This window comes from Lycium ferocissimum, chromosome 6 (genome assembly GCF_029784015.1).
Source record: "Lycium ferocissimum isolate CSIRO_LF1 chromosome 6, AGI_CSIRO_Lferr_CH_V1, whole genome shotgun sequence".
Classification (NCBI taxonomy): Eukaryota; Viridiplantae; Streptophyta; class Magnoliopsida; order Solanales; family Solanaceae; genus Lycium; species Lycium ferocissimum.
This window is the reverse complement of record NC_081347.1, coordinates 17389633-17454519: the sequence shown is the minus strand read 5'-3', so window position 1 is coordinate 17454519 and position 64887 is coordinate 17389633. Positions and strand designations below refer to the sequence as shown.

Below are 64887 nucleotides of genomic sequence, written 5' to 3'. Positions count from 1 at the left end.
TTTAAGATGGGTTTCCCCGGCTCCTTGGCAAATTTTTATTACCCCCTCCCAATCGTCTGGGAAAAAGGGGGATCAAATTTGGTCATCGTGAGCTTCGGCGTCGTTGTCCAACAACCGGAAAGCTACCGTCTCCGTTATAGGACCGATTTGTGCAAGGGTCACATTATAGGTCCGCACATCTCCAATGACCGGATCAATTCGGGTTCGAGCGAGCGTAAAGGGATAAGTGTAAGCTAAAAACCCTCCGTGGTCGAATTTGGATTCATCCGGCGGAGCAAACCGCACCGGACGGTTGTCCCATCCGCGCCCGCCCGGACGTCAGCTTATCCTCGGAGGAAGAGGATCGCCACGTCATAACCCATCCGCACAGAAGGCTTCCGTTTAAATTTTCTTTATTGAAGTTGGGTTTGATCGACTTTTTATCTAAAGCCGTAGGCTCGGCCACGTTTTCCCCGCAGGTGAACACCGGTTCGGCTCATGGGAGGAAACCGAGGAATATCACAGGGACGTGGTTTCGGTGATAGCAGACATTTGTAATGGTTGAGAGAGGTTAAAAAATTTGATAATGGGATGAAGGTAAGAAGATGGGGAAAACGGTGAAGTAAGAAAAATGAAGCCAAATGGAGAAATGAGTAACATTTCAATCGGGGAAGCTTTCAGAGTGGAACGAGTTCTTTATGCAAGATTTAAGCGACAAATGTGGGTGTTGAAATTGATGGAATCAACGATGGAAAGGAGGGTGATGAAGAACGAGAGTGAAGAAGTAAAGAAAGTGAGGTAAAATGTTGAAAGATGAAGTAAAAGTGAAGAAGGAAGGACATCGAAGGCCTTATATGGCGTGGGTTTGGGCGGTTACAAATCCGGGCCAATCGGCGAACGCCCGTGTCCCGTAATTAATGAGGGGCGTGACTTGAAAGGACGTGCGTAACGGCGGTTGCGGTGCTCGGCCTTTCGGGATGCGACACGTGGCGGACGGCGGAAAGGGGTGACAAGCGTTCCCTTGAAAACGAGAAGATAAGAACGAGACGATGGGATCACCCGGTTTTTCGTGGTTCATCCACTTCCCGTTCTCCGGTATGACCTCCGGTCGGAAAGTGTGGGGACTATACGTATACGGTAAAAACCGGTTAGCGTTTGTCGGTGCAAGCGGGGGCGATAAAAGAAAGAAGGCAAATAATAGCGCTTGATCTGAAGTTTTGATTAAAGTCGTTGTGTCGGTTCGACCATAGTAGTTGGCACGGTCCCTCCGTGGCCGAGTTGATCGTGGCCGTTTGTCCGGCTCCAAACGCAATGTAATCGGTCGTGGCCGTTAGCCCCTTTTCTTCATAGCCGTTAGGAAATCGTGGCCGTTGGTCGGATAATCGATTCGCGCACGTGTGGAAATCGAGTTGCCACGCAGCACGACGATTAGGTAAATGCGGTGTCCAGACATTGTATCAACCTTATCCGTATTAGGTTTCTTTATCCTAAAAAGTCCATGATGTAAAGAAGGCCACGCCAGGAAAACTATAAATAGGGCGTTCACTTTTCCTTTTGAGGTTGGCTTTTAGGATCAAAACTGTATTTTGAATATATATTGAAATTCTTTCTACTTTGATTTCTCAGTTTTGGTCCGGTCCAACAGTTTAAATAATTCATTGAATCATTTCATTCAACATTGCACGTAATATATATAATCTTAGCTTAAATATATAAACCTCGACATCTTTACCCAACCATTAGCATACCAACTTATGCATTACTTAAATCGCTTTTGTAAGCAAAATATACACGTACATCTTTTGTTCGTCGAAAGAATAGATTAAAGTCTCACATATCCTATACCTCATTTACAAATTTAACTTATTATCCAATTTCAAAACAAATATAAGCATTAGCATAACACAATATTAGGGAGAATAACCAAGGAGATAAGATTAGCTTAGTAAAAATTAATGTTTGAACTAACATTTGTAGCAATATCTTTAAAGTATCTGAGACAATAAAAAGAAATTTAAACAGGCAAACAAACATTTAAGATGGATAGAAGACTTACGATATTCGTAGCACTTTGGAGTAGAATTCAAAGACTGACTTTAGGGTCCTTAAAATAATAATAAAAAAAAAAAAAAAAAAAAAAAAAAAAGGGCATCAATACAAGCCATAAAATAATCAAATCAATACCTATAGTTATATTCAAACAAAAGAGGGAACCACTTTTAGGGCTTACAGTTTGTTGCAAAAAGTAAGCTTCATCAGGGGGGTGGCATGAAGGCCTGGGTTGTTGGAGGCGAATCCTTAGAATATGAAACCATTGATGCAAAAAGATTAGGAACCTTCAATGAAATTTTGGGACATAAATGGGCATGAGAAAATCTTTTAAAGATTGAGGAAAAAAATTATGTTCAATTTACGTTCTGACACCATAAGTGAATCTCAAGGAATAGTTCCAAATAGGAAAAGGAAAGGAAGAGAACCAAAGAGAAACAGATAGCAAAACAACAGTTTGTTATCATATATTACTTGGGATGTAACAACTGAGAAAAGAAAAGGAAAGAAGAAAGAGGACGGCCATTGTTCTGAAATGATATGTAACCGCTAAGGGGAGCTGAAAAGGTCGTAACCGTAAGCACTAAAAGTGACGCTTGAATTTGTTTTAATGTATCAGTTAATTAATTAAATGGAAAGAATGAGGGGGAAAAGCCAAAATTTGAGAAAAAGAAAAAAATATTAATGCTGTCAATGAAGAGTGCCACGACACCAGGCCAAAGTCCTTCCTTTTTATATATATATATATATATATATATATATATATATATATATATATATATATATAGATTATAAGTACCCTTCAAATAAATTAGCACAGCGAATGATTAATTAGTTAAAAGTAGATTATAGAGGTGTATTTAACACAATATCATTTCCTTTATATCTAAATTCCAATTAGATGGTGAAGACTATGGTAGATCGAAACTCGTGTACAAATATCTTAAACACTAATCTTAAAAATAAGAAGTATGCTTTGACCCCTATATTCTTCTTACTTAACAAGTGTTTTAACGAGAATAATCTATGATTATTTGAGAACACCCTCTAGGCTCTAATGAATTAAGTCTAACCTTTGTTATTCTATGTTAGTGTTAATATTGTTTTTCTTCTTCAATGGCGTATGCAAATTTTTTCGTAGGCAGTGTCAATATTTGAAAGAACAAATAATCAAATCACTCTAACGACATCATACTAGAAGGCTGTTAATTACCTGGGAATCTTTTTCGAAAAAATTTCCTATAGAATTTCATGCGAAAATATGAAATTTCTAAATTTTAGAACTTTTTACTTGCGGAAAATATTTCCCTAGGAAAATTTGTATGTAAATTTGGCGCCATTTTGTTCAAAACTATTACACAGAATTATTTGGGAACATAAATCCGTAAGTACCATTGTCATAGGTAAATCCGCAAGTAAGATATAAAATTAAATTCCTTTGTCAATTTGCGAGAAAATATCTAGGTAAAGCTACCTGCCAATTTTGCTAGGGATAAATAGTTGGGGATTTACCTAAGGATATTCGTATCTGGGGTATTACATGGGGATTCAGAAACTGCGAATTTTGCTGGGAATTTATTTTTTGATGATTTACTTGGGGAATTTTTTACCTGGAGAATTACTTGAGAATTTTGTTGCTACGAATTTAGCTTGAAATGTTTTTTGGGGTTTTACTTGGGTTTTCATACTTTGCAATTTACCTGGGGATTTTGCTGCTGCAATTTTAAATGAGTTGGGGATTTACCTAGAAATTTTCTTACTTGAAAATTTACTTGGAAAATTCCTTTTACAAAAATATATTTAAGAAATTAAAATTATAATAGTATAAAACTGAGAATGACAACACAAATAATATATATTATACTACCAATTAGGGATTTGGTGAGATAGTGGGATAAATGAAGTCCCTTTGGTTGTAATTGAGTTCTCACATTTAAGCTGAGAATGTAGAGATTCTAGTAGGGAGCGTTTTATCGGCGCGACTATGGATTATTCTGACAAGTGAATTTTCAATACCAGATGGTTAAACCAAAAATTCATTATATATATGTATATATACTTAATTTAGAATGTATTCGTAATGACCCAATTACAATTACAGTATTGAAATAATCCAGCTTTAAAATGCTAGAAATAATATATTTTCAACAAAATACGCTAATCACTTCCGGCACAGTGCCACTGTGGTTTATTCTTTTCGACAATCACTCTTTAGCGACAGAACTAGCAAACTATCGCACGGGCCCCAATATGATTAATTTGGTTACTCAATTTAGTTAGTCTTTATAGTTTGTATATTTTGCAAAGGATACTGCGATTCTCCTTGGAGAGTCTCCGTTTTTTTTTTCCCCTTAATTTCTCAATTGTTGTTAAAATTTATCTTGTTTTAGTTATATCCGGCTTTTTTTATTTTTAGTAAGTTGACAATTCAAATATCCTACATGTCAAGTTTATAATCACAAGATTCAAAGGATATTTTATTAAATTATACACATTTTTAATCTAGAACCACAAGATTTGAAAGTCTATCTTTATTTCTTAAACTCCGTGTCTAGTCAAACGTAGACACATAAATTGAGACTAAGGGAGTGCAATTTCAGTTACTTTTTGTACAACTTATCGTTGTTGTGTTCGTCCACCTTGGGCGTTTGTTGTTAAATAAAAAGAAAATTGTCTTATTTTGGTTGTGTCCGCCTCTTTTTATATTTAGTAAGTTGATAATTCATATATCCTACATGTCAAGTTTATAATCACAAGATTCAAAGGATATTTTATTATATTATAAACATTTTTAATTTAGAACTACAAGATTTAAAAGTCTATCTTTATTTCTTAAACTCCGTGTCTAGTCAAACGTAGATACTTAAATTGAGACAGAGGGAGTTTATGTCAAATGAAGGAAATGAAAGGACAATTAAGATATTACGGACCTGTGGGGACTTAAAAAGTAAACACACAAGAGGTAGAATTGATGTTCAATAGCTGAAATGTACACATGTTAATCTACCTTAGAGTACAATTTTAGTTGCTTTTTGTACAACTTATTATTGCTATGTTCGTCCACCTTGGGCGTTTATATATAATATAAGAAAACTATTGAATAGAAAAATAGACATATATTTTTAGTAATATGGCCAAGTAATATGGGACGAAAGGAGTACTTCATTTATTAATTCTTAAAGAATATGAAAAGTCAAGTATAGTAATATGGGACGAAGGGAGTACTTCATTTATTAATTCTTAAAGAATGTGAAAAGTCAAGTAATGTGGCCAAGTAATATGGGACGGAGGGAGTACTTCAGTTATTAATTCTTAAAGAACATGAAAAGTCAAAAGTGAACAAGTAAAAGTGCACGGAGGAAATAAATATGTGTCGGAGAATTAAAATTGAAGTGCATACATGTATACATGAGAAGAGAATAAATATTCACCAAAAACATGAAAAATCAAAAGTGAACAAGTAAAAGTGCACGGAGGAAATAAATTGAGAAGAGAACAAATATTATGTACTATGACATATGTCCACGTGGAATTTTGTTAATTCATAAAGAACGTGAAAAGTCAAAAGTGAACAAGTAAAAGTGCACGGAGGAAATAAATTTGTGTAAGAGAATTAAAATTGAACTGCAGAGGAATGAAACCTCAATTATCAAGAGAGGAGCCAAGTAATATAGGACGAAGGGAGTACTTCATTAATTCTTAAAGAATGTGAAAAGTCAAGTACAGTAATGTGGCCAAGTAATATGGGATGAAGGGATTACTTCGTCTATTAATTCTTAAAGAATGTGAAAAGTTAAGTAATGTGGCCAAGTAATATGGGACGGAGGGAGTACTTCATTTATTAATTCTTAAAAAATGTGAAAAGTCAATAAGTAAAAATGCAAAGAGGAAATAAATATGTGTCGGAGAATTAAAATTGAAGTGCATACATGTATACATGAGAAGAGAATAAATATTCAGCAAGAACGTGAAAAGTCAAAAGTGAACAAGTAAAAGTGCACGGAGGAAATAATTTGAGAAGAAAATAAATATTCAGTACTATGACATATATCCACGTGGGATTTGTTAATTCTTAAAGAACGTAAAAAGTCAAAAGTGAATAAGTAAAAGTGCATGAAAAAAAAATTGTGTAGGAGAATTAAAATTGAACTGCATAGGAACGAAATCTCAATTATCAAGAGAGGAGCAGTAGAAAAGCAAGAACGTGAAAAGTCAAAAGTGAACAAGTAAAAGTGCACGGAGGAAATAAATGTGTCTTAAAATTAAAAATGAAGTGCATGCGTACAATACATGAGAAGGGAATAAATATTAAGTATTATGACATATGTCCACGTGGATAAAAAAAAATAGTTGGCTAAAGTGTACAAGTTATACATCTGCTTATGGTACAAGCATTCATTGCGTTGCCATAATTTGTAAAGCTTTTTGGTACAAGTATTTGAGGCGTGTTGTCCTCCTTAGAGGTTTATATATAATATAATAATAATAATAATAATAATAATAATAATAATAATAATAATAATAATAATAATAATAATAATAATAATAATAGACTAGATGATGAAAGTCTGCATAGCACGGCCCAACACAAAAAATAATCTACACTTTTCTTTTTAGTAAATCTTAAAAAGAATGATATATTTATGTTTAGATCATTTAACTTGAAACTTCCTTTTACCTTTTAATGAAATGGGATTCAAATCCACACAAATATTTGGCGACTTGTTTTAGATCACAAGTTTCGAAGATTTTTTAAACTTTCTTTTTTTTTTTTAAAGCCTAGTCAAACTATGTCACATAAATTAGGACAGAGAGAGTACCTTTTAGTAATATAATTAGGAATTTTTATTATAGAAAGTATTATAATTCAATTAATTGAAAATATCAATAAATTATTTTACTTAGTCCGCTTCTCTCATATATGACTTTTTTGGTTTGGTTCTCCAATTGAAAGATTTGAAATACACCTTCTCCTACCGAGTTTCATGCTATCATCTCTTTCTACTCAACAACACTGAAAAGCGCTTTCACGTATATACCAACTTTATCATTTTAAGAAAATATGTGTATACGTTTCTTGACCGTTTATATTTCGTCATCTTGATGTTATTCCTCATTATTTGTGTGATACGTATGTGTCTAAGGTATAAGTTTTATATCTTTTGGTTTTATGACTTCTTTAGCGATTTTTGTGTTCAATTTAAATCGTTATTTCTTTTTTCATGCATTTCTCTTCTTTAGATTTTCTCTAAGCGTACCTTTACTATTTTCTGAATTTATTATCATTATTTAAATGTTCTTTTTTTTTTTTTTTTGCAATTGTCTCCTAATTGTTCACGTGGATCCCACCTTAAAACTTTTTTTTTTTTTTAACTTCTACTATTATATAAGAGTGGGCCTCACCTTTCTTTTTTTTATTTTAAATTTTAACTATATTAGAAGAGTGGGTAGACGATGATCCAATCCACTCTTCTAATATAGTAGAAAAAAGACTGATTTTTTTTAAAACTGCGTAGCATTTAGACCCGCCAACTTCGAGATAAGAGAGGCATTGAACCAGCAAATCGAGAATGACCATATGACAAGTGGTCTTATTTCCTTTTGTTCTATTGGAGCTTTTCGTCTCAATTATGTGTCAGTTTCGAGATTCAAACAAGTATTAGTATATCGGATTGCTCTTTAAATAAGTTTTTCTTTGATCGTATTTTTTTCATACATTTTTTAAATAGTTTTGAATTGTCAATCGTTGTACTTATAGTAATTTTCAAATATGTAAAATTTTATTTTAAAAAACTTGAAGATCCCATGCCCAAATTTATGGTCAATATTAAATTGTTTGACTCTCAAAATTCGAACTGCGCCACATAAATTGGAACATAGGGAGTAAGTATTATTTAAACTTCTTCACTCCTTACGTTGCTACTCCCTTTGTCTCAAATTATTTATCGTCATTTTCTATTTACATGAACTTTAAAAAATATTACTCCCTCTATTCCATATTAAGTGAGTTTTTAGGCTTATGCACACCCCTTAAGAAAATGCACACTCCTAGAAAATTAGGAGTGTTTTTACTAACTTACCCCTAATTAAATGCCTAGAAAAATAAAAGCTTAATGATTTTTGATAATGTAAATAAGGGTCATTTTGGAAGAAGAAGATCAAATTCTTCTTAAAATCCTAAAGCACCACTTATTTTGAAACAAAATAAAAAGCCTAAAAAGTCACTAATTATGAAATGGAGGGAGTATTTATTAGGAGGAGGTTTTAACTAATTTATCTTCATTGGTATTTGAACAATCATAACATACCCCATAATTGAGGTGTGTGTAGTCTTCAAGAATAATAACTAATAAAAGTGAAATAAGAAAAAAATAATTAATTTTATCTTGAACTTCTAAAACGATAAATAGAGATAACATCTTTTAGAAATCACGACAGATAATTTGAGACGGGCGGGGTAATATTTCAGCAAAAAAAGGGAAGTGTTCCATAGCTGAGAAAGGTATTTATAGCAAGTTGTAATAGTGCGAAATGGGGGACAAAAGAGAGAGGTGTCCGGGACTCACGAGTGGCTTTCCAAATTGGGATCCATACCTTTTTGTTTCTAATTCATCATCAAAGAGATGTCTATAAAGGGTGTGTTTTTTTTTTTTTTTTCTAATTTTTTTTTTAATTACATAGGGATATGTGAAGGGGAAATGGGGAAGGAGATTACAATGTGAGATTCGAACCCTCGCCAACAAGGTGAAAGTTTATGTAGTCAACCAACTGAGCTACTAGCTAGATCCCTACATAAAGGGTGTGTTTAATATGGAGGAAATGTTTTTTTTTTTTTTTTTTTAAAAAAAATTTCATGTTTGATTGGTTAAACAAGATTTTAAAAAATATTTTCTCTCAGATAACAAGTTCCTTAAAAATAAAAAGATGACTTCCCTAATGAAAGTAGGGAAACCAAGTTCTACAAGTGATATTTCAAGTTCATTGTTTCCTCTCCATTTATCCAACGCCCCCAACCCCATCCCTTGACCATCCACCCCTGAACCCTCACTCTCCACACCAACCCACCCCACAATGTTTTGCTAGATCATATATAAATGCTTTTGAGATAATACTTTTTTGCTTACTTACCAAACACTAGAAAATAAGTGAGAAATCCATATGTTTTTTAAGGAAAAAAAAATCATGGAAATTAAAGTATTATCCTTTATACGAAAAACACCCTAAATCTTAAAGCTAAATGGACAAATGAAGAGCCACCTAAAGTTGCTTGCGAAAGCAGAATGTCTCTTTTGAGGTTTTTTTTTTTTTTTTTTTTTTTGTTTTAATCACATTTAGGGGCCGAAGGGTGTTCACCCGAATCCCCTTGACAAAAAAAAATTATATTGTATGTATAAGGTAGTTATTTCATGTTTTATGTACAAATATAGATTTGTACTGGACATTCCTATATGGCATTTCTTTAAAGTTTACTTGGAAGCTTCCAAGTTTACTTGTTTTATACTATGGTTATAGAGAATAACTCGGTCCCTTGATTCCATTAGTCAGGTACAGGGATCCCATCTCTTTAGCTAGAATTATTCCTTTGGCATATAGAGTCAATAAAAAAGAAATCATTTGACATCCCCTGAGCACAAGATTAGAGATTGGCTCAATGGTTCAGGGGGATCAAAATTTACCTTAAAGTTCCAATTTCAAATCTCAATATAAAGTGAAAGAAATTAAAAAATTAAATTTATGTATTTTTAATTTCTTTTCTTTTTCTCTAGTATTGATACCTGTTTTAATTGGATTCATACTCTCACACTCTAGAAAAGAGTATAAAACACTCATGTTGTCATGTTAGCAATGTGTTATATCTAAGTGATGACACAGTATAAATAGAAGTTAAGCATTCAAACGTCATAAGATAGTCTAGGTGGCTAAATGAAAAATCCCGATAAAATTTAGAGTGATGTCGATATATTTGTCCATATAAAAACCAATATCCTCAACATAATTGACAAATGAATCTTTTTTCTTTTCTTTTCAAGTCAAGTCATTTTTGCTGAGCAAAAATAATTTGCCTTTATCCGTACATGAGCACGCATGTTGTGGGTTACAGAAATTCTTTTTACAAAAAATTGGACATATTCCTACGCAATCTTTGTCATTATCGCAAGGTAATTTGCCATTGGTGCGCAGATCTCCACTTGTATATGTTAGGGGTTTTGTGCTGATTTTCTTATCAAATTTGAGTTTTACTTTTCCTCGGAAAATTCAAAGATTCGTATAATCGCTTTTACTTTTCATGAAAGGAAAATATAATTCTCTTCCATATTTGGCAAATTCTCGTTTTGGAGGAACAGTGTTGTACATCTATAAATTGAAGACATCCTTCCTACAACTAGAACACAATAACATCCACAATGTAGTCATTAAAGAGTCTTGTTTAGGAGGAGATAATTCTCTCAATAGATTTTATGCTTATATATATTAGTTTTTCTCATATGTAGGCCAATTGGCCAAACCATATTAGAATAATATGCGTCTTTTAATATAGTTTTCTTTGTTGTCTGATTTATCGTCGTTCGCAAGCCAGAATCATTGTTACTGATTTATACCCTCGATTATTTCGATCCCAACAGTATATTAAGTTGATGATGAGCTACCTGAATCTCCCACCACCTTTGAGAATTGTGAACCTATAGATACAATTTACAATCAAAATTTACATTAGCTAAAACAATAAGCAAACTACTTAATTCTAAAAATGAAGAGAAATTATCAAATGTAATCAGCAAAATGATGCATAAGAAAGTCAAATTGATTGATATCTTGGCCATTTGTGATTGCTTTCAACTTCAGCTTTACAGTTTAATTATAAGCCTGTGTTAGCTAGGCATAAATAATCTGTGTATATATAGTGCATGAACTTGGTTGCCACATTATGGACACATGGTAAGCTATATAATCACGGAAAAGGACACTGTGTGTCCAATGGCCTAAAGTAATGTCACATTTGGCAAAGATTCGGCCTAATAACCCTGTGAGTCCCATTGGCCCAAATTAACGCTAAAAATAGCCTATGGTACGGTCTAAAATAACGCTAAGGTCATAGGCTTACCAAAGCGCTTAAAAAAAAAAGACTTTTTGTGGCGACGTAAAGGGCTGCTACAACATATATACATATGTTGAAATTATATATACACTTTATATACAAGAATTATACAGTTTATATACATATGCTAAAATTAATCATACATTTATTATACATAAGTTATACGTTAATTATACATTTATTATACACATATTATACAATAATGATATGATATTTATTTTTAACATATACAATAGTGATACATATTATATACTACAATGATACGGTTTCTATAATACATTTTTTATACGTATGGTACACTTTTTATACAAGACTGATACAGTTTATATACACATGCTGGAATTATATATACACTTTCTATACAAAAAATGATACATATTATATAAAAAAAATGATACAATTTTCTATTCTATATAGGGCAGTTGCACTGTGCTGATACACATTATATACACAAATGATACATATTATATACAAAAATGATACGTACCTTAGTGATTCATATTTTATACAGTTTCTATACACTACAAATAGGTACTGATACATATTTTATACACAAATAACACATATTATATATAAAAATCGCCTCAAATATTTTTATGTTTGAGTTTTTATTTGAAAATTGTCTTATTTAATTTTTGGCTAATGGATGGAATTAGTTTAGTGGGTATAATTTGAATTTGGGAAAAATTGGACTAGAGGATGGGATTATTTATGGCCGACCGGCCATATATGTCCTTTTCCCTATAATCACCTTACATCTAATTAATTTTATGGTATGTGACTGAGCCATGTTTAATTTGGTTAGTTCTTGACTAATGATCAGAGGCTACCTATAGTCCTTGACAATATTTTTAATCTTTTGGTAATTCAAGAACTAAAGAAAACAGTACAAACTATTGGTCATAACAATAAAACTTATATTTCCTGGAAAACAATTAATGAATATGTCAGATTACACGTATTCCTTGCATTTTTTTCCTCTTGATCATTATCATGAACTAAAAAGAAGCAATTAAATTTTTATTTTAGTAATTATAAGTGAAAATACCAACTTATCTCTTCTTTAATCTTAGATTTTTACTAAGTTTGATTGAGAAAACAGTGTATCTAATGTTGTTTACTTCCATTTTACAGGTTCTATGTGATTTAGAAGTGATTGGGAAGAAACCAAGTGAAAATGAGGCAAAAAGGAGCTAAAACGAAGAAAAGAAAAAACTAGCTAGAAGTACAAAAAATGGCCAGATTTGCAATTTCAAAAATCTGAAATTGTGAGGACTGTTTTTGTCATTTTTTGAGTGAGGAAATGGGGGAACTACAAAAGGAAGACAAGGGAGAAATTATTTTCATCTTTGGCCATTTTTAACAAGACTTGGAAGTCAGGTTTCATCAACTACACCATTGGAGGAGAAGATTGGAGGACTTAAGATAAATTTCTAAAACCTTTCTTCAATTCCGTATTTTGTATTGCATATCTAAGTGTGTAGCATTTATTATTCACTTGAATCTTATTTATGGGAATATTCATGATTAAAGTTTTGATTAAAACTCTTGTTTTGCTTATGTTGAATGGTTTTTATTTCTAATGAAGTGGGTCTTTGTTTCTTTAATTAATCTTATCTTTAATGTTTCTTAAGAGATTAGCTAACCCTAGGATCCGCCCATTTACTTTGATTTGAGTTTGGAAGAGGAAAATTGAGGTTGGAAAAGATTAACTAATAAAGATTTGGGGCTTTAAACCCCATCTAATAACTTGAGCTAGGAATACGAAAGTTAACTTGAGATTCAATTGATAGTGCTTAATATCACACTCCAAAGCTTGGAAAGGTTTAGAGAGAAATTCATTGATTTGGTTGGAAGACTTTCAATGAGATTTTAAAAACCATTATCTATTAACATAAACTCGCTCTTAGTTGTAAAATCATAAAATGCATTGGATCGTTACTTGAGCGTAATTTCCCTTGTATCCATGCTTGTGGCCATTAATCATTTTTCCCGCTTTCTAATTATTTTTATCTTTTTAGTTGTTAAACAAAAAAATCAAATATTAAAAAGTGTTTGGCTTAGTGTAGAAAGTGAAAATTCCTTACTTGCTTGATCGCCTAGTATATTGTTCCCTGTGGATTCGACCCCGACTCATAGTTGGATAAATTATATTGCGACGACCGTGTACACTTTATCTTTGAGGAGCAGATTTGAATGTTATCACTTTTGGCGCCATTGCCGAGAAACAATTTGGCGTATTTAGGCTAGTTTAGGAAATAAACTAACTTGCTTTGGTCCAAACTTGTGAATATTTATGTCGTTGTTTTCTCTGCTTTATTTTCTTTTTATTTGAAAAATGGCATCATTCCATGAAAATGGATCGGAGGGTAGTTATTCATACTTTGATGACCCTTATCCTTATTGTGGAGGACCCCACTCTTGGCAAACTTGTTTGAAGTCTCCCGGGGAAGGATTGTGTGCACAATCTCGAACCCATGAGTGGAGCATATGTGATAGATGTGGTGGTCAAAATGGCCATGGGACTAATTGTGCTTATGCGTCCTTCCCTTCCCCGAATCCCCACTATGACAATTCTACTTTTTGTTGTGACAATGATAGGAAAATGGAAGCGGAAGAAGTTTGAGAATGGTCAAAAGAGAGAATTCAAGCTCATGATGGAATGCCTACTTGATAGAGGAAATGAAAATCAAAAGGCCTTGGAGGAGTACTTGAAAACTAGTCTCCAAATTGTCTTGATGAGCGAAGACAAAGATCCTCCATGGACATTTGCACAAAATCAAGAAGAATTCTCAAATGCTCAATATGAGAAGATAATGCCCATATAGGTGGCCAATCATGAAAATGAGGAATCAAGAATTGAACACCCTCCAACCGAATCCATTCTCATCGGAGATGCCGAAGAAGAAAAGAAATTAGAGTCAACCGTTGTCTTGCAAAAAATGGTGGAAGTTGACTCTAATTTGGGGGAAAATGAGAATGTCAAAATCCTAAAAATTTACAAATTGGGAGATTGAAGTCTCAGTCCAACCATTTTTCTACATTGGATTTGTGTGGTGATATGGGAATTGAGCCACGTACATCCATGTTGGATGGTGAAGAAGAAAGACAAGTGCCTTACATCTTGCAATTTGAAAGATCGAGAAGGCAAAATGACATTCCTCATTTGTAAGCCAAGAAGTGTAAAATGAAGAAATTGACGTTTGGCTTGTTCATCTACTTACCACTACCCCCCCCCCCTCCGCGCTCGCGGTCACAAACTTGAGTCCAAGTTAGGTGCCCAATTTATAAGTTCTAAATGGCGAGAAAAGGGGTAAAGTTGGTAACCGTCATGGTGCGACGTTAAATTAAGCGCTTGGTGGGAGGCAATCCATCGTTTTCAAAGTTTTTCATCATTTTTGAAATTTTCTTTTTCAGAATAGTTTATTTTATTGTTTTTGACTAATCTACCAAGTTTCATATTTTTTGGAGTTGTTTTGGAGAGGGATGAAATTAGAGCAAAGAACATAACAATGTAGAAAATAGTCCATGAGCTAAGTGTGGAAAGACTGCACAGTGAAAAAAAAAAATGGAAAAGAGGGAAAAATACAGAAAACTGCCTTTGGAAATTAAATGAGCAAACAAAGTGAGGCAGTGCACTATGCATAGTGAGCATGTCTAGGTAACACTATAATGCAAAACTCCCAGGTGAAAAACGTGTTGTGTGTATTTGAAAGAACCAAGTGCAAATTGCAAAAATCTGCCCAATATTTTACCACTAAACTGCACAAACACTCACACACACCCAACTCTAAGACCTTCGACCCTCCTAATTCTATCGCCACTCCTTACACAACTCACCATCACAGGCCACAAACAACCAGGTACGCTTCTCTTGTTCTTTCTCTGTTATTTTCTCTTCCCTCTCTCCTCTCCTCTCTCTCCCTTGCTTTCTCTCTGCTGAAATTTTTCTTTTCCTTTATTTTCTATACCTATGGATTGTTTATACGAAATTTGGGGTCACAACTTGAGGTGTTGTTGGCTGAATGACATGTAGTTGTGCTTTTTTGAACTATAATTTCCTTGTTTTGGGGAAGGTGATTCAATTGTCTGATGGTGAGAAATAGCTTGTTTAAAGAGATGCACACAACCTAGTCGATGAATTGTCTAAGAGGGGAATTAGTTCATCAGTAAAGTCTTAGTAACCGAGCACTATTAAGAGTTGATTGTGAGTAAGTTTTGGATATTCAAGTAGGTTGTGGACTGCTTCTTGGTCAAATTGTTTGAGCTTGTCACGGTATCTGCTTGGCGCGAAGTGTGGCGAACTTGCCTGTAAGCATGCTCAAGTGTTCAGATTCCCCCCCCCCCTCCCCCCACCTGCTCTAATGATCTTTAAAGGCATCATAATGCTTGTGTGGGGTGGGGGAGAGCGACATTAATTGATACTATGACTGCCGGTGTTAAGCCAAGCGACTGTGAGTGTCATTCGTGCTAGTGTCGTTGTGTGTTGTGCCAGCTGATTTAGAATGATTCTCAGCTACTGAACGAGTTATCCCAGCGTACTAGATGTTTCAGCATGTGTAATTTGAAAGATGTGTTTATGATTTTTTTGGGGGGGTAATTGTTGTGCTGAATGTCATTAGAACGAGCTAATTTCCACTTTAACAATGTTCTCCTGCATATGTCACTCTACTCAAGAGATGAATGATCATGAATGAAGCTCAATGGCACATATACTGTAATGCAAATTGAATGTTGTGAATTGTAGAATCCTGAGAATAGAAGTTATCCTGAGATGCCATAAAAGAACATCGAGTTTGAGTGTCCGAAAAATTGATTTGGTGGTTGAATAGGTTGATGGATATTCGTAATAGTTTTGATGTATATGAGTACTAATGAAAGTTCTTGATGGCATTTCTTGGTGTATTAGGATGTCTATGATTTTTAACATCAAGACTCGATTTTTATGCCAAATTTCATTATATGTTGGATGCACCTAATGTTCTCTGGTAGGTTCTTAAATGATCCTTCATTTGGTGGAATTATACTATACCAAAGATTGTTTAGCCAAATGAAAAGGAATTTATGTCTAGCTGATTTGAAACGATAGACTGCTGAGAAATGTACATTCTGATACAAAATGGCTTCAAGTTCACCTTATGCTCTAGTTCAGTGACATGTCTATTCAGGGAGTCCCTCTTACTTTGCTTCTATTGTGTAGTTACATTGAGGACAATTGTCACGCCCTGAACCATGGCCTGAACGTAATACGGCACTCGATGCCTTGCTGCATGTGACCGAACGAACCACATGGCTTGCTGAGTCTACATGCGATATGAACTGATGCGGAATATAAAGTAAACATGCATGAATTGTGAAAACATGGAGTTCAATAATCATAAGTCTGAAAGTATTATTATTATATCATGAATGCGGAATTATAGTAATGTAGCCAACGAGGCTAACTCAACTGAACATCTAACATGACAACTGACTAGTCTATGAAACCTCGCGATATGAACGATCTAAATTATTCACGGACAAGGCCCAGCATACCCTTAAATACAATGGCCGACATAAATAGAAGTAAAGACAAAACCTCGACTGAGATGAGGCTCACCAAAAGCTGATACTAGTAATGTCCTTACGAGTAAATCCGCTGTCCTGTAAATCAATACGTGCATCGTGAAATGCAGGCCCCCGGGCAATGAAAAGGGGACGTCAAAGACATTTGAATTGTACTGGTATATAAAGCAACTGAATGAAATAAAGCATGGCACATGAAATAATGGAATGAAATAGAAGCTATATTCGAAGTCAAGATTTAACACGAGATCATCTAATAAGTCTTGATATATATATATATATATATATATATATATATATATATATATATATATATATATATATATATATATATATATATAAACATTTTAAGTTGAGAGAGCATTAATATAACCGACAACATAAATCAAACCACGTGGGTACGTGGAGTCTGGTACCTGACCCGACCAGCAAAGCTCTCATACCTTGCCAGGGGTATGAGATATGAACATGACATGAAAGGATCCAATCAATAAAACATGAAGGAATCGTCCTAATGCGGGCGGAGCAATCCTTATCCTACGGTGCTAACGTATTTTCAGGCTATCTGAGCCTTCTCGGTAATCTGTGGAACTCCTAAAAATATGAACATGAATATATTTGTCTTAGAAGCCCATGAAGTATATAAACATGATTGTAAACATGATTCGTGATTGTATTATAACATGAAGATAAATATATAATATAGCTTGTATAAAAACATGGAAACATGTAGAAGTTCATGAAAATAAACATGAAAGTTCATATCTTGAATCTAAGAACTCATGGAATGCAAAGTATGGGTTTTCAACTATGACGAAAAGATTCTTAATAACCAAAAAGGAATATTAAGAACACAATAACGAACTATTAAAACAAACATGGTATATCATGGTACATGTACTTAGGATTATCATGAACATGTCTAGAACCCTAGTTTTGGTGAACTTTCATATAATCGTGGAAGAACGTAGAATGTGAAGAACAATGATGTTCCCACTCGTGGATAGAAACCCTACATACGTGGTGATACTCTAAACTCGTAGTAAAGGTCTGAACTTTGAAGAAGAATCCCAAAGCCTTAATCTTGAATTTCTTAAATGGGTTTTTTGAAAACCCTAGGTTAAGAATGGTGAATTCTTGTTCAGGAATCATGGGTATACATTAGAATTGACTTGGAATGCATAGAATAGGCTTACTTTGATGTTTTAGATTGATAGGAGACGAAAACCTTAATGCTAGGGCTTGGGAATTGTGAAAATTGATTTTCTAGAATGAAGTGTCGTATATATATTGTTTGCTGTCAGGGAGGATTGATGGTGCACTTGACGGTCCATCGACATGTCGGCGGTCTGTCGAGTTGCTTAGACAGTTCGAGTCTGATTTTTTACGGTGCATCATTAAAGGTCCGTCAACATGTCGACGGCCCGTCGATTCAACCGTACTGTCAATAGTCTGAGAAAGTCCAGAGAGTTTGCAAAATGAGGTTCCTAGGGACGGTGCATTTTGACGGGCCGTCGATCAATCGACGGTCCATCCCTCTAGCCGTCGAATGCCACCCGTAGAATTGAGTCTGATTTTTTTTACTTAAACTCCCCCTTTTTGGCTTCTGGGATCCCTGAGTCATAGACGTGGCTTAGTTTAAAGGTACGAGGTGTTACAACATCTCCCCTTGAGATCATTTGTCCTCGAATGATGGGTCATGGTTAAGAGTGTGACTGGACATGGCTTGAGTACATGAACATGAGGAAACATGACATGGAACATGGAGACTGAATTTTTATGACATGGTTACATGGAAACATGAATATTGAGGCATGGAACATGAGCACTGGATACATGAGCTTGAAACATGAGACATGACATGGACTATGGAAGGGTTACCTTGAACATTCTCTGTTGGTTCCTCAAACAAGTACGGATACTTGGATTTCATGTCTTCTTCGGCTTCCCATGTAGCCTCTTCCACTTTCTGACTCCTCCACAAGACTTTTACTGAGGTAACTTCTTTTGTTCTCAACTTGTGAACTTGACGATCTAGAATAGCTACGGGGATCTTCTTCATAAGTCAAACCATCCTTAACCATTATAGTATCAGTAGGAACAACCAACAAAGGGTCTCCCACACACTTCCTCAACATGGATACATGAAACACTGGGTGTACAACAGCCAAATCTTGTGGCAACTCAAGCTCATAAGCTACTTGACCAACCCTTGGTAGAATTCTGTAAGGTCCAATGTATCTGGGACTAAGTTTTCCTTTCTTGTCAAATCTCATCACACCTTTCATAAGTGAGACCTTTAGGAACACCCAGTCATCAACTTGAAATTCTAAGTCCCTACGCCGCACATGCATCAGGACTTTTGGCGACTCTGAGCCATCCTCAAATGCTCTTGGATCAACTTGACTTTTTCCATAGTCTAATAAACTTAACTCTGGTCCTAATAACTCAACCACCTACCAGCTAACCAGAGCACAACACAAACCTTAAAGAGCACCATAACACGCATGACATGACATAACAGGGTATCGGAACATGAATGTGACTAACATGAATACTAAACTGACATGAATACGTGAATAATAACTTTCATGAGTCCCGATCTGACATGAACACATAGATATTGAAGTGAATGAATACACAGCTACCATACACGAGACTTGAGAAAGAATTCGCGAGCATGAATGACATGAGTACTGGATCACGAGCATAAACATGACATGATTGCATGGACGTAAGGAGCATGACATGGAACATGAATACTGGCCGACGTGGATACATGGGTGTTGAACTGACATGAGACTTGAATACATGAAAACATGGATATCATAACATGAAATTAAATGCCAAAAACATGGATTTTACAACAGGAGATTTGTGTGCTGAGCGGAGATGGAATTTGAACACTTAGAGACTTGATCATAGATGTTCATATACCACCATAATGGGCATATGAGATAGGAGTATGACTTAGGCTTTGAATGTAAGCGCAACTCGATGCGAATGAGACGGACATGAGTCATAGAACTAGAATACGATCTTACCATAGTTCTAGCATAGACATGACATGAATACGTCGAATATGAGTGGAATATTTCTTAAATAAGTACCACAAGGTACCTGAAAGGATCTCTTCTTTGAAATTGGGGTATAACTTTACTTCAAACCTTACCTTGTTCGTTCTGAAACATACTTATGAGTTGGCTTACCTTGCTTATTATCGTGAGCGGATCATAAAGAATTGGGAGAAAATGAAGCATTCGTACGAATCATATGAGACACTTCATTTTGGGGCATAAACATGCCATGGGACATTGAAAATGAATGACGTAAAACGGAACATACGTACATGGAAATATAATTAATATGGCATATAACGTTAATACATGAATAGCATGACATGGGGCATGGGGACATGAGCAACATGGCGTTTACATGAGTACTTCGAAGCTGCTTACCCTGGCGTTTGGACACGAGTTCATGAGTATTGAAGTAAGAATAAAGCATAAGTGTGACTTGCATGGAGTAAAATTTGTAGGCTTCACTCTTGGGTACTCAGAGACATAGGGGCACAGATAAGCTATCACCTTTGGAACTTACATATACTTACAGAATGGGACATGGTTCAACATAGCTTACTCTTATCACTGTGAGTAGATGCCCTCGTTATAAAATAAGGTTCATGAAGGAAGGGATTATAGGCATGAGTACTTCGTGCATCAAGCATCTAAGACATGAGTATAAAGTCACTCTGGACATGAACAAGGCATAGGTACTTAGGAAAAGAGAAGTGCATCCTTAGTGCCAAGCTATGAGATGGTTTAAGACATTAGCTAGAGGAGCATAAGCACGAATTACATCGAATCGTGGGTAGGACATCCATCTTGATCTACTTTCATCATTACCTATCACCATCATTGTTACGATACCGCTATAAGTGGGATGCATGAAGAGATGAATTGGGGTACGAGTACGTGGCAACGTGGATAGCATAATCTTTGGGGTCAAAATAAGACATTTACCTTAGTCATTCTCCTCTTATTCGAGGGATAGGTGTGGATCGCATAGGATTTTTTGTCTTTAAATGTTGACATTACTTTCTCCCTGATCCTTATCAAAATCATCATCATATTCGAAAATCACTTAAAAGCTAGATCATGGACATGGGTATAATTGCACGATAGATACGTGGGACAAGATTGCGGTTTTTAACTTTAGACACGAGTACAACCTGATGTGCGAAACATGAAAGAACATTTCTTTTGCATAGCTTGCTACCTATGAAGTCTTCATCCTTGAATCATAAACATGGAGTGTAAAGCGCTTACGTGAGAACGATATAGTATGTAAGGTATGAGTAGAGTACTTCTAGGCATAGGTACCACCTAATACATGAATTACTCCAGAATAACGTTACTCCAAACTTTTCTTTCTCGACACTTATCAATATAAGGAACACATGCTATACCTTGGTACTTTGTCGTACCATCCCCCCTTTAGTTCAAAAGCTGACGTTTTAAGCCTGAGAATTCCTTAAGTCTGATGATAAGTCGCTATCTGATCATTCTCCTAGTTCTGACTCTAAGACCATCGTTATGAGACTTACTTTTTTAATTTCCTTGCCTACCTTCTCTATTACCCATCAAAATAATCCTCTTAAGATAACTTACTAACATTACAACCTATAATGCTGCCAAAACACTTAAACAAGTTAGGATTATACCAAGAGACTCAACATCATCCAATTGTATCTTCTAGTCAAACACTAACTTTTTTGTTTTAGCCATATACATAGTCACACTGAAGTATGTCTTCATCGTTGAAGGGAAAATTTTAAAATACCTTACTCTGAACCTTCGATCACGATGTAGCCACTAGAACACAATAATTCAAGAGGCAATACCAGCTCATACGTATGAAGAGGGAAAACTATTGGCATACCTACGACAACGTTTGGCGATGCCTCTAAAGCCTAACAACCTACCATATCATGATAACGGGTCTAACCCCCTTTTTATTCCTGACACTTGACTCCTACCTGTGCCTCGACCTGCTGGTGCCTGAGTGCCATGGGCTAGAAAAGGTGTTGCTGATGTTGATGCGACTGGTCCGGTGGGCTGAACTGCACCCCCACCTCTGTTGGCACTACTATACTTGGCCAATGGGCGCTCTCTCTGCATGTGGCCTCGAAGACCACAATTATAACATACATCCATGCTCATACGACACTTTCCTGCATGCCTTTTGCTACATTTGCTACAAGGAGGATACCACTGAAACTTTAAATCCATACTGTTATTAAACTGGGGCATTCCCTTTGTAGATATCCTAATCCTCTGCAGACGAAACATTCCAGAGCATCCTCAGGATAGGGAGCTGAGTGGCAATCTCCACGGCTTAACTTGGGGCACTTGGTCTGCTTGTGGCCCCTCTTACCACAACTATAGCATATGTTGAGTCTTATGTAGCATTCGCCTAAGTGGCGCTTCCCACATGTGGGGCAATTTGGTATGCTTGTAAAATCGGTCCTCTCATGTCTTTTTGTTGCACGAGCAACTCTATTACGTGTCGGATTCATAGTTGCATTATCGAGAGGGGGAATAATGGCACATCCCCTCGAAACAAGAGCCTCAAATGCATTAAGGGTTCGGTCTATTCTCCCCACACGTTCCGGTCCAATTTGCTCCATTCCTGACAACTCCATCTGAAAGGAACACGTCGATAATAATTAGCGGTAAGTCTCATTATTCCTTTAAAATGAGGCGTATTCGGTAGAAAAGGACAGAAGTCAAAAAATTTCTTACGGCATAGCTCTATGGCACGATCTAGAGTAGAAAGAAGTGAGACAATCCTAGATGTCTTGGTGGTCAACTGGTTATATGTGTGGCGCGCACACACATACAAAAGCGACCCCACTAGACATGGTTTCATAGACTCCCTAAGACACTAGAACCTAGGCTCTGATACCAAGCTTTATCACGCCCCGAACCATGGCTTAGACGTAACACGGCACTCGGTGTCTTGCTGCATGTGATCGAGCGAATCATATGGCTTGCTGAGTCTACATGGGATATGAACTGATGCGGAATATAAAGTAAACATGCATGAATTGTGAAAACATGAAGTTCAATAATCATAAGTCTGAAAGTATTACTATTATATCATGAGTGCAGAATTATAATAAGGTAGCCAACGAGGCTAACTCAACTGAACATCTGACATAACAACTGACTAGTCTATGAAACCTCCGACATAAATCTGACTACTAAATTGTTCACCGGGACAAGTCCCCCGGCATACCTTAAATGCATAACTGACATAAATAGAAGTAAAGACATAACCCCGAATGAGATGAGGCTCACCAAAAGCTGATACGAGCAATGTCCTAATGAGTAAATCCGCTGTCCTGTAAATCAATACCTGCATCGTGAAATGCAGGGCCCCGGGTAATGAAAAGGGACGTCAGCACATTTGAATTGTACTGGTATGTAAAGCAACTAACTGAAATAAAGCATGGCACCTGAAATAATGGTAGCTGAAATCGAAAGAACGTATACGTAAGGGTGCTCGAACATCAACATGAGTATCATCGACAAGTGTATATATATATATATATATATATATATATATATATATATATATATATATATATATATATATAAACATGAGAAAAACATTTTAAGTTGGGAGAGCATTAATATAACCAACAACATGAATCACCACGTGGGTACGTGGAGTCACAGTACACGACCCGCTAAGCAGAGATCTCATACCTTGCCAGGGGTATGAGATATGAACATGACATGAAATGATCCAATCAATAAAACATGAAGGAATCATCCTAACTAGGCGGAGCGATCCTTATCCTACGGTGGCTAACATAGTTTCAGGATATCTGAGCCTTCTCGGTAATCTGTGCAACTCCTAAAATCATGAACATGGATATATTTAGCTTAGTAGCCCATGAAGTATATAAACATGATTGTAAACATGATTCGTGATTGTATTATAACATGAAGATAAATATATAATATAAATTGTATGAAAACATGGAAACATGTAGAAGTTCATGAAAATAAACATGAAAGTTCATATCTTGCATTTAAGAACCCATGGAATGCAAAGTATGAGTTTTCATGGATTATGGACAGATTCTCAATAACCAAAAGGGAATATTAAGAACACAATAACGAACTATTAAAGCAAACATGGTATATCATGGTAAATGTACTTAGGGTTATCATGACCATGTCTAGAACCATAGTTTTGGTGAACTTTCGTATAATCATGGAAGAACGTAGAGTGGGAAGAACAATGATGTTCCCACTCGTGTATAGAAACCCTACATACCTGGTGATACTCCAAACTCTTAGTAAAGGTGTGAACTTTGAAGAAGAATCTCAAAGCCTTAATCTTAAATTCCTTAAATGGATTTTCTGGAAAACCCTAGGTTAAGAATGATGAATTCTTATTTAGGAATCATGGATACACATTAGAATTGACTTGGAATGCATAGAATAGGATTACTTTGATGTTTTGGATTGATGGGAGAAGAAAACCTTCGTGCTAGGGCTTGGAAATTATGAAAACTGATTTTCTAGAATGAAATGTTGTACTTATACTATTTGCTGTCGGGGAGAATTGACGGTGCACTTGAAGGTCCGTCGAGTTGCTTAGATCGTCCGAGTCTGATTTTTTACAGTGCATCATTGACGGTCCGTCGACCTATCGACTGTCCGTCAATTCGACCATAATGTCAGTAGTCTGAGAAAGTCCAGAGAGTTTGCAAAATGAGGTTCCTAGGGAGGGTGCATTTTGACAGGCCATCGATCAATCGACGGTCCATCCCTCTGGCTATCGAATGCCACCCGTAGAATTGAGTCTGGGTTTTTGACTTAAAGTCCCCTTTTTCGACTTTCGAGATCCCTGAGTCATAGACGCGGCTTAGTTTAAAGGTACGAGGTGTTACAACAATGCAACATTTTAAGTTGGGGAGTGAAACTTCATTTTGATAGATATTTTTGTGATGGGTGTGTGATATGTCATGATGGATGATAATTTGGTAGATTGATTTTATTTTGGTATTTTTTTTTTCACTAACATATTTATATTAGTATGATTTTTATTTTATTTTTTGTTTAGTTTTTGTTTGATTTTGTATGCCTATGTTTTGTCGTGTATTAGCAATATCCTTGGCTTTTCTTTGTCGTGGTTCTTTTCCCCAGGATGCTAATGTTTTTAGATAGTTTTGAGTCGGCTTGTCCCTATGATAGATAGTTGGACACTTTCTTAAGGGAAATAAGCCTTGTAGGTTAGGTGTAGAATTGAGTTTTAGGTAGTTTAGGAGTAAATATAGTGTTGGGATGTGATATTTTTGCCCCTTCGCTAACTTTTGGCTTGCTTAGTACCAACTTATTTAAACTTTGACATAGGAATTCTTGATCTTTGAAAAAGAAAATGACTGAAGTAATGATTCTTGTTTTGGACTTTGGACTCAATTTTTAGTTCTTTCTTTCACTAATTAGTCTATTTAGATTAAAAGTGACTTTGTGAGTTCATTTTGTTTCAATTGGATCTTGGATACATATTCTAATTGAGTTTTCATGTGCCATGTGTTGTGAGGTTTATTTGCGAGTTCGATTGCATATCTTGTGGTCTAGAACTTGCCCGGAATGTGTTTCAAGGAGAAATCCTAGATTTACTTGGTTTGAAAAATGAAGTTAGGCCTTCCTTGAACCGTATTTGTGCCTTAAATTTCCTACCCTTGCATACTTTCCCTAGTCAACCCCTTTTGAGCCTTTCACTTTTTCTTTGACAATCATGTTACAAGCTTTAACTTTTTATTCTTTATAGACCTATTTTTTGGCATCCTACCTCCCTAAGTGTTTTGAAAGTGCAAATATAGGCTAAAATCCTAAATTTGGCGGTGATGGTTGGAAAAAGTTGTGATATGGAGTTACTTTAAGGGTGAAAAGTTGAAAGAAAAAAATGAAGCAGTAAAATAGAAAAAGATTTTTTTTTTTTCTTGGGAAACTTCCTTATTATTTTGAAAAAAAAGAAGAAGGAATAATAAAGAGTTGTAAATAAAGGGAAGGCTAGTTGGTGAAATGAAAAATAAAGAAAAGGGTGGAAAAGTTTGAAAGAAAGTATGATTTGATTGTTGCAAATTGTAGTGCTTAGGGAGATTTTGAGTCACTTTTACTCAAATTGTGCCCTACCTTAACCAAAAACCTACATTACAATCCTTTAAGTCCTAATTAATTTTGAACCAAGCGTGTCTATATTAGTGGAGAAATACATAAAAGGCAAGCCTATGGTACTACTTGTGTGCATTTAAACATCTTTGTGTGTGAGAGAGCTAATTCTTTCAATTTGATATCCTATTTTTGTCTTAAATTGCATTTTATGAGTTGGGATTCTCTCTCGATTGTGAGGGCACATGAGAATTTGAGTTGTGAATTTGTTCCATTTTCCAATTGAAAAGAATGAACAAAAGAAAGTTGTTTTGCGACAAAGAGGCAAATTTGAAGCTATAGTGTCATGACTTGATTGTTACTTTGATTAACTTGGTGTTTAAGCATTTGAAATGAAATGAAATTCTTGAGAACTTGTTGGCGACTCATGTGTCTTGGATTAATTGTTGGTACCAATTAAAGTCATGTGTTTGTGCTTAAAGTAGACTTTTTAACTTGGTATGATGTTGGTGCACTATTGAGTTGATTCCTTGGAAGGAGATGGTATGTTTTGATTGCTTGAGGACAAGCAATAGTTTAAGTTTAGGGGTTTGATAAGTTGGTATTTTACAAATACCAACTTATCTCTTCTTTAATCTTAGATTTTTGCTAAGCTTGATTGAGAAAATAGTGTATTTAATGTCGTTTACTTTCATTTTATAGGTTCTATGTAATTTAAAAGTAATTGGGAAGAAACCAAGTGAAAATGAGGCAAAAAGGAGCAAAAACGAAGAAAAGAAAAAACTGGCTAGAAGTGCAAAAAAAGGCCAGTTTTGCAATTTCGAAGATTTGAAATTATGAGGACTGTTTTTTTCATTTTTTGAGTGAGGAAATGGGGGAACTACAAAAGGAAGACAAGAGAGACATTATTTTCATCTTTGGCCATTTTTACAAGACTTGGAAGCTAGGGTTCATCAACTACACCATTGGAGGAGAAGATTGGAGGACTTTAATGATAAATTTTTTAAACCTTTCTTCAATTCTGTATTTTGTATTGCATATCTAAGTGTGTAGCAATTATTATTCACTTGAATCTTGTTTATATGAATATTCATGATTAAAGTTTGGATTAAAACTCTTGTTTTGCTTATGTATTGAATGATTTTTATTTCTAATTAAGTGGGTCTTTGTTTCTTTAATTAATCTTGTTCTTTACTGTTTCTTAAGAGATTAGCTAACCCTAGCACTCGCCCATTTACTTCGATTTGAGCTCGGAAGAGGAAAATTGAGGTTGGGAAAGATTAATTAACAAGGATTTGGGACTTTAAACCCCAACTAATAACTTGAGCTAGGAGTACGAAAGTTAACTTGAGATTCAATTGGTAGTGCTTAATATCACACCCTAAAGCTTGAAAAAATTTAGAGTCAAATTCATTGATTTGGTTGAAAGACTTTCAATGAGATTTTAGAAACCATTATCTATTAACATAACTCGCTCTTAGTTGTAAAATCATAAAATGCATCGGATCGTTACTTGAGCGTAATTTCCCTTGTATCCATGCTTGCGGCCATTGATCATTTTCCTCGCTTTCTAATTAGTTTTATCTTTGTTAGTTGTTAAACAAAAAAATCAAATATTAAGAAGTGTTTGGCTTAGAAAGTATAAATTTCTTACTTGCTTGATCACCTAGTATATTGTTCCCTGCGGATTCGACCCCGACTCATAGTTGGGTAAAATTATATTGCGACGACTGCATACATTTTCTCTTTGAGGAGTGAATTTGGACGTTATCAATAAGTAGCGGAATACTTTATCGGCGTTTTTTGGAGGGGGTCTTGATGGCAAAGGAGTTCATCCGAACCCCCTAGGCGAAAATTTATACGGTATATATAAAATCAAACTTATTTTTATACATACAATATATAGTAAATGTTGAATACCCTTAACTTCTTGGTATACCTACTTCTTTATATTTCCGAACTCCTTTGATAGAAATCCTAACTATCCATCGAGTGCAGGGAACATAGATGGGGGCGGAAGTCAATCAATAATGCAGTTAGTTGAGTTGTTTTCGGATCTCTGGCAACATTTGTTGACTCTACGTCCTTGGGAAGTGTTTGAATTTCCCTAATTAGACTTGTAACACGTGCCTTCCCACTGGTTTCATGTATTTCTTAAACTTGTTATCCTTTTCAATTTTGATAAAACAAGTTATTTTTTTCATCTCTGTGGCACCATTTAATTTGATATAATATTTAATAAAGAAATGATATAAAAAAAAATTGTGGTCTAAAACAAATTTTAGACATCTATGCGGCTATAAATCATTTCATTAAGGATAAAAATAAAATTTTAAAGTTAAGTTAAATCTAATTATAAAATGTGACTTTTTTTTTTTGATAGATTAAAAAAAAAAAGGTACAACGTAAATTAGAATGAAAGGAGTATACTTTTGTGAAAATGCCACAAAATATGCATCTTATGCTTATTTTATGCAATCCTGTCTTCGAATTCTATGTCTTCTTGGAAAATTAAATGGCATAATATTGGGACCCTGGTATCGTTTATCCGGCGTATATTTGAATTATTTTTATCCTAACTAGTATTCGTACCCGCGCGATGCGCGGTGAGTATCAAATGAAACTAATCATAGAAAATTATTATCTTATTTATTTGATATAATAAAAAAAAACTATTCTATACATTGACATATTTAAAGAAATTTGAGAAATATTAAATTATAATATTACTTATTTGAACACAGTAGATTATATTAATTTAATAAACTCTAAATCTTATTATGATTAACTTTGTTCATCATACAATCCTGATTAATTCTTGATCTATGACATAAAAATCATATCATTACAAAGAAAAGGTTTATTTGACAAAACTATAGTTAAGTAACTCACTCTAAATGTTATTTTTGAAAGCAAAAGAACTTATGAAAGCTATGTTTTAGAGTTGCCTGCATTAAAAATTAATGTACATTTTCAATTTTTAATGTGGTACTTGAATTCATTTATATCCGAATTTTTATTTTTGGTTCTATTTATTAAGTCTTCGGTCATACACTCTTGTTCGTAATATAATTTTTTTCATCATAATATGATTGAAAATACTTATCTTTCAATACTAATAAATCTTATAGTCTTAGAAGTACTAAGATTAGGCAAACATTTTGAGTGAAGTATGAGCTATAACTCATTCTGTCTTTTTTTTTTTTTACCATTTTCTCAATAAATAACATCATCTAATTGCCCTCACAACCACTACCACCCCCCCCCCACCCCCACTCTTTTCCCCCACAACCCCAATTTGCGTGATATCACAATGTTTCAGTACTATTTTACTTATTCTCTTACAACCTTGGACCATCAAATAGTAGCGCATTTTACTTTGTATCACTTCACCAAATAAGTGACCGTAAATTCTTCATATATCTAATTTGGCATCCTTCTTCTTCTTCTTTATTATATTTTTTTTTTTTGGAAATTTAATAGAATGATGTGATTTGGAAGCAAACTTACATATTGCATTTGATTGCAAATCCACCCAAAAATATATGCGCAAGATATAACTTCTATCAAAAAATACCATCCTTATAAAAAAAAAAAAAAAAAATTATATGCTCGTGTGTATTCAAGAACTATACTCCATGTTATTCCATTGCCCGTCTAGATTATTCAAAACTTGCCATGTGATTTTAAAATAAGTCATTTGGTTAAATATCATCACCCATACACATATATATATAAATATATTTTATTGAAACTTATTAGATCTCTTGTCATATATTCCTGCACATAGTAAAGGAGAAAAATATTTCAATTCTATTGAATAAGAAAAAAAAAAAAAGAGGGGGTGGGGGGGGGGGGGGGGTTCTTAAGCAATTGACAAAACTTTGTAATTAGAAAACCTAGAATTGATAAATAAAAAATAAGCACAATATATTTAAATAAGATATACTAATTGATTTTTTAGTAATAATTCTTTAAGCGTTTGTACATGTAAATTATGTTGAAGTCCATTATCATATACATTCACAAAAAAAAACAACATAATTTTCTATTATTATTCTGTTTTTTTCTTTACCTTCAAAATTTCAAATAATGTTAAGCCCATTCCCGTTGAAAAAAATAATAGAAAGAAGGAATGTAAATGTGAAAACCAAATCAATAAACATACGGTGAAAAGAGTACAATAGTTTTATTATATGTTCATCATCAAATTATTGCAATTTCTAATCCGAATGTCTTAATTTATTTTCTTATCTATTGCACATGCAATGTTTTCTTTTACTTTTATAGTACTTGCTACTCACTTGTTTTAGCATTCTTTGCCCAAATATTTTTAGAGGAAATATTCTTTAATCCTTATTGGCTAATGCCAGAGACTTAAGATTTGTTTCTTTTTGAAATTACATTCTTTATTGTTTTCTTTTCCTTAAATTGGTGATTTTGGTATTGAATTTACGAAGAACATTAAAGATGATAAAGGCTAATGCTTGGATTCCCAAGGATCAACCTTAGTAATGAATTAGCATATTGAAAACGTTTTATGAATTATATTTATCCAACAATTTCTTGAAAATGCGAGAGAAAAAAAAGAATAAACAAAGTTCAAAAATAAAGAGAGTTGGTTAAAAATTAAATATGGAATGAATACTAAGTGTAGAGCAAGCTTTAAGAAATAATAATAAATGAATAGAAATTAAGGCGAGAGAAGAGCATCTAACCTTATAAACAATATGAAATTCAATTTTTAAAAACATAAATAAGAGATGCAATTATCATCTTCTATGGAATAAAAAAAAAGTATTCGTTGTACATCTTCATCCATCACAAAGATCTTCGGATCCGTATATATTTCCCTTGAAGAGCGAAATTTAGAGTAAATCTTTCATGACCAAATAAAAAAAAAAAGTCTACACAAATAGATTTGAATAATGTTTGTCCATACACAAAATTAAACATCGACAAACATTTGGAACAAACATTATTATTTTAGTGTTAATAAAAATATAATTTAAAAATAGTAACAAAATTTAGCCTTAAAAAGTGCCAACTCGGCCAATTAATTGTTTTAATAAGAAAGTGATTTTCTGTTTTTACGTAATCGATGTATTCATTTTTATCAAAAATCCAACGAACAAAACCATAATTACATTGAAGAACACTACTTACTTGAGTCCGGGCCCTGGATATAGCGAGATAGAAAGAATGGTTCGTAACATCCTTTTCTACAATACGTACATCACCCATCCGCATATAAAAAATATGAAAACATTAAAATTGATTAAGTTTCTAAGAAATGAAGAATATGAATAGTGCAGTAAATATAAAATTCACGAATAGAGTTGGAGGAGGAAAAAGTCTGGTATATATAGAAGAGGTTGAGAAATTGAAATTTCATTCCAACTCAAATTTCATTTAAATTCAAATATCATATCAATTTGTTAGATAGGATTCCAAAAGATCCTTATCTTATAATTTATATATTTGAGTTGAGAAAAATATTAGGAACCGATGAGATAAATCCAATTTTTTTAATACTAAATGGAGACGTCATTACCCTTCCTTATCCTTGTTTTTTTAACCTTCTCTAACCTTCTTTGCTTTATTCATTCATTTGTTAGTTCCAAAAATCAGTTTTATAATAGTCAATAAATTTATAGGTATATAAACGAATAAATGTAGATATATAGATTTGATTTGGATAACTTTTAGTTTCATTTTAAAACTATACAATAATTGCAAATTCGGAAATAAAAGTACAAAATGAAAAATTATTGATAAATTATAGAATCTTATCACTTATAATGAAATTTGATTTGGATAGCTTTCAATTTAAATGTTAAACCTTAATTTATTGTTAAACCATATATATTAAAGTTTTTGCACATACATCGCATTATAACCCAACATTTTTTTTTTTTTTTAATTTTATTCAAATAAGTTACGATAAGCCATAGTTATTAACTCTTTTTTTCTTTTTTGGTAGAAGCGGATGTTATCATGATCATAAATGTAGGAGGATTTGAATCATTATATTTAAAAAGTTTATCTTTTAATTCAAATCAAAGAATAATGGAGAATGCAATGCAGTAAAAAAAAATCTTCAAAAAATTGTATACATATATATTTTATAATATCTGATAGGATAAGTTATGGCAATAATAAGAGTTCATTTAGCTCATTTAGAACTCTTCAGCCGTGAGTTTTAGTTTAAAACTAATGAAATCTAATTTTACTCCAAATGTCTAATATTTTCAAATTCAAATAGATCTACATATATTTTCAATTCAAATTAAACAATTCAAAACTTTTACGTATTACAATTTATATTAACTTTGTCTTAAAATTGCCAAGTGGCTTGTTATTAGCTTGCCACTTGGCTTAACCACATTGCTTATACCTCTCCTATTTTATATATATAGATATAGATATAGATTATTATTATTATTATTATTATTATATTATTATTATTATTATTATTATTATTGTTATTATTATAATTATAATTATAATAATAGATGATGGAAAAAAGAAAAAAGGGATAAACATCCGACTATGATGTTGTTTAGAGTTTGAAATCTACTCTACTTTTGAAGATTGAGTCTTATCTTTAATTTCAAATTTAATTTTTTTATCTTTCATTCAAATTCAATTTTTTTTAATCTTTTATTCAAATTCAAAAGTCTTATTACAATGTTTATTAATTTTGTCCTAAAATTGCCAAGTGGCTTGTTATTAGCTTGTCACTTGGCTTAACCACATTGCTTGTACCTCTCCTTTTTTATATACATAGATTACCTATTTGACTTGGCATTTTAATTTGACAGCTGGACGTTAACATAGCAAATAGAGTGGATACAGTCTTTTTTGAACGCATGAGATTGATGGAAAATCGACAAATCAACTTTCAAACGGAGTATTTTCAACCGTTAATTACAACATAATCATATGTAATAGTTATTTGTTCCAACTGTGTATTTCTTACTTTTTGTTTATATATCATATATATTTACCTCAACTTTGTATTTTGTTATTTCCTCTTTTGGTGCAATGACTATTTGTTCCCATTATATATATATATATATATATATATATATATATATATATATATATATATATATTTCTTTTGTTTGGGCCCAATTTGTAAAAATGACTTGACTGAAAATCCATTATTTTCACACAGATGAAAGTTTTAGTCAAAATAATTGGAGTTCCAAGTGTGTATTTTTTCTTTAGATGCAATTCATACTAATTTTAATTATTTCGTTCTTATTTTTTGTGGGCTAAATCTTAAAAAGAATGGCTAGAGCTTCCCTACTTTTATCCAAACAAAAGATTTTAGTCAAAATAATGGAGTTCCACCTATGAATTTTTAAATTTTTCAATTTAAATGCAACGACTATTTATTCTAATTGTATACCTTTTCTTTCTTCTAGCAAAATCTATAAAAAAAAAAAAAAAAAAAAATAAAAAGGGGGGGGGGGGGGGGAGATCATGCATGCCTCCTCAAACCAAAATAATTACCCGCCCATACCCCCATTACTTTCGTATCCCCAGAAAAAATCAAAAGTATTTACCCGAGATGCCTTCCAATTATGATACCAACATGATATATAAATATACTGAGATGGTACCATGGAAGATGTTTCAGTCCTTCTCTTAGTCCTTCATGATACCATTATGTTATATGATTATACTGAGACGGTATTATGAATGATCATGTTCATTTACTAAAAGTGACATACTTTTCTCGAAAAAACCCTCTATGATACCATCGTCTTATATACATATACTGTGATGGTATAGAGTCAAGATGACCGCTTCACCCTTCAACGAGATACCTCGGATCATGTTAGCATCGTGGTATATAAATATACCGAGACTCGTATCACGGAGTACTTGTCATTTTCTCTTAGTCCTCCGCGATACCATCACGATAAATAAACATACTTGCGATGAATACGATATCAGGGAGGGGGTTTGGCAGGGGGCACGTCAATTAGTTTGGGGTACCGGGTTGGTATTAAAAAAATAGTTTGGGAGGGGGGCATGGGCGGGTAATTAGTTTAGGTTGGGCGGGCAATTAGTGATGTTTTCCCTAAAAAAAAAAAATACAATTCCTAAATCTCTACTATCTTATACAAATAATTTTTTTAACCAAAATAATAGGTTTTCAATTTTGTATTTCTTTTTATTTTGATCTTTAGATGTAATAATGATTTATCTCAATATGTACTTTTTCATTTTTGGTCCGAATATATAAGAAAAAACTTGATGAAACTCTATTGTGTGTAGTCAAATAAAAGAAATTAAATTAGCTTAAATAATGGAGTTTCCAACATGTTTTAGTTTATACAAGCTGGGCCGAAAATGTGACCCAAAAAAATTATGAATTTTAAAAGGTAAAAAAATATTTTATTATTACAAAGTACTAAATAGACAAAGAATATTCATGTGACAGGGAGTGCAACACACCTACTATAGCTGATATATTCATTAGTGAAAAGCTACTAAAAGACCAAGTATAATGAATAATTAGGACCAAACATAATTTACATATGCTTCGAATAAAATATATCAAATTCAGGAAGGTTCCAAATATTATGCATAGATGAAAAGTAGTAGCTTAAACAATATGATACAAGAATTCTCATGGTTGTGACTTGTGGTTGATGCGTGCGTTTGCTAATTCTAAGACCAAGCTTTTATGTCGATCTTATTTTGGAATGCAGGTTGTTAATGATGCAGTTGAAGGCTCCCCTAATCCGGCATAATTTTAGACAAGAAAATGCAGTCGTACACCTACTAGCTAAGGAAGCTCTTATCCAATCCAATATAAATAAAAGTGTTTTATGCGACCTCCCCCTTTATGGAAAAACAGTTGCAACAAGGCCACAAGGGTGTTGTCTCTTTGTGAAACATGTTAATGTACATACTAGCAATATGCTTGCTAGTCTTGGTAACATAAATGTCCTGCGTCACATCCCTCTTAGGAACTCTTTTGCACCTCAATCTGATACATCGCCTACTTCATGTGATGCACCCCCTAGTACTGCAAAGTCAAGACTGATAGCCCATACGGGCACAACTATGGTTTGTAATATATCAAATGTTTAATATATAAATATCCGTATTAGTACTTAAAAAAAAATAAAAAATCAAGCTTTTAGAAGAATTGGAATTAACGGCTTATAATTATCAAGATGGGACAATTTACTTTATGTAAAATATTTAAAGTGAAATTAATATCTTATATTGAGTTAGGCGTGGGTGGTAGTTGTAATGGTGCTTTAATGATGATTAACTAACAAGAAAGATGAAGAAGAATGGAAGAGGGACATTTGAGGTGAAATAGAGGTAGATTATAAGGGTAACAAAAGAATTTTACTAAAACATGTAAGCTCGCACTCGAATGTGAAGATAACACCCGCGTGATGCCAAGTTAAGCACATGTGTCCAAAAGAGGCACACCGCGCATTGCACACGCGTAATGCCACATGAAATTCAGATGTTCAAGAGGCATAGATGTGATATCTTTGAACCGTCGAACTTTGTTGTATACCTAGACAACATAAGTCACACAATTAACCCTCAACCGTCTATGGTTCTCACGGTTGTGTTCGTTTCAGCCATGAACACCTCCTGGTTTCATGAGTGTATAGAGAATGGGATTTTTACAATTATCCTTTTTGAAGCGGCTTACACTTCACACTCACATAGGTGATTCCTAAACGTGCTATTGCGTAGATACACTATTTGGTCAAACCTGCCAAACTTAGAAACCATTAAAAAACCTAAGCTTTATTAACTCGTTAAAAGCCTTAACGTTTATCCTTGTTCTCGAACATTGTCTTCATCACGAGAATGGATTTAGTTATTTGACAATGCCGAACCGTCATCACAACTTTATTTGATCTCCTTGAACCTAGCTCTTGGGATCTCCAAGGTCTGTTGGTAGAGTTACCGCCGTGATGACTTGTCCTAAGCCTTAAACCCATTCCCTTAGATGATCTTTCAACCGCCTCTCTAGTTAGGCCTTTTGTAAGTGGATCCGACGCATTATCTCTAGACTTTACATAGTCAATAGTGATAATTCCACTAGAGAGTAGTTATCTCACGGTATTATGTCTTCATCGTATATGACGAGATTTTCCGTTGTACATAACGCTCTCTGCCCTACCTATTGCTGCTTGACTATCACAATGTATGCATATAGGTCCCAGAGGTTTGGGCCAGAATGGAATATCTTCTAAGAAATTCCGGAGCCATTCAGCTTCTTCACCGGCCTTATCTAAAGCTATAAATTCATATTCCATCGTAGAACGGGCGATGCACGTCTGTTTGGATGATTTCCAAGACACTGCTCCACCCCCAATGGTGAAAACATATCCACTCGTGGATTTAACTTCAGATGATCCGGTGATCCAATTTGCATCACTATATCCCTCAATCACGGCGGGATATTTGTTATAATGCAAAGCATAGTCTTGGGTGTGTTTCAAATACCCCAAGACTCATTTCATTGCCATCCAATAAGTTTGATTGGGATTACTCGTGAATCGACTCAGCTTGCTAATAGCACATGCGATATCTGGTCATGTACAATTCATAATATACATCAAACTTTCCAAAACTCGTGCATAGTCTAATTGTGAGTCACTTTCACCTTCATTCTTTTGAAGTGCAAAACTTACATCAATTGGAGTCTTTGTAACATTGAAATTTAAATACTTGAACTTGTCAAGTACCTTTTCAATATAATGTGACGGTGATAATGCTGACCTTGTGGAGTTTTATGGATCCTAATTCTAAGATCAAATCAGCAACCCCTAAGTCTTTCATGTCAAATTTCCTAGTGAGCATACGCTTCGTAGCTTTTACATCGGCAATATCTCTACTCATTATCAACATGTCATCAACATATAAACAAACAATGAATTCATGATTTGGAGTATTTTTAATGTAAACAGATTTGTCACACTCATTAATCTTAAATCCATTTGCCAACATTGTTTGGTCAAATTTCGCATGCCATTGTTTGGGTGCTTGTTTAAGTCCATAAAGTGACTTAACAAGTTTTCACACTTTCCTTTCTTTAACAGGAACCACAAAACCCTCAGTTTGTTCCATGTAAATTTCTTCCTCCAACTCTCCATTTAAGAAAGCTGTCTTAACATCCATTTGATGGATTTTAAGACCATGTACGGCCGCCAGTACCACTAACACCCGAATAGATGTTATCCTTGTTACCGGCGAGTATGTGTCAAAGTAATCAAGGCCTTGTTTTTGTCTATAACCTTTGACCACAAGTCTTGCCTTATATTTGTCAATAGTGCCATCAGCTTTCATTTTCCTTTTAAAAATCCATTTTGATCCTAAAGGTTTATTTCCAGGAGGAAGATCAACCAATTTTCATGTATGGTTGTTCAAAATTGATTCAATCTCACTATTGATTGCCTCTTTCCAAAATGCTGAATCAGAAGAAGACATCGCTGCTTTAAATGTTTGAGGCTCATTTTCAAGCAAGAATGTCACAAAATCTAGTCCAAAGGAAGTAGATGTCTTTTGATGTTTGCTACGCCTTGGATCCTTTTCACCTGGTGTACTTTCCTTTGGTTCTTCTCGCGGCCATTTAGATCTTTCACTTGACGACTCACATTCAGTTTTATACGGATAAATGTTTTCAAAGAATTCAAAGATTATCTCGATTCAATTACCGTATTAACATGAATTTCGTGATTGTCCGATTTGTGAACCAAAATCCGACAAGCTTTGCTGTTTTTAGCATAGCCAATAAAAACACAATCCACAGTTTTTGGTCCGATTTTTACCCTTTTGGGTAAAGGAACTTGGACCTTTGCTAAACACCCCCACACTTTGAAATACTTCAAGTTGGGTTTTCTTCCTTTCCATAGTTCATATGGAATAGATTGTGTTGGGGCACCCTGTTGAGTATTCGATTAGCTGAAAGGATAGCTTCCCCCCACAAGCTCTGCGGTAAACCGGAACTTATTAATAAAGCATTCATCATTTTCTTTAATGTTCGGTTTTTCCTTTCCGCAATTCCATTTGATTGTGGTGTGTAGGGGGCAGTAGTTTGATGAATAATTCAATATTGTAAACATATCTCTGCAAAAGGAGATTCGTATTCTCCACCCCTATCACTTCTAATCATTTTTATCTTTTTAGTCAATTGATTTTCCACTTCGTTCTTGTATTGCTTAAATGCGTCAATTGATTCATCCTTACTATTAAGCAAATACACATAACAATATCGAGTACAATCGTCAATAAAAGTTATAAAATACTTTTCCCACCGTGAGATGGTATTGACTTCATATCACATATATCTGTATGGATTAAGTCTAAAGGGTTTGAACTCCCATCAATAGACTTATATGGATGTTTAACAAACTTCGATTCAACACAGATTTCACATTTTGATTTATTACACTCGAATTTAGGCAATACTTCTAAATTAATTAATTTTCGCAAGGTTTTGTAGTTGACATGTCCTAAACGAACATGCCATAAATCATTTGGCTCCAATAAGTAAGATGAAGCTGAATTCTTATTAATACTGTCAACAACCATTACATTTAGTTTGAAAAGGCCCTCGGTGAGGTAGCCCTTTCCTATGAACATATCATTCTTACTTATTACAATTTTCTCACTAACCAGCACATACTTAAACCCGTTTTTGACGAGTAGTCCGGTTGAAACTAAATTCTTCCTAATTGTTGGAAGGTGCAGAACGTTGTTGAGAGTCAGCACCTTGCCGAAAGTCATTTTCAGAAGTATCTTCCCATATCCTTCAACCTTGGCTGTTGCAGTATTTCTCATAAACAATTCCTCTTCGGGTCCAGCGGAAGCGTAGGTTACAAATGCTTCTTTTACAGCGCAAACATGTCGAGTGGCACCAGAATCAAGCCACCACTCCTTTGGGTTTCCAACCAAATTTCACTCCGATAGCATTGCACACAGATCATCAATGTCATCATTCTTCTCCACCATATTGGCTTGTCCCTTTTTCTTGTCCTTTTTCGGGAGACGACAATCTGGGGCTTTGTGGCCAGTTTTACCACAATTATAGTAGTTGCCCTTGAATTTTTTCTTGTTATGCTCCTTACTCTTTCCAAAAGGTTTCTTCCTTTTCTTATTCTTTGGAGCAGCTTCTTCCACGATGTTCGTTCCCATAATCGTTGAATTTCCACGCGACTTCTTTTTCGGAACTTTATTATCTTCCTCAATCTTGAGTGAATCACAAGATCTTCCGGCGACATTTCCTTACGCTTGTGTTTCGTATAGTTCTTGAAGTCTCTCCATGAAGAGACAACTTCTCAATCACGGCTTGAAATGCCTCGTTGATCACTATACCTTCGGAATAAGGTCATGGATAAGGACTTGGAGTTCTTGAACTTGGGTTCCAACGGTTTACTATCGTCATGTTGTAGTCAAGAAACTTGGCAACCACAAATTTTTTCAAGCATGCATCTTCAGTTTTATACTTCTTTTCGAGTGCAAGCCATAATTCTTTTGAAGTTTTGGCAAAACAGTAGACATTATACAGATCATGATCTAATGCACTATGGATGTATCCTTTGCACAAAAAATCTGCATGCTTCCAAGCCTCAGTAATCATAAAGCGCTGGTTTTCAGGCATTCCTTCTTCAGTAACAGGATTTTCATTTGTGAACTTTTGCATGCCTAGAGTAGTCAGCCAGAAGAACATTCTTTGCTGCCATCCTTTGAAGTTGATGCCAGAAAACTTCCCCGATTTTTCTACCGGTGCCATCGCGTGTGCAGCATATGGACGGCTTGACGACACAACATTTGTCGCCCCAACAGTCGCACCAACAGTCACAGTTCCATTAGGAGCATTAACATCACTTTTACGTTTCCATTTCTTTTCACGGTGTATTGGTACCAAAAACTCTGATGTCAGGCGAACCACTCAACGGCAGTATAACACACAGAAGAAAACTTTTAAGAGAGTAGAAGAATAGAGAATATCAGAAAATTCGTAAGTAATAATCTGAGTATTAACTGGAATTTATAGCCATTAATGCACTGGTTGGGAAAAGGTTTGCAACCTTGCGTGAAAAGCTTGCAACCTTTCACAAAATCTGTTACAACTGGTGGGAAATTTAAAATAATCCAGAAAAGAAAAGGTCGCGGGTCAGACACGCGGATCCAGGTCACTAACGGGTCAAATCTGGATATTATAATTAATTATTTAATAAATGATAATTAATTAAGTAATTAAAATTAAACCCTCAATACCACAAAGGACATATATTGTGGGGTTGACATAATACAATATTGTTATTAAGTCAACATCTTCTGATTCTATCGAAGTTTTATGATTTGTGAACCAGAAACCAATATCCTTTACTATTGGTGGCATATCCTAGAAAACACAATTAATAGTTTTCGGTCCAATTTTTACCCTATTAGGTTTAGGAACTTGCACTTTAGCCAAACACCCCTACACTTTGAAGTAATTCAAGTTGGGCTTTTCATTTTTCATATGGAATAAATTGTGTTTTCTATAGGCACTCGATTGAGTATTTTGGTAATCATAAGGATAGCTCCCCCCCCCCCCCCAAGTTCTACAGGAAAACAAAAACTTATTAACAAGACATTCATTTTATGAACGATTAATTGAACGTCATATTTATCAAACAATAGACAACGGCTAGCCTTTCACCAACATCCATGTCGATACAGATAATTGTATTTCAATAGACACATATTTTCATGAAAAGTCACGACATTTCTAGTGACACCCTTTCATGAAAGAATATAACTTTTCTGAGCAAGTATATAACAAATTATCAATTTGGTACTAGTTAATCTCAATGACCACCATATCAAAAATCCACTAAAGATTTTGTTCGTTTGGCGTAATATACAAGAATGCCATCATTTTTCATATTTCTTGTTATTTCAAATTAAACACTCAGTCTAATATTGACTTTATCATAAGTCAGGAAGCCTCCACATTTCAAATAATTAAGTACTCTGTTCTTAGGCAACTCAAAATTAAAGGGCATATGAAGAATTTCTCTCCATAGCATCAAATCAAAATGCACATTAATGATTCTAAGTCAGCATGCATACACGAAAATGCCTTCAAACATTTTGACGTTAGAATCTTATTAACCAAACTTCATGCTAAGCAATCATTCTTAACTGGTGCCAAACATTTTTTTTTCTTCAGAAAGCATCACAAAACACCCAACTTTTATTTCCATCAAACCACTTCAGTTATCCTGCAATTATACAAGACAAAGTACGACAAAAAATAATTTTCTTACTACCAAACGTGGCTTGTGGTTTTAACAATTCCTTTGAAGTGTCTTATCTCGTGATTGATTTCATTTGCAAGATGATATGCAAGAATGACGTGACGACTTTTCCGGCTTTCAAATGTCAAAACAACAACTTGTCAAATTGGAACAATTAAATCAATTGCTAAAAGCATTTAGGCCATCATTTCTTTTTATGGTTCTGCCAACTAGGCATGAGGCCATCATTTTTTTTTTTATGGTTCTGCCAACTATAATTCAACCTTTCTATTTTATCAAATAGTTTCAAGGAAATTCTTGTATTACTCGGATAAAGTGAGGCAGAAACTTGTTAGAGAGTCACCAAATATTGCTTAAAAATTCCATGATATATTTTCCATTCTACATGGTCAATATACCCTTCACACGGGACAGATTTGGAACGGATAAAAAAAATATTACCCACTATCATTATACTTAATTGAGATAGTAACCTTAACATAAGTATGGAACAAAATGCCTATTGTTCATTTCACTTTTAATTGCCGCTGCAGTTTTGTCAGACAAATTCAACTTCCGTCCTTCACTGATCACTCGCTGTAAATGTGATGAAATACTCTGTCTATGAACATTTAACCCAAAGATAGTGACTGTCTAGGAATCAAAGAAGATGTTTCATTCTTCTTCATCTTAAAGAATAGTTCTTGATAGATTTCAAAAATTTGACATATATCCAAAAATAAAATAAATTTTTTACAATTCTTTTCCAGGGTAATTCATCTAATTGTTTAACCCAAAATAATATATACATATTATTTTTATGATCTCAAGAATAACTTTCAAGTATTAATGTAAGCCTAAATCATGTCTTACTACCTTGAAAATATTATTCCACACATTCGTGCACGCTACCACATTATATACCAACTAATTAATTTTATGGCACACAAATAGAATATATTTTGAGATCATCAAATAATAAATGTCTACCCTAAAATTTATAAAACGAATTTCATAAATCATAAAGAGTAGAAAATAAAAGACGAGCGAGTAAAGAAAGTAGAACCCGATTTTTATTGCTTTGTTCTTGAATTGATTCATCCTTGAAGCAAAGCACGTGTTTCTGTGACATGTGCCGCATTTGCACGAACTTTAAACCGGAGGGACATTAAATTTTTCACAATTGATGAATTTTTTTTTTCTCCCCCAACAAATTGATCTGCTTTTTTTTTTATTATTATTATTTTTTAAAAATATATACGTGCCTTTTGAAAACACAAATTTGGTTAGACCAACTAACAACCCCCTTCGTCACAAGTCATAAAGACCTCTTATCACAATTAATTGATTCTCAATTTCCAAACCTTTGAATGCATAACCGAAGAGCCCACATGAGTGTCATTTTCTTTAGTTTCTTCTTGTGCAAAGAGTAGTACTCCCTCCAAATTTGCAGTAAATGCACAAATGGCTTGCAGGAGTACTCCATGTCAATTTACCACTTTAACAGTTAGATTGTCCAAGGAAAAACGTGATACCCAAACAAAATAAAAGATACACGTCTGATACCCTTTTCTTAAACGACACAATTAGTTGATGAATAAACCAATGCCATCAACATATTTTGTTGGTGTCATAATATTAATTCAACGATGTGACTGACCACACCAACGTCATTTATAATAATTAATACAACAATGAAGAAACATGTTCCATGGTTGAATAGTTTTGTTTGATGCCGCCAATCGAAATTAAATTCCGATTCTTATCTACCGGTTTTTCTTAATCGAGAATAAAAGGCGAAATTTTTATATCTTCAAATCGAATAATCTCTAACACAAACAGATTTAATAAAACGGAGAAGTTTTTACCTTCTTCAAACCGAATAAACAACCAACGAAGATTTTATATCTTCAAGCTAATTAAAAGTTACTAAATCGGTAAAGTTTTTATCTTCTTTAAACCGAATAGTAACTTGGAGTAGAAAATCACGCAGATTTTAATTTCCATACAGGGGAGTAGAAAACCACAAAGGTTTTAGTCCCCAAAAAGAGTACCGTTTTTTCTTATGAAAATAGTACTTTTTTATCTTTGAAAAGACTTTTTATTTTTCGTTCTTCTGGAAAGAGTATTTTTTCCTATTCTGAAAAGAGTAACTTTCTTCTTCCTGACTACCAATCTTATCAAGGTTTAGTCTTCAAAACCAGGGTAGAATAACTGAAAAAGTACTTTTATTTTTGAAAGAATACCTTTATAACTCAGGAAAGAGTATTTTTTATTTCTAAAGAAAAATTACTTTCTTCTTTATCAAAAGAGTAAGATTCTAGTAGATTAATAGAATACATAATATATAAAACTAATAATTTCCTTAAGATTTTTATCAATCTGTATTCAAAAAATAATCTAAAACAGAATCTAAAAAGAGAGGAAACAATCTAATGCGGAATCTGAAAAGAAAAGGAAAATAAATTGAGCCCACTGAATTCACGGTGTTTCCTTAAGGGAAATTATTATCAAGTACCCGAGGTTATGGAATATATCCTCCCAAGTGATAGAATGAATTAACTCACTAGCATAGCGGTACCTCAAACCCCTAAAGTGAATGGCGAACCACTAGAAGAACCGTAAATCACACTAGAATTTTTATTGTGCAAGAAGAAAAAAGAAGACAATCAGAATTTTCGTAAGTAAAAGCTGATGGAATGACTAAGTATTATAGCCAACAAAGGATAGTATGAACAGGTGTCATTATGCCTTATCAGAAAAGTCACAACTATTCTTTTTCCATTCACACCTATTCAAGAAAATCCTAACAATATCTAACTTTAAATATCTATCTTTGTATTTGGCAAGTGGAGTATAAAATATCTTGAGATGTTCCATTTTATTACTCTAACTCTGTCCTCGAAATTAGACCCTAGTTATGAGTGATTAATATCTAGAGAAGAAAGATACTTTGACTTTTTCATAATACCAAGCAACTAGTACCAAAAATGGTCCTTTAAGTTTACTTTTTAGGCAATTTGCACTAAAGGTATGTTTGGTAAGAAGGAAAACGTTTTTCGAAAAGATTTTCCCTATGAAAACAAATTCCATAAAAATAAGGAAAATGAATTCCCTAATGGAAATAGGGAAAACAAGTTCTATAGCGACTTCCAAGTTCATTTTCTCCTCTCCACCTACCTAACGCCCCCAACCCTCAACCGGTCAACCCTTGCTCATCCCACCCCCCACCACCCCCGAACCCCCACTCCCCACCCTATCCCCCATAATATTTTATTAGATTACATATAAATACTCTTGGGATAATATTCCTACTTACGTACCAAACACTAGAAAATAAGTGAGAAACCCACTTGTTTTCAAAGAAAATATTTTCTAAGAAAACATTTCCTTCTTACCAAACACACTCTAAGGCCTCATTTGTTTCCATTAAGATTCAGACATCTGAATCTGAATACACATCTGAATATTAGGATGTGCATTAAGATTAAGATATGAATCGAATACACGTCCGAATTGTTAAGATGCGTTTCTAGATCCGAACACTAAATTATTAAGGCCGTTTGTTTTCAATATACGAATGTGCATAATTTATCTTTCTAGACATAATCAATATAAAATTTAAATAAAATTAGTTAAACATTATATCAATAGAACATTATACAAAATATCATATCTGAAAAAATAAAATTATTTTTTGATAGAAAATAATATTACGAAGATATAAATGAATATTTAATGTTTCAACAACACTTTTACACGAAATATCAAATTTGTCGAATAACCAAATTAAGGAAAATTGATGAGGAAAAAAGTTGAATGAAGATCTTATCGAAGGTGCCTCTATGTACTGCCAGTACTTGATAATATTGCCGCCATGTACAGTTCCATTATGATAGTCAAATTCATATCAACCAAACAATTTGATTGACACTTGTAAATATTACAGTCACACCAGTTCAAGAAGAAAAAGATTTGGTTGTCGAGAGGAAAGGGAGGCGTGAATTATTTTTGCACGGAAGCAAATGAGGAAGTGAAATTTGGCGGAAATAGAGCCGTATATAATTTGAGAATTTGAATTGTGTTAAGACTTTGTTACAGATCTGATTTATTCAGACCTATTCAAACCCATTAAGAACTTTTTAAAAGGTAATAAACAAATGCACTTAATGAGCTGAATCTGAATGATTAACATCCAGACATGAAAAATAAATACACTTAATGATTGAGATCTGAATGATTAAGAATCAGACATCCATTAAATGCAAACAAATGAGTCCTAAATCCCTATTAAAAAATTCTATTGCGGAATGTTAAAAGTTACGAAAGCTTAGAACAAATAAATTCTATATCAGAATTGCAATTATTTGTAATTTATTATTTTTTGGTGGCTACAAGATGTACTATTCAGTTGGCCACCAGGATATTCTAATCTTTCCTTTGTCTACTTTCTCATCCTCTTTCCAGAAATGCTGTCCTTTTCCTTCCTTTAGATATTTCTCGATTTCCAATATAAAGTTGTCACTTTTCCTTTTGGGAAACTCAAATTAAAGAATTGCTACTGGCAGTCTCAAAGTATATAATATACGGAAAAGGGCCAAAATTACCCCTAAATTTTGAAAAATAATTCATCCATACCCTTCGTTATATTTTAGGGTCAATTATACCCTTACCGTTATACTATGAGGTCAATTATATCCTCATGTCTAACAGCTGCCACGTGGTATCATCCCAGCCCTTCAAAATTATTTTCCCCTCAAATAATTTTTTATCCATTAAAATAACCCAACCCGACCCGAATTTTTTTTTTCCAGCCAAAGTGATACGGACGCAACCCATTACCCCTTGGTTGAAAAAAAAAATATATCGGGTCGGGTTGGGTTATTTTAGTGGGTAAAAAATTATTTGAGGAGAAAATAATTTTGAAGGCTGGGATGATGCCACGTGGCAGCTGTTAGACATAAGGGTATAATTGACCTCATAGTATAACGGTAAGGGTATAATTGGCCCTAAAGTATAACGAAGGGTATGGATGAATTATTTCCCAAAGTTCAGGGGTAATTTTGGCCCTTTTCTGTATAATATATCTAGTTTTAAATACTAGTCGTTTTAATACATTAAGTCTGTTTTAAAATATTTGACATTTAAGATAATTGAAGAGCCACTCACCACTTTTCATATTTAATTTTATTGTTCCAGTAACTGGAGTATTAATTAATTGAATAAGGGGGGCCGGGGGGTGGTGGGGGTCGGGGCTATGGGAGTAGGTTTAAGGTAGTCCCTTAAATATGCTTTGAACAATTTTGGTCCTTTAAGGTTGTCAAAAGTTAACACTTTTGATCTCCGTCAAATATTTGAAGAACTATGCCTCCTACATTTGTTAAAAAAAAAAAAAAAAAAAAAAAGAGATTTAGCGGAAACTCACACTCGGAGGTACAACATTTGTAAGTTTGTCATTTTTGGTCTCTTAAAAAAAGATTTAGGGGAAGCTCACACTCGGAGGTACAATGTTTGTAAGTTTGTCATTTTTGGTCTTTTCCTATCTCAGGTGCAGTTTTTTAGGTGAAATTTCTGCTATGTCTGATCTATTGTTTGTGCCTAGGATAGTTTTTTTTTTTTTTTATTCTTTTTTTTATAATTTTTTATGTTGCAACTTTTAAGATTTGATGGGACTTTCCTAGTATTCTTTATTAAATCTATTTTTCCACAATTTTCGTCAAATCTAACACGTAGTTTGTTAATATTTAATGTAGACAAAAAATACTCACTTTTGGCAAACTTAAAGGATCAAACTGATCAGAGCAATACTTTAATGGCTATTTTAAACCTACTCGCAAACACGATGAACCATTTTTGTCAATCTCCCGTTTATAAGAAGTATTCTCCACCTTTATCCTTGAGAGAAGATATTCTACATACAAAACTTTGCTATTGTAGCTTCCAATCATGGCTTTCACATGGACTACATTCACTACAATAATAGTAGCTATAATCCTATACACGTTGAATAAGTTACTAAATATCAAGAACAGAAAAAAACTTCCACCAGGTCCATGGGGAATTCCCATTTTGGGACATCTTCATTTGATAGGCAAAAATCCTCACCAAGATTTTCATAGATTAGCCAAAAAATATGGCCCTTTCATGCGCATCCAACTTGGATTTGTACCAACAATTGTTGCTTCTTCCCCTGATACAGTTGAAAAAGTCCTCAAGACCTATGATCATGTATTTGCTAGTAGGCCTCATCATGAAGCCTCTCAACATGTGTGTTATGGACAGAGGAACTTGATTTTCTCAAAATATGGATCTTATTGGAGGAACATGAAAAAATTGTGCACTTTGAACCTTTTGAGTAGCCAGAAAATCAAATCATATCAACCTTCAAGAAAGGAAGAAGTTTCCCTTTTGGTTAAATCGATCAAACAGGCTGCTAATGAACATGTTGCTGTTGATCTTAGTGCAAAAGTTTCGTCCTTGAACGCTAATTTGAGTTGCCAAATGGTTTTTGGTAAAAAGTTTATGGATGAAGATTTGGACAAGAGGGGTTTTAAGTCTTTAGTTCAAGAAGTTGTACATCTAGCAGCAACACCAAATCTTGGTGATTTCTTTCCTTATCTTGGTGTCTTGGACCTCCAGGGAATTACTGGTAGGCTAAAGGCACTTTCTAAGGTTTTTGATGAATTTCTTGAGAAGATTATAGAAGAACATGTTCAGTCCAAGGAACAGAGGGAAACTAAGGATTTTATAGACACGATGATGGAGATTATGCAATCAGGTGAAGCTGGATTCGAGTTCGATCCACGCCATGTCAAAGCTGTCCTACTGGTATGTAGTTCCGTTGATCCAGATACTTAATTGGTGATTAATTTAGCAGCAATAACAGATTCTAGCATGCAGGCAAATGTAAATGTTTTGCATATTAAGTATATATACATATAATATACATATTATATACATAAATGCACATATTATATACATAAATATACATATAATAAACATAATCCGTGTAAATGTTTTATATATTTTGGCTTCGCCCGTAATTAATTTCGGCTGACGGTCCAAAATGAGAAGCTCAAATTAGCTTAGTATTTTTACTACATTAGTTTTCTGTTTGTGAGAATTCATAGTAAACTGACTAGTTTTATGCTGGTTGTCAACCTACTGCTCCCAAGGAAAGTAAGCTTACGCGTATGCCCGATCCCGACTTGTTTGGAATTGAGAAATACTTACTTTGTTGTCGTCGTTACAACTTTAGTTTGCTTAATCCACGTTTTTGTTGACAAATTTTGTGTTGCAGGACATGCTTATGGCTTCAATGGACACTTCAGCAACATCTGTAGAATGGATACTCACTGAGCTACTCAGACATCCTCATGTAATGAAGAAACTACAAAAAGAGTTAGAAGAAGTTGTAGGCCTTGATAGAATGGTAAAAGAATCTGACCTCGAAAATTTAAACTACTTAGACATGGTAATCAAGGAAGCTCTCAGGCTACATTCAGCTGCACCATTACTGATTCATGAGTCCATAGAAGACTGCGTTGTCGATGGTTTCTTTGTACAAAAGGGGTCGAGAATTATTGTCAATATATACGCAGCTCAAAGGGATCCTAATGCTTGGCCTGAACCGGACAAGTTTTTGCCAGAAAGATTCGTTGAGAGCAGCATAGATCTTCGTGGACACGACTTTCAACTTTTACCATTTGGCTCTGGTAGAAGAAGTTGCCCTGGAATGCAGTTGGGGATCATAATTGTTCGCCTTGTGGTCGCGCAATTGGTGCATTGCTTTGATTGGGAACTTCCAAATGGTATGCAGCCTAGTGAATTGGACATGAGTGAGCAATTTGGATTAGTAACTTGTAGAGCAAAGCATCTAATGGCAATTCCTACTTATAGACTCTTAAAATAGCTGATTTAAATTAAGCATTTTCTTGTATATGTACCATGTAACTTTCATGTATTTAAGCAACTGTTCTGGATATGTGTGAGGCACTTGAATAAATCGATTTCAGATCTCACATTTCAATAGGAAAGTGATATAATTGTAAGCATTCATAGACTGTTAGATTCAAACCTAATGCAACTAGAACACTGTCCATATATTTTTTTTTCCGCGAGTATTGGACCAATTGGGTATTTACCCTAAGTGGCCTTATTAATAATAAAAGAATCTGAAAAAAGAATAAGTAAAAGGTAGGGGGGCTAGACCTTACCTTATAATCTTAATGAGGTCAAACACATCTACTACTATTACTAGCAAGCGGGTACACAACCCTCAACGTATATGATGAACACTGTCCAATTTCGGGGTGCTGACTGAGTGTTTGTTTTTTTAATTTTAAGGTCAAGTATGTGGATTCAATGGGTCTCAGTTTTGTTTGGGCGTGAAAGTGATCCCACAAATAAGTTATGTGGCATGCTATTCAAGTAATGTGAAAAAATTACAATTGAATATAGTGAAAGTGAATCTTAAAGATGAATACAGATGGGAGCTATTGTACGACAACTGGAAGAGCTGGAATGGGAGGTGTCTTGAGGGATGGCTTTCTATTCCCCTGTTACGTGTGGCAGCAGCGTAGAAGCGGAAGCTATGGCTGTTCGACATGGGCTGGAAGTCAACTAATTCCTTTTGGAGATTGATTCAAGGTGAAAGACAATGCAACTTCAAGCTCAACTTAACTATTGAGAAGATTCAACAAATGATGAAACATGCTAATGTTAAAGCTAGTCACTGTCTAAGGGAGGCCAATATGGTTGCGGATTACTCGGCAAAATTGGCAAACACTAGCCGTAATAGCCAAGTATTCGACTCTTTTCAACATTTTTTCTAATGGAGCAAAGGGCCCTTATCAATTGGACAAAAGCCAACAGCCATCCATTAGACTCAAACAAGATAAGGCGAACAATTTACTTGTTCATAGATGTGGAGAGGTTAGTTTATAGATAGTAATCTCCTAACGGGCTAACCCTCCTTTTGTGTGTTGTATTTTGAGGTATGATCAAGCTTTCCTCTTGTGATATAACACCCCCACTAACTAGGGACAATTTAATAGTTATAATAAAAAAAACTCTTAAATGGATTGGTGAATAGTTGAATGACCTATATTTGACAAAACTAAAAATAGAGACTTTCTAGTTCTAGCAATAAACTAATACTTCAGTGACCACGAAAGTTCCAAATTGCATCTGAACCTGCTATAACAAAAAGATTGACGATTTCAATCCCTTTCAAAAGGATCTAAAAGTTGTGTCATATTCAATTAAACTTAATGCAAGTTGAAAATCTTTTTTTTGACACTAACATGTACTTTTAGTTTAAATAATCCAGTTGAACCTACTAATGATGAGAAGATGGAACTTTCCATCCCAAAGAGAACTTGCTGTGCCAAGATGGTCAAACTTGTACATCAATGCCTAAATTGCGTCCTTAAAAGCAGTTCAATAACTTATTTTTCTTTCTTGCGGACAAATTTTACCCACTGAGTTAATGGGGAACATAATTTAAACAACAAAATAGAAAAGGTCATTATTTTTTCAAATGCCCGAGCAAAACGGTAACCATACTATGTACTAAGAAAGTAAGAAAACAAAACAAAAAAATTATAGGAAAAACGGCACTTTTAGTCCCTGAGTTATCGCGTAATTCCAGTTTTAGTCCTTGTGATATCCGACTAAGCACTTTTGACATTCAGTTAAGCAATATGTGCTATTTTAGTCCGATGACTAACGGATTTGGTAAAACTAAACAGAGCGTTAGTGGCTAGTAAGGGTACTTTAGGTATTTAAAAAATTATGGTTTCTGCGATATAAACTGCTCTGCATACCCTAATTCTACACATATCAAAAGTACTCGATAATCCTTGTTCTGTGACATGGAATTGCGTTCCGAAAGTGGATTACTCTTCACCCCATCCTGTAAGTACTTTATGTAAATTAGTCTAAGATTTCACGAGTCCGTCAACGCATATACTAGAATACTTTGTACTATGATGATCTTCAAATCCTTTGGACTCCTTTTCGAGAATCATAAGGAACCCTATGATGATAACATTTGTTTGTCATAATTTGTCGAACTCAATTGAGTTGTATCTCTCTGAAATCTTCCAATTATCTTCTTATTGAACTCCTACTAGTAAGAGTTCAGATCTGAATAGTGTAAAGGAAGATGTCATCTTTATCTATGTTACAATAATAATTTAAATTATTTTAATTTGAAAAATGACTATGTCAAGAAGCACAAAGGTTTACTGACAATAAATTACAAGATGAAGTACAATATATCAGTTATTGTACTCTTTGATACGACAATATTTATTGCAATACTTATAGCTGCAAGACCCAATTGAAGCAAGCATGGGCACACTGTGGCTTTCTCTGCAATACCCCTTCCTTTTATGAACTTCTTTCTCCTCATCTTCTCTGGGTGGTGATAAAATACCTTGTCAATATAATCCATGAAAAAGTTTGAAGTCACACTAAGAATATCCCATTAAGAGGTAAAGTCAATAAAAGATTGCTTAACTAAACACAACCAGTAAACAATTTTTTTTTTTTTTTGATCAAGTAACAACCAGTAAACAGTTGCGGAGAATAGATAATTTAAGTGTTGAAAATGACCTTAAATATTTTTGCAGATGATTCTGATTTTCATGATTGTATATGCTCATGTGCTAATACTATATTTACTTGGTTTCAACGAAACTTATACCCTAATCTTTCCACAAAATCCATATCTAGTTTATTTGAATGAAACTAAAGCATTGTCCTTTTTAAATCTCTTTACAGATGAAAGTGAGGATCAAGATATGTTTGCAATTAAGCTGCATTATATGGGTAGGTGGGTGTTTGAGCCAAAGATGGATTATATCGGCGGAAGAATAGATTACTATGACTATTGTAAGGGAGATGAAAACTCTATTATTCAGATGAGACAATGTATGAAAAAGTTGAAAGTGGATGATAGAAAAGTAAAAATTTTGGTCAAGTTTGGACCTCATTTTGAGACTAGTATAAGACTCTTTAACAACTGATTCAGATATAAATAACCTCATCTATGAATTACCCGAGAATAGAGAAGTGGAAATATTTGTTGAGCATACAAATGAGGAGCAATGGAGCTATGATGTGAATGATTTAGAGGGCCAACTACAAAGTGAAGAAGGCTTCACAGATGTGAATGTCATACAAGAAGATAATGATAGTGATGCTACAAGTGAAGATTGTGAGTCATTCCATGACTCTGACTATCCTGTGGAAGAAGATAACATGATCTTAGATCAAACCAATGAATCTATTATAAAGTCAATTGTTGTCAAAGGAAAAGACAAAGCTAATTAGGTCTGTGGAACTAAGAAAAGCCCGAATTTTGGAGTTGTCTCAAATGTGCTTGCATAGTTTCCTAATCACACTCAAGAAGATGATTTTGTTTCATCAGACGAGGAATTAATGAGCTTGCAAGGAGATTCTGATAATGATGATAACCCTAAAAGATCCATTGTTTTTAATCCAAGCAACGATTTGGAGGATCCCAAATTTGAATTTAAGATTGATATGATTTTTAGTAATAGTAAAGAGTTTAAATGGGCAGTGGAAGTACATGCTGTGAAGCAGAGAAAAGAAATTAAGTTTTTAAAGAATGAAACTAGGAGGTCCAGAGCAATTTGTAAGGTGTCAAGCTGCAACTGTTTCATATTCGCATCAAAGGCTAATCAAGATGAACCTTTCAAGATCAAGACAATAGGCCCTAATCATTCATGTGGCAACCAAAAAGATAACAGGACAATTGACTCTGGATTTTTGGCTAAGAAGTACAAAGAAGAGTTTAGAATTAATCCTAGCTGGGATGTGAAAGAATTTCAAGCTCATGTGATGAGAACTCACAAGTGTACAATTAGTAGATATCAATCTTATAAGGCAAAAAGAAAAGCAATGGATTTGATCACTGGGACTAAGGAAGAAGAGTTTAACATGTTGTGGGACTATTGTGCTAAGCTACGAAGAAGTAATCCATGGACCACATATATCTTGAAGCTGGATGATAATCCAAAAATAAGAGATAAAGGCAAGAAAAGGTTCTTAAGGCTCTATATTTGTTATGCAACTTGTAAACAAGGATTCTTAGCTGGACGTAGACCTATTATAGGGGTTGATGGATGTCATTTGAAAGGACATCAAAAGGGTGGACAACTATTGATAGCAGTAGGTATTGATGGAAATAACAACATATATCCCATTGCATTTGCTGTAGTAGAAGGTGAATTGAAGGAAACATGGAGTTGGTTTCTCACCCTTCTTGATGAAGACCTAGGAATCTCAAAAAATTCATTTGTATGGACTTTTATTTCTGATAAGCAAAAAGGTCTACTTCCTACATTTGATGAAGTACTTCCAAATGTCGCACACAGGTTTTGTGTGAGGCACCTACACAGCAACTTCAAGAGTGAAGGTTTTGGAGGGCAAGAATTGAAGGATGTCTTATGGAAAGCTGCAAGGGAAACTAGTGAACGTGAATTCTCCAGGGCTATGGAAGAAATGACAAAACTGGATCCAGAAGCCGCTAAGTGGTTCATTAATAAGCCTCCTATTCATTGGTCCAGGGCATTTTTTTCTTCTTTCACAAAATGTGATATGCTATTAAATAATATATGTGAATCATTTAATAGTGTACTGTTGGTTGCAAGAGACAACACATTTTGACAATGCTTGAGTCAATCAGGATGTACATGATGTCAAGATTGCAGAAGAATAGAGTTAACATGATGAAACATGACCACAAAATTTGTCCAAGGATCTTGTTGAAGTTAGAGGAAAATAAAACTAAGGCTGCTGAAAGTACTGCCACTAAATCTGACCAATTCCATTATCAAACTGAGGACATCTATCTTAGACTATTCTCTGTTGATCTTAAGAATAAGACATGTTCTTGTAGGAGATGGGATTTGACTGGAATACCTTGTCAGTATGTCATTGCAGCTATTTGGGTTAAAAAGGATGAACCGGAAATGTACGTTCATGAATGCTACACAGTTGAGCAGTATATGAAGAGTTATGAGCCCTCTATCTTGCCAATTAATAGCTTTGAATAGTGGCCCACGACAGGATTAGAACCACCACTCCCTCCCAAATACAAAACCCCACCAGGTAGACCGAAAAAGCTATGAAAGAGAGGAGCTGATGAGACAATTTCAAAAGAATCATAGCGTAAAAAGCATACCTTATCGAAAGCATCCAGAAAAGGCAAAAAGAAGAAATGCGGCAAACGTGGAAAAATAGGACATAATAGTAGAATATGTCATACTTTTATTCAAAGCCATCAAGAAGAAGTTCACCAGCAACGTAGAAAAGAAGGCCCTTCTGGTGAACCAAGTGTTGTTTCCGAAGTAAGTACTCAAAAAAGTATTAGATTAAAGAATTACCCCTTACTAATTATACTGATTTGCTTTTCGCTTTCTAGAGTCACAGGTTTCTGGCTGAATAATGAATTTGAGACTAGATCTGCACCTACATAAACATAAATGAGATAACTTCTATCAACTGAAATAACATATTACAAGAAAGCAGCAAACTAAATAAGAACTATTCTAAACCTTTTTAATAGACTCTGACACTGCTATTTGCATTATTTAACTTGTCGGAATTAAATTTTGAATATCTTATTTTATTGTAGGTTTCAAGTATTATTAGCGAGAGTGGAGCATCAATGCAGTCTAGTTCCTCCTTTGTGAGCTCAAAAATTGTAATTCATTTTCTTATCTTCTATTACATATCGTCATATTGAAACTTACCAGCAGCCGTATGTTCTAAAATGTATATTGAAGATTAAAGAACGTAATCAGGAAACAACACAGCCTAAAGAGCAATTGATGAGGTCTGCATTCATTTCAGCAGAAGTTGACAAGCATTCCGGGAGGATACAGGATCATTCCACATCCAGAAAGGAGGAAAACAATATGTCCCACCATCAAGGTTAGGAGGCGCTTTCTCAAACCAGCAAAAGAAGAGGAAAGGGACCACAAGCTAAGAAGAAAACAGTTGGCTCGCATGAACAAGGAAATCACACTGAAGATTGCGTTTTTACATCTATTTTCTTTTTAATGACTTTAAAGTTAGTTATGCTTTTGGAGATGGATAAATGTTCTTATTTTCCTGTTTAAATTGCAAGCACTTTATGCTTTCAGATTCATTGTTTACATTTATCACATAATCATCATTTTGATAGACTTTCTTTCTTTTTAACATCAAGAACGAACCAAGCACTACCAATTTATTTTCTGCACTTCTGTCCAATTTTAACATCTACTTAAACTACTCTTTGTGATTTATAAGTTTGGTGCATTGCAGCATGCCACAGAGGAGTTGGTTTTGCCTTTACCTTGTCATAATATTAAAGGCGGATGGAATCAGATTTACATACATTGTTCTTAGAAGAGATAAGTAATCAGAAGTACACATATTGTTCTTAGTTCCGACAGGTCCCTCTTAAGAAAGTTTCTTCTACTTTCTCTCCTAAAACAAATTGTGAACTTGATAAGACAAACTTTACAACTTATAGCATGTAACATTAATTTCCTGCATCAGTATAATGTTCTTTCCCATTTAAAAAATGATCATTAACAGTATCTTTATAAAACAATGGAGCAAACTCACATAAAAAGAGCATGCTATGTGTAACAATTTGGGGAAACGATCAACATCAGATATGTCATTCTCAAGGATAAAAATACCAGTTTTATAGTTATCAACTGTTGAGAGGAGACTTGTAGTTTGCGAACGGCAATCAGCATCGGAGCCATGTCACGAATTGGTGCTTCCAGCAACATAACTTGATCCTTAAACCTTCTACAAATGAAAACAACTGCAACCACAAATTGACATGTCTTAGTATAACTTGGTCACCTGAATATTCAAAAAACTTCTCTTTAGTTGAGGCTAATACATTTTTTAGGTGCCAATTGTATTATCTCCACAGAACGTGAGTTGATAAATCTTGCAGTGATACGAGTAGTCCATTAGCCTCCTCCTTTGAAATTGGGTAGACAAGATGGCCTACATGCCAAGGAAAATTCAGAAGATTGTCGATTTGATTTGAGTCTCTCCTTCAAGAAAAGATTTTGGAAATCTAATTGTTTACGAAAAGCTATCTAATAGCTTACGAAGAGCTTTCACTAATTTTATTGAGCCAAATCATTTTTAGGGAAAGAAATTTGCAATTCAAACCAACTCTAAAAAGAATAGACCAGCCAACACTTCAAAATCGCATCTTCCTGTGCAAAAGATACATTAGAAATCGTATTATTGGAACGTCAACAAAGAATCCTACTTTTCACAGAAATCACAAGCTAGATAGAAAAAAGAATCACATATGAGAATGATAAGTTATGTTTGCTCTCAATCTTCAGTTAGAGATTCAAAAAGTTTATAGCAACACTAATTTGAAATACCCACACAAAATTTGAGAATCAACTTCGAACCCAGATTCTTCGCAGTTCTCAGCAATGGTAGATTCAATTTATAGCTCAAATAGTGGAAACTGATACTTTCGCCAAAATCACATACAACCCGTTTGCCAAGAAAAATATAACAAATCTATCTACAAATTGAAGAAGAATCCCAACAAGAAATGCCAAAATCGAAGAACTGGATCTCGATGAAGCAATGGAACTTACCATAAGAACCCCAGCTTAAATCGGGGAAATGAGCAAAGAACTCAAAAATTGATACAACCAGAGCAAAATATACTCAAATTACGAATTTCTAAATAAATTTTCATCTCATCATTGGATGAAGTTTAGCTCAAATAAGATCAGATACTATCAAAGAGAGAAAGTTAGAAAGTTTCTTGAATAATTTTACCAAAAAAAAAAAAAAAAAAGGTTTCTTAAATAGTGTTAAAGGAAAGTGTACTCTAATGTGAATGATGTATTTATTCTTGCCACTTGGAAGTGTGATGATCTGGAACTAATTATGATCTGGAACTAAATATAAGAATTAATACAGTTAGACTATAATTATTATGTATTTGTTTATTGAAAACAAATAGTTAACGTGTAAATATCATATATATCCTTAACACTTAAAACTTGTATGTGTTTTACCTAAAATACCCTTACTAACCACTAACACTGTTTAGTTTAGCAGATCCGTTAGTCATCGGACTAAAATTGCACACATTGCTTAATTGAAGATCAAAAGTGCTTAACAAGATATCACAGGGACTAGAACTGAAATTACGCAATAACTCAGGGACTAGAAGCGTCGTTTTCCCTAAATTATATAGTTAATTTCTTTGTTCTCGATAAAGGCTTTACTTAAGGCACAAGTCACAACCCATAGTAGATTGATATACTTCGCCAAAATGATTTGCACAAAAGTGATACATTTGCGCTGTTATTTATTATGATATAGAAAAGTCAAGATGTTCGTCCAAGGGTAAAGTTGTCATTTTGCTCAATAGTAAAAGTGTATTCTTGTACAGTGTTTTCTCAGAGCTTAGCCCACGTGGCTTTCCTGAATGGTAAAAGTGTGGCCTTCTAATTTTATACACCTCTGACGAGTACACTGTACACCTAACATAAGGTAAAAGGCAATAGAAATCAGGACCCACATATTTTTTCTTTTCTATTATATAATATAAGTGTGGAAGAGGGGCCGTCTGATATTGATCGATTTGTACTAAAAAAGCTTTATAAATTATACACGCAATGAATGTTTGTACCAAAAACTATATAACTTATACACTTTAACCAACTACTTTTTTATCTCACGTAGACATATGTCATAGTACTTAATGTTTATTCCCTTCTTATGTATAGACGTATGCACTTTAATTTTAATTCTCTGACACATTTATTTCCTCTGTGTACTTTTACTTGTTCACTTTTGACTTTTCACGTTCTTGCTGAATATTTATTCTCCTCATGTATAGACGTATGCAATTCAATTTTAATTTTCCTACACAAATTTATTTCTTCCGTGCACTTTTACTTATTCACTTTTGACTTTTCACATTCTTTAAGAATTAATGAATTCCATGTGGACATATGTCATAGTACTGAATATTTGTTCTCTTCTCATGTATACATGCATGCACATCAATTTTAATTCTCCGACACATATTTATTTCCTTCGTGCACTTTTACTTATTCACTTTTGACTTTTCACGTTCTTGCTGAATATTTATTCTCTTCTCATGCATACATGAATGCACTTCAATTTTAATTCTCCAACACATATTTATTTCCTCCGTGCACTTTTACTTGTTCACTTTTAACTTTTCACGTTCTTTAAGAATTAATAAATGAAGTACTCCTCCGTCCCATATTACTTGGCCACATTACTTGACTTTTCACGTTCTTTAAAAATTAATAAATGAAGTACTCCCTTCTTCTCATATTACTTGGCCACATTACTATACTTGACTTTTCACGTTATTTAAGATACTGCGGACCCGTGGGGACTGAAAAAGTAAACACATAAGAGGTAGAATTAATGTTCAATTTCTGAAATGTACACATGTAATGAAAAGTAAGAACCAAACATATACTCCTATAAAATAAATACCGTGGTCTTGGACGTGTACCGAAATAATTTTGCTTTCGATTAAAATTTTAGTCAATACCTCCGACATTAATTAATTTTGTAAATCATATAATAATACTAAAATAAGATTGTTCACTAAAATTTTCAAATAGTAATTCTTCATTAAACAGAAGTCAAATTTGTATTTGTCCATTTTAAACATTTGAAATTAATTAAGATATTTGAATAATCTAAGTTTGAAAGATGAAGAATGGGACGACCAAGGGCAAAAAGGTAATTTTAAAGCTAATATTTTGGCAGTTTCTATTGTTATTGTGCTTGAAAGTTGTTGTACTAAATGCTTTGTAGGTGTATGTTTTCCTCAATTGGACAAAAGACCCAGATGCCAATTACTTTTCTTCATGTGGGTCTTGTTCTGTTGACACCCACATGGCTATTTTAAACTCCTATATCATTCGTTTTTGTTTTCCTCCTAAGTAATTTAAATTTCAACCAAAAATAAAATTTATTCCTAATTTTACAAGGAAGATTTAAGTAACATTGAGATGGAAATCCATCCAACCAAACCAAATTACAAGCAACTCATTCATGAGAATGGCACACAACAGCAACAATAACAAAAAAAAAAAAAAAAAAAAAAAAAAACAACAACAACAACAACTAAGAATTACCAGGATAAATTTCAATTATTGTTTCGAAAGATCGGCGTCTAAAAAAATCAAAATTAATTTAGGGATTGTGCAGAACAATTATATTAATCCTATTACAAATTCTTCGTTACATAATTGTTTGATTACTTGTACACAATGATAGTTTTTTTTTTTTTGTTTAAATGATTTTAATCATGAAAGGTAAAAGGGAATAAAGGAATAATGTATAAGTTTATTCTCAATTTACCATTTGCTTAACTAAAAATAGACCAATAAATTCTACTAAAATCAACAAACTAACTACATTTTTTATCTCAAGTCGTATTATTGTGTAGTTTCCATACAAATTTATTTGGATAAAAATGAGTAGCGGCATCAAGATTTCACTAAGGAATTCAAAGTCAATATACGAAGATGTCAAAGAGATTCGACATCTACTATATATATATATATATATGTGTGTGTATATATATATATATATATATATATATATATATATATATATATATATATATATAAAATAATTTTAACCTTGAATATACAATATAATTTTCAGAAAGTGGATTCAAATTAAACCCCCTATGCTCCGCTCATGAAGAAAACTGTGATAGTATTTGAAAGGTAATATGTTTAGTATAACTTCGAGTTTCTACAATAAAACTAATACTCACTTAGATACAACTAATGTAACATTTTTGATGAAGATGAAAATCAATTATTATTCTATAAAGATCTCTTTATTCTATTTTTTTAATGGTTTAGTAAACAAAACCATTTTTTAATACTTCTTAGGATGGTCCATTCGGTCCCAAAATGGGATTTTACACATAAAAACAGTACTCATTAACTGATGCAAAGGCATACGATTTCTAAAAATTGTCTTTCCAAGTTAATTTGCATTTATTAAGAAAGCTATAGAATAACTCAACCAAATACCTTTAAATTAATGATATTGAACTGTTTCTTAATGAATGCGATAGAGTTAAAGACATATTCTTTTTTAACTGAAGGTAATACATTTTTTTTTGTGCGGATTTCCCTTCTTTTGGGGTGGTCTTTAATTTTTGACCCTCAAATTGGTGGTCTTTAATTTTTTGCCTTCGCCTAATACCCCGAGGTTCTGGGTTCGAACCCTAAAAAAAAAAAAAAAAAAAAAAAAAAGAATTTCACAAGGCAGAGGTTTGGATTCGCAAGACAGAATTTTGCTTTCAAAACTCTACCTTAAGGTAAAGTTTGAAACTCTGATGCTGGGGCAGATGTTGTGCAGATGTGTGAGTGGTAATTCATTTTGATAGTCTTCTTCTCCAATTTGGACTTACTTTAGGCGATTTTGCTTTGTGTCAGCTGAGCAACTTTTTGATCTGTTTCCATAAGCTGAGAGATGAGAATAGACACATTATTGAGAACACTCAGGTAATGTTTGAGATTTTTAAGGCAGAATTTTCCGTGAAGTTAAGGCAGAATTTTCAAGGCAAAATTCTGCCTTAAGGCAGATTTTGCCCAAAACTCTACCTTAAGGTAGAGTTTGAAATTCTGCCTGAAGCATCCAAAACTAAAAAGTTCTAACAAAGGGCAAAAATTAAAGATCACTAATTTAATAGGCAAAAATTAAAGACCACCCAACATAAGAGTATTCCTGCGAATTGCCCGAGATAATATACAACATAAAATGTTGGGCTCGTATGTAAATATAGAAGGGGAAAGGACACAAATGGTCGCTGGGCCATAAAGAATCCCATGTGCTGGCCCATCTATTCCCAAACCCAAAAATTAGCCCATAAACTATTCCCATCCGTAGCTGAAATCCTCCTAGCAAGTTTTGTGCAGTGACTAAAAAACCGCCACTAAAGGCCGGGTGGTCCCAATGCCATCGCTTTTTTTGGAAAAGAAAAAAAAAAGTCAGACTTCTTGTGGCGACTAAAATTCGCCACTAAAGGGCTGTCAAAAAAATCATACTTTTTAGTGGCAATTAAAAAAGTCGCCACTAAAAGTTAAATATCCCAAAACATGTATAATATGTGTATATTTAGTAAGAAATATCTCAAAAAACTCTGAAACGGTTTTTGTATATAATATGTATTGTTTGTGTATAAAAATATATATCAGTACCTATCTGTAATGTATAGAAACTGTATAAAATATGAATCACTAACGTATGTATCATTTTTGTATATAATATGTATCATTTGTGTATATAATGTGTATTATAGAATAGAAAATTGTATCATTTTTGTATATCATATGTACCATTTTTGTATAGAAAGTGTATATATAATTCCGTGTATATAAACTATATCTGTATAGAAAGTGTGTCATACGTATAAAAAATGTATCATAGAAACCGTATCATTGTGGTATATAATATGTATCACTATTGTATATGTTAAAAATAAATATCATATCATTATTGTATAATATGTGTATAATAAATGTATAATTAACGTATAATTTATTTATAATAAATGTATGATTAATTCCAAAGATATGTATATAAAATATATAATTCTTGTATATAAAGTGTATATATAATTCTAACATATGTATATATCGTAGACTTTCGTCGCCACAAAAAGTCTTTTTTTTTAAGCGCCTGGGCTGTTGGGCCGGCCAGCCTTGGCATTATTTTGGGCCGACCGGCCATTTTTTGGCATTATTTTTGGCCGAATCGAACGGACATTAGTGAAATTAAGCCCAAATGGATTAAACGCGAGATACACACTGAAAATGCGGGACACACAGTGTCCTTTTCCCAATATAGAAACTTTGTGCAACTGTACAACTCAAACAAACATTTCATATTCTGCATAGCCCAATAAAAGGGAAAATATCATAAGTAGTGATACTAGTGTCCTTTTTTTGCAAAAAAAAAAATAGTGATATTATAATTTTTTTTTCAAAACGTAGCAGTATTTTATTTCAAAACCTAAACATATCCACTATGCGCACATACAATATTCATGTATATATAATGTATATACATTGTATATACACTGATAGCATAGAGACAACATACCTGCACATACAAGAATTGTGCCTACAATTTTGGGAATACATTTATCAATGTATATTTGCTAAATGTAAAATATAGATATATATTTTGTAATTATTTAAAAGTACCGCTATAAAATTTGATTATGGAACCTAAGCAGTTACATTAAGTAATTTTTCCTAAATTTTTACACCCAAAATAGCCAAAAATTTGAAAAGTTGTGTTATCTCTTTGAGTGTTAATTTTTAACTGTTCCAATTTTACTTTGGCATTTCCAGAATGTACTCACCTATTCCCCATGCACTTTTTTATTTTATTCAATTTTACTTTTGTTTTCCCATAAATTAAAAAACTCTACATAGACATAATTTGAATAGAAGATGTAGATCATATAAAATTACTTCTATATATTTTAAAAATTACTTGAAAAAAATTATTTTTTGATTTTTTAAGTGAAAATTCATATCTTGAATTGGACTCAAAATTAAACTATGAGCATCTTGTTTACAATGTTATACAAATATATACATTCATTATATAAATATATACATTAAATATACATTTTAATACATGGAATTTACGCTACATGAAGGCAAAAGATTTGGCAGAAATATTTGCAGAGAAATCGAAGAAAACCGTTCGAAAAGAGAGAATAGGTGCTGCTTTGAGATATTTTCGAATAACATAGTTTGGCTACAAAATACAGGTTAAATTAATACATGAATGTAGGATACGGAATGCCAATAGTCATAAATTGGGCTTTTTTTATTTCATGTATTGGGCTAGATTGTAAAGCAGTGCCAAATTCTCTTATTATTTTGGGGAAATAACCCATATAATGTTCTTCTATGATTTGGGATTCATAAATGTAATCCAACGTATCCATTGATCATCACAGATACATAATATACTTTTTTTTGCGGATTGCCCTTCATTTGGGGTGGTCTTTTAATTTACCCTTCAAATCGGTAGTTTTAAGTTTTCGCCTTTCGCCTAATACCCCGAGGTTGTGGATCAATCCCAAATAAGTGAAAAGAAAACCGCAAAGAATTCTACCCAATCTGTCCATGAAGGCCAGAATTTTGTAAATCTGTCCATGCAAATCTCGCCTCAAGGGCTTGTATCTGTACGCACCGCCTAAGCCCAATTTTGTAAATTCTGGCCATGTGCAAATTCTGCCTAAAAGGCTCAAATTCTACCTGAAGGGCAAGAGTTAAAAACCACCAATTTGAGAGTCAAAAATTAAAGACCACCCCCAACGAAGGGTAATCCTGCAAATTGCCCGATAATCTATATCTATACTATATTAAAAGCACGAAGGGCATTAGAAATGTTGATTGAACTTTTTGTCCTTTATTAAATGGTTCTACAATAGACAAAATCGTTATTTACTATTTTCCTCAAATATACATAAACACTAATAATATATTTCCTTTCAAAATAAAAACCTGCCGTTATTTTTGGTAAAAATCTTTTTGCCCCGTTATAGCCTGCTACAGTTTGGTGAAAGAATCCTATTGTCCTTCGATAGACTCCCAATCCGTTTGTTGATTACTCAAACAAGGAGGTCCCTCAAATTTGCTTCACTTTGGGATACTAAATCTTTTGTGATCTAGAAGTCTAGCCCGTATATCAACGTTGTATATATGAGGCTGTTGAAAACAACTCCTTAACTTGGTTATTAAAAAGTTGTTTCCATGGCATCCTATATAGTAAATAGAAATCCAAAGAGAGGTACCAATAATATTTTTTAGAGTTTCGGTATATATGTTCATATATGTATCTTAATAGTTCCGAATTTTTCCATCGAGATTGATATTGCAGCATTGTAGCTAAAAAATCACATTATTTTTTCAGGTTCTGGATTTTGCTGCCCAAACAAAGAACCGTTTCTCAGTTAGAATTGGAGTTGGGGAGGCATGAGCATGATAAACAAAATAACGTGGAATTTTTTATAACTTGAGGAATTTATAGTGTTAACTGGTATTGGAATTTGAATGCATATTAATTAGATCGAGTTGCCTGTGTTTTTTAATATTTCAATGTACATGACTTCATTTTGATAGATTTACTTCTCTGATTCTGTCCATACAAATTAAAAGGGTGCAGGGTTGCTCTTTGTTTCTTTATAAGATCCATCGTTGAAAAGTTTTGCAGATAATATGCACTCCTATGTGTTGGTCAAATATTACAGGACAAAAAAATAATATTGGACGAACAAGGTCCTTCTCTCTACGGGTGCACGTAAATCGGGTAATCATTACTACTATTAATTATTAATAATGTCACTTCACAACATATTACCTTGAAGACCCCTATAAAAATACAAGAATTAGCCATGGACAAAATTTTATTGTTATACAACCAAAAATGCCTTTTCTATTTAAACTATGTAGCAAATTTTATAGTTATACAACCAAAAATGCCTTTTCTATTTAAACTATGTAGCACTTCTTGTGCTTGATGTTCCCGCTGCTTCAGGTTCTTTATTCGTATGTGCTTAAACTCATATTTTGTTACAGGGAAACGGCTGTCA

At 33.8% G+C, this 64887-nt stretch overlaps 1 protein-coding gene, 1 long non-coding RNA gene and 1 pseudogene across 2 annotated transcripts; all 3 read left to right on the top strand.

Moving 5' to 3' along the window:
* Positions 1-14616: 14616 nt before the first annotated feature.
* Positions 14617-26761, top strand: LOC132059441 (uncharacterized). Its single transcript, XR_009415566.1, has 2 exons — positions 14617-14988; positions 26587-26761. It is a non-coding gene; the product is annotated as an uncharacterized LOC132059441 (long non-coding RNA).
* Positions 26762-46989: 20228 nt separating this feature from the next.
* Positions 46990-49207, top strand: LOC132059440 (cytochrome P450 71AU50-like). The gene is made up of 2 exons (XM_059452064.1): positions 46990-47999; positions 48472-49207. The coding sequence occupies exons 1-2, from the start codon at positions 47118-47120 to the stop codon at positions 49081-49083; spliced, it is 1494 nt and encodes a 497-aa protein (XP_059308047.1). The 5' UTR covers positions 46990-47117; the 3' UTR covers positions 49084-49207.
* Positions 49208-49649: 442 nt separating this feature from the next.
* On the top strand, positions 49650-54259 carry LOC132061177 (uncharacterized; annotated as a pseudogene).
* The last annotated feature ends 10628 nt before the right edge of the window (positions 54260-64887 follow it).

Coding starts and splice junctions, on each gene's coding strand:
- LOC132059440 (XM_059452064.1), top strand. CDS start 47,118: ATGGCTTTCACATGGACTACATTCACTACAATAATAGTAGCTATAATC. Junction 48,000..48,471: donor ATGTCAAAGCTGTCCTACTG/GTATGTAGTTCC, acceptor TTTGTGTTGCAG/GACATGCTTATGGCTTCAAT.